The 60,664-nt window shown below is 50.4% G+C and overlaps 2 protein-coding genes and 1 long non-coding RNA gene across 3 annotated transcripts; 2 read left to right on the top strand and 1 right to left on the bottom strand.

Annotated features, from left to right (window-relative positions):
- The first annotated feature begins 6,918 nt into the window (after window positions 1-6,918).
- SETD7 (SET domain containing 7, histone lysine methyltransferase) lies at window positions 6,919-49,298 on the top strand. Its single transcript, XM_028520014.2, has 8 exons — window positions 6,919-7,041; window positions 15,645-15,774; window positions 25,544-25,745; window positions 29,712-29,901; window positions 33,719-33,800; window positions 36,342-36,459; window positions 39,504-39,661; window positions 43,538-49,298. Exons 1-8 carry the CDS (start codon window positions 7,002-7,004, stop codon window positions 43,716-43,718), a joined length of 1,101 nt encoding a protein of 366 aa, XP_028375815.1. The 5' UTR covers window positions 6,919-7,001; the 3' UTR covers window positions 43,719-49,298.
- Window positions 29,988-31,419, top strand: LOC118501921. The gene is made up of 2 exons (XR_004904574.1): window positions 29,988-30,646; window positions 30,873-31,419. It is a non-coding gene; the product is annotated as an uncharacterized LOC118501921 (long non-coding RNA).
- Window positions 49,299-54,148: 4,850 nt separating the features above from the next.
- On the bottom strand, window positions 54,149-58,816 carry RAB33B (RAB33B, member RAS oncogene family). The gene is made up of 2 exons (XM_028520610.2): window positions 58,169-58,816; window positions 54,149-56,406 (listed from the first exon to the last, which is right to left on the bottom strand). The coding sequence occupies exons 1-2, from the start codon at window positions 58,415-58,417 to the stop codon at window positions 55,966-55,968; spliced, it is 690 nt and encodes a 229-aa protein (XP_028376411.1). The 5' UTR covers window positions 58,418-58,816; the 3' UTR covers window positions 54,149-55,965.
- Window positions 58,817-60,664: the final 1,848 nt, after the last annotated feature.

The raw sequence follows: 60,664 nt of genomic DNA, 5'->3' as shown, positions 1-60,664 counted from the left end.
AGTCATTATAAGAAAGCTTTTTTAAATAGACAACAAAAAAATTAAATCACTTGAGATCATACCACGCTGAGATAACTACTGTTAACATTTTAGTTTATATTTTTCCAAATGCAAATATATTATCTACTGTTCTCAAAAGCATATGGCTGCTTACCTCTAGATATGATGTAATTCCTAGATTACAGATTTTTTTTACATTGTTATTATTAATTTTAAGAATACTGTCCATAAACCCACCTTGAGTGACAGTATGAAAAAAAGTTAAATTACAATACCTAGAATCAAGGATATTATTGAATAGTTAACTGATATGAAATACTAATTAAGAATGGAGTTAACTGACAAATTACAAAATATTACATATCCTGTACAGCCAGTTTGCCTATGATTAAATGTCTTTACAAGATATCTGAAAAGCTATATATCACCTTGTTTATAGAGGCTAGTGTTGCTTATTAGGATTTCAAGTGCATTTTACTTCCTTCTTTTTGATATTCTATCATTCTAGTGTTTCTGCAATAAGTGGCTTTCTTCTAAAAGTAATAAAGTAAGTGGTAGTGTAAAATTCTCATTAAGACTGGATTTTTCTTAATTTAATGAAGTTCTCCAAAGCACGAGGACTTCCAACTTTCTGTCTGCTTCCATGCTCATGGCTCCAAAGTCATCTGTCAGATGCAAACCACTCCCAAGATGGCCATGCTCGGCAGCCTGCCCTGGTGGGCTTGTCTGGATCAGTCCCTCAGCAGCAGAGACCGCCTCCTGGCACCGAGCCGGCACACACCCAGCACGGTGCTAGGCACAGGAAGGCCAGCGGAAGAGCCACCCTCAGAATGTTTTTCTAGCAGAATGTGCTCACGCAATGACTAGGCCTCAGCGAGAGGAAACCAAGACAGCAACTGAATTTGTGTGTGAAGAATGGGGAGCTACCCCAAATTCCTATCAAAGTGACTTGACTGTCGTATCAGAAAGGTAGAAGGAGAATGGGATTATGACTTTAAAAGTGTAAATCTACCTAGTTGGCTATATAGGATGCCGCGTGGAGAAACCAGTTTGAAGAGACTAGAACATTAAAAAAAAAAAAAGAGGAAGAAAGGAAAGAAAGAAGTCTAAAATCTCAGAAGCAGACAGGCCATCTGAAGAGGGGTGGGCGGGGTGAGTGGGCAGCCTTATTCTTCTAGGATAGTGTATCAGGAGTGTCTCCTGGGCCTACACAACTAATATCGTTGATTCTAACTCTGGGCTAACTAAGCAAGCATCTGGGTGGAATGTGTCTTCTCGAGTACGTTTATCTACAAAAGGAGATGGTGCTCGCCATGACAACGTGAGTATTCTTGTCTGTCGGTCATTATACAGGTGTGTACATCAGTCTCTGAGGTCTGGTTAATGTGAGTCCACCTGTGGAAGGTCAAGATCTAGGCCTCGATGAATTTAGTGACATTCGTGGCAAATAAATCAGCTGGACACAGCCTTCCGTTCACTCTGCACAGAAATGTCAAAAGAACTCCCAGTGCGCCCACCCTCTGCAGTGTCAGCACTTGCACATGGCCAACCTCAGGAGCCAGTAATCTTAATCAGCACCCAGTAATTTTTAAAAAGCAAAAAAAAAATAAATGAACACTTAAGATTTTGTGTTCAAAATCAAACACATTTGATTTTGATGGTAGTTGTAGTTTTCAAATTCCTGCCTCCTGTTGATTTTTCTGAAGTAATCTCTGAAGCAGTTGTCTCTTTAAAAATCATTTCCGCCCTGGCTGGTGTAGCTCAGTGGTTTGAGCTCGGGCTGTGAACCAAAGTGTCGCAGGTTCGATTCCCAGCCAGGGTACATGCCTGGGTTGCAGGCCATAACCCCCAGCAACCGCACATTTATGTTTCTCTCTCTCTCTCTATCTCTCTCCCTTCCCTCTCTAAAAATAAATAAATAAAATCTTTTTAAAAAATCATTTCCAATTGTTCTTTTTTTTTTTTTCAAATTACATCACTTAGCAGCGTCATCGGACCCCAGCCTGGCAAGGGTTTTCATATCCCACAATGCCAAGACCAACAACTCCAGGCACACTTCAGAAGAAGAATAAGGGCCCAGGGTGGACCCAGACAGGGAGACCCACGTCTTCCTTCCCTCCGTGCATGCCCCCGAAGATCTAAATTTAGTGTGCTGGGTACACTGCAATGGCATTGACATGTTGCAAGAACAAGAATCAAGCAAAAGAGAAAAGAAGAAGCTTAATGTGGCGTGAGGTATGTTAATGCCATGGTAACTAACTCCCATGTCTTCCCTGTTCTCTCCTCCACTTCCTCGGGTCAGGACGCTCTCCCCTCTGTCTCCTGCACTTCCTGTGTCATCAGATCAGGGCGCCCTGATTTGTTGATTCCTGAGCCCTCCTCACCGCTGCCGTGGGCATGCCTGTTGGCAGCAGAATTATTTTCCCCACTTCTTCCTCTGCTCCCGGGCTCTCACTTGGTGCCTGTGGCGTTCCAGGTTGCTCTTCATGGAGCTCCACAGGCAGCAAAGGCCTCCCTTTCATCCACGTCTCACCCACGGCTCCTCGCTGCTCCTCGCCCGGCCCCTTCCTCCGGTTCCCGCAGTTGTCACCAACACAGGCACTTGATCTGTGACTCAGTGCTTCAGAATCCAGGCTCCTCGGTTCTCTTGAAAGGCCCAGGTCTCTCTCTTCCTAGAGCGAGAGGAAGGTCCCTTCCTGGCCCCCAGATCTTAGCGCCCTGACGTTGAGATGGTGCTGGCATTTGAACCCATCGTCTCCCCTTCCCTTTTCCTCTGCGTGTCCCTGGGGCTCTGCCTGCCCCACTGAGCTCTGCCCCAGGCATGGTGCACAGGAAGGTTTGCACCCAGAACGTCTGTAGCCCAGCCTCCTCACTTCCAGACGGGAAGACCGAGGCCCAGAGAGCTTCGCTGACCAGGTGCAGAGCTCACTCTTGGAGAAACCAAAACAAATAGGGTATAAATCCATCAGACTGGCAAATTTGGTGGGGGGAAATCTTGTTAAGGTGTAAGCAGGGCCACAATAAGCTTTGATGATTATGTAAGCGTCCCATCCCTCATTCTGTTCTTGTCTTCCCGCCATCAGTGTAAACAAACAAAGCAGAAGGGAGACACCAGCCACAGACCCGGGGACCCCTGCGGAGGCCCCTGCTTCCCAGGGGTGTGGAGACCTAGAAGACGGCCTGGGCCCCTCCAACTGGTACCAGTACCAGCAGGCCAGGGTGAGGGGTCCGGTTCCACGTCCATGAGGCTTTTCACTACTATGCCAGTGTGCATAGCAGTGAATTCACAGCATTGTTTCCCCTAAAGGTAGGAAGGTGTGTAAAACACACAATGCCTGTACAAATATACATATTGCAAAAAAGCTACATCAGTCTTCTCAGTAAGCCCCAGCCTTCTGTGGGGAATGACACAGGTTGTCAAAATGAATGAAAGAACTCAGTATTTCGACTGCTCGCAGCCATGGAAGAGGGACTTACCTTTCCCTGTGCTTGAAGCGAGGAATATATCCTTGATGCAAAGGACGCAAACCACAGCCGCTGAGAAAAGCCGCTCTTGGGTGTGAACGCGGGAGCCAGTCCCAGCCGGGGCCTCGCTAACTGGCCGTGCTGTGCGGTCGCCGCCCTCCCAGGGAGGCTGCTGCCGGTGCATCGATCTGCTGGGTGAGTGAGGAGCTGAGCCAGGAGGCCGCTGCAGCCGCCCACTGTGATTAAGAGCTTTATTGATTTCCCGGTCCCACGACCAAGGTAGTGGGGACAGAGTACGACAGAGGAGCGTGGCGGGGGGCCAAGTGGAAAGGGGTTACCCAATGAGCTCTCAATGAAGGAAACTGTGGGAAAGAACGCGGCGGAGGCAGCTTTGGGGCCAGCAGCAGCGGGAAAGTGGAGCTACGTCGGAGCGCGCTGCAACACCCAGGCGGCGCGACGCAGCCCGGTGTACAGGAAACAGAATGTTCCTCTCCGCAGCATCACCACGGGCGTGCTGCACCGTCACCCTGTACCAGGCGCTGTGCGGGGCCCTGGGGCTTTAGCTGAGAATCGGGCTGTCTGGAGATAGGGATTGAAAACATACCCAACATAGTCTGTAAAAACGCAAATGCATCTTAAAAGGGGGAAGAAGGGGTCATACAAACATGCGCCTGAATTTTGGGCCCGGTGCCAGCGGGAGTGAGTGGTGGCCCAAGTTGGGCCGGCCTGTGGCTTGGCTGCTGCCTGCCTGCCTCGGGTGCAAACCCGATGAAGGTCCTCAGGGGGCTGGCAGTCCCCTCAGTCCTCATCCTGCAGGAAGACCCTGGTCACTCCCACCTACAACCCACGCAGGCCCAGGAGGCCTGCGTCAGTGGTGCCGGCTGTGGGCAGGGTTCCTGGTGTTGGCAGCCTGGCAGGTGGACAGGGAGCACCCGCCGGCATGGCTGAGCAGCACAGGCTGGGAACCCCCACGGCAGGAAGGGGGTGGCTGGACATCCTCCTCTGAACCCAAAGGCAGGAGCAGGGCACATGTGACATGATGGCTGCCCCCATCCCCCACATCCCTACCCCACCATGCGCTTGCGTCTCTGTGGTTCACCTGTGTGTACTGAGGGCCGCTGCCTCAGCCTCCTTTTAGTAAAGGAAGACATTATTTTTGCTTCCTTTTAGCTTTCAAAAAATTTCTCCCCCCGCCCTGCCCGAAAATAAACTGGGAACTGAGGAAGAAGGCGAGTATCTGGTGTGTTTTTGTATATCCGTGTAACATAGAAGGTAGGGGATGACATGTTTAAAGGGGAAAAAGTCATATAACTTAAAACCAGTGCGTGACCAAGCTCAGTATATGATGGCTTTTTAAAAAAAAAAATCTGATGCCCTGGCTGGCATGGCTCCGTGGATGGAGCGCTGGCTGCGAACCGGGATGTCGCGGGTTCGATTCCCAGTCAGGGCACATACTTGGGTTACAGGCCATGGCCCCCAGCAACTGCACATTGATGTTTCTCCCTCTCTTTCTCCCTCCCTTCCCTCTCAAATAAATAAATAAATAAATAAAATCTTTAAAAAATACTAAAAAAAAAAATCTGAAATAAAATCCTCTTTCTGTGGCTCGTAGTTGAAAACGACGTGACCCGAGTGGCTCTTCCGTCTTCCACTGCAGGAGCACACTCTCTGCGTGGCTCTGGCACCCCAGCGTCCGCACGGGGGGCACTTTACGGGGGTTCAGCTTAAGCCAGAAGCGTCCAGGGAGGTGTAGACTGAGCGAAGGACCTCTAAGTGGGGTAGGCTGAGCCTGAAGGGACCTTATCTCAGTGCAGCCAGAGCCTCCTCTCTCCTGGGGGAGGAGTCCGCGCTGCCAGGGGAGGTGAGAAGCCCCAGAACCCGAGTCTCTTAGCTGCTGGCGTGGGGTCCTTCCCCGTCTTTCTGGAACAGCCCAAGGGGGGTGAAATTCCTGGCAGTACATGGAACAAATGTCCCTAACATTGTTCCTTTTTTCGCACAAGAAAGACTGAATTTAAGAAGAAACTCATAACACGCTATAAAAATACCTGGCATTTAAGCACACAGCCAAAAAGCAAGGCGTGGCGGGTCCCCCTGTGCTGGGAGCACCAACCACACTCGGAAGTCTCCAAAGCCTGGTGCGTGCGTCGTGGTGCAGAAAACAAAATGGAACAACTTTCCTCCCTCTCCCCCGCCCCTCCCGGGTGCAGTAGCTGTTCTTCTGGGCAGACGCCCAGAGCGGCACCCGGTAATTCCACGGTACATTGTGTGTGTTTGCATCTATTTAACCGGCTATTTACAGCCGCCCTGTGTGCCACCTGTAAAGAGACGACACCGCCATGGAGCCAAGTGGTTGGGCCGGGAACCGGGTGCCCGGTGATTGTCTCCTTTGAAGAGCTCGAATCTGTGGAGTGGTTGGCACTTGGAGAGACAGGGTGACAGCTGGGGACACCGCCCGTCCAGGGTGCGCCAGGCCGAGGGTCCGTCCTCGCCAGCTCCCTTTCCACGAGCACACCGCGAGGAGGAACCAGCGTGCTTTCCGCGCGGCCGGTTTCCTGCCTGACACAGAACCCGCAGCCGTCCGGACTTGCCGAGTGTTTGAATCACAGAGACGCCTGGCGATCCTGAGCGGGGAGGGGAGGCGGCGCGCGGGCGTGGGAGCCACGGTCCCGCGGCATCGGGGCCCAGTGTCCCCGCCTGGAGCCTGGGAAACCTGCTGCCTGGTGGGATGCGGCGACACGGGGACACCTGCGCTCCCGTGCGTGCCGCACCCGTGCAGCTCCGGGTGGCAAACGGGGTGAAGTGGCGACGTGGGCGAGAGGAAGTCGTGGCGCCAGAGCGTCAGAATCGCTCTTTGGAGGTTGTCTGAGTTGGGGGGGGGGCGGGGCTGGCCGGCGCCGCAAGGCGAATTTCCAAGTGCCCCCCGCACAGCTGGAGGTCTGGGGCACGGAGACCCCCGAAGGCGGGTACCGGGCGGTCCCAAATGCCCCCCTAGACCCCCTCGACGCCCAGGACCGCGTGGCGAGCTCGGAGCGCACCAGAGACGCGGAGAAGCCGAGGAGAAACCCTGATGGGCCGGGGGGGCTGGTCGGCTGGGACGCAGAGGCGGCGCGGACCGGGAGCGCCTTTCGTTTTAAGGAGCCTTACTTCTGGGAAGGGACAGGGAACTGTCAATCAGCGAGGGAGGGAGCGCACCGGCGCCGGGTGATGTCAGCGGATCAGCTGCTCGCTAACAAAGAGGGGTTATTACAGGAGAAAGTTGCGGCGGCGGCGGCCGCGGCGGCACCCCGGGGCCTCGGAGGCGAGGGGCAAGTGGGCGAAGGGAGGAGGGACGGCTGCGGCGGCAGCAGCAACGGAAGGCCAAGGCATTGAAAGGGCTGTAGGGGGAGGCAGTGCGAGCCAGCCCCGACTGCTCCTCCTCTTCCTCCTCCTCCTCCAAACTCGCAGGGTTCAGCCCCAGCGCTCGCCCAGCCGCCGGAGCGCCCGGAGGGACGGGAGGCAGCCGCGCGGCCCGGAGCTGGGCAGGGTCCCCAGCCGCCATGGATAGCGACGAGGAGATGGTGGAGGAGGCGGTGGAAGGTACTAGCGTTTCTCTGGGGCCGGGGGAGGCGGCCCCGAGGGCTCGGAACGCGGAAGGAGTGGCAGGCTGCGACCCGCGCGGCGCCGGGCCCCACGGCCGCCACTGTCCCCTACGTGGGCGCCCCGCCGCCGGGCTCAGGCGCGGGTCGGACAGCCACGGCCACGCCGCCGGGAGCGCGCACTGCGCGGCGGGGCGCAGGCCGGGAACCGGGTTCCTCCGGGCGGGGGCTCCAGGGAGGGCACGGCTGCTCCATCCCTCCGGCCAAAGCCTGCATCCCATCCTCGGAGTTGTGAGCCTTGCTCCGCACCCCGGCCTTCCCCCTCTCGGGGATGGAAGGTGGGGGTGCGCCAGAGGACAGCCCCCCGAGACCCGCGGTCTCGGCGGAGCCGTGCCCCCGCCCGGTCAGGCAGCCCCGAGCCCCTCTGCAGCCGCCAGCCCTCTCCTTCCGCTCGCCGCTGGGACCCGCGGTGACCGCGACCGCGACCGCGTCCGGGTGGGTCCCCCGGCGCAGCGCACGGGGCCGATCCTGGCACGTGGCAGGCGCGTCCTGGGCGGCCGCTCTTCCTAAAAGATGAAATCATTGCAAGGCAAGGGGCAACGCTCCCGACCTGGGGCTGGAACGCGCGGCCACCGGGAGGCGGGTGGCCCTCCCCTGGCTGTCCCCGAGCGAACTCAGTCGCACCGCCCCCTCCCCCTTCCTGCTTCCGAGCCGAGGCCGCGGCCGCCGCCACGCTGTGCAGGCGCGCCGCAAGCCCGGACCGAAATTGCTGGGTGACACTTAACTTTCTGAATTCCGTGCAGTTGGCTGTGGGTGATATCACCGCCTGGGTGTCGTATTTCCCCGCCCCTTCTCTTCTAGCGCCCCTCCCCCCGACTTTTCTCGCGACTTTGTTTTGCTGAGTTTCTCCACCTCTTTTTTTTTTTTTTTGTAAGCTAGTTCTAAAAACCGAGGTGGGGACGTTATACAACCTCGTTGTTTGTACCATGAGATGTTATGATTTTGTAACAATGAATACTGGAAAATACACTTTGGCATATTTATTTATTCGATTCTACCCAGCCTGCACGTCGTGATGTTTTGCACTGTTGTGTGGTATTATTCCAGAATATTTATTTTTATTTTTTTATAAGTTTAATTCATACTATTGTGATATATTTATTTGTAAAAGCTTAAAACCCAGAATAGTTTAAACTAAGCATCTAAGCACATAGTTTTCAGCTTTGGGTCGCATCTGGTTTCTGTCTCATTGGTAGAAACAAGTCCTCATAAATGGTCAAGAAAAACCAAGTGGCAACACCGTGCAAATGCATAAAGACACATAGTTACTGCTGCATTGGGAGAAGAAGCCCACTTTTATGTTTCATAAAACATAATGGACTCCTTGTGCAGTGCTCCTGAGGTCTTAGGATGAGCTTAGGTAGAAGACGATTTCTAAATTCCCTGAAAGGTATCCATGACAATGCAATGATTAAAACATGTTTCTTGACCAGCTCCAAAGAGTGTTTGTTGTTGTTTTAATTTCACAACGTTGTGACCTCACAGAACTATTTATCTCTCTGATAAGTGAAATCCATATGTCGGGGCTCACTGGGGTGCAGAGACATTGAGGCCTTCCGTGGGGAGCCTTCTTACAATTTAAGTTACTGACTTCTGGGGCCTTCCTGTTATGAAAGATAAATGAAAAGAGAGTGCGCTTCTCAAATGGTCAGGGCTTGCTCTCATTCCTCAAAGTTCACTTTTACTTGTGCTTGTAAAACTTGAATGCCAACCCTTGACCACGGACGAGAAGTGCTCTGGAGGTGAAATGCTTTCTCCTTTGAAACTGTCCAGAAATACAAGTCCGTGGTCCCTAGGCTCTGTGCAGAATGCGCTCGAGCAATTTGAGAAATGTATCCATGTTGTGTTTGAGCTTGTTCAGCTCCCGGAAGCAGAGAAAGTTCTTTAAACAAGGAGGGTTCTGAACAGATCAGCCGTCACCCCAGGGAAAGGGGGTGGGGTGGGGGAAACAGGGGAAACGCGTCAATTGCATGGTGATGTATCCATCCCCATAAAGTGATCACACTTTCGGGGGTGATCATTTTGTAGTGCATACAGATGGATCATAATGTTGTACACCTGAAACTCTGAAACTTTTATATGTACATTCTTAGGCTGGGACAATTTAGGCTTCAGCCTTGAATGTTTGGGGCAATCCAGGACACATGATCACTCCGTTGTACCGAATAGTAAACAATGACAGTGACACAGAATCTTCAAAAGTCATTTGAGGCATCTGAGGCTCCAAGCTGCACAGCGTCTAGAGCAGGAGAGTGTACATGCAGGAAATTGCACCAGTGGGCTTTTCTCCAGCCATTCTTGGCCTTTCAGTGCCACTGTAACAACGGCCTTTACTTAGCATCAGGCACAGGCGGGGAGACCGGTGTAACGCTAGTCCGAACATCTGGGTGGTCAAGTACCAACTAACCTAGTTCTCTCCACAAACAAAGCCCCCGCCCTCAGTGGTTTCCTGGTCGCAGCTGTTATTATTGCTGTACTCGTGTAGTTCGTGCCCTGTGCAGGTTCTGTGCCGAACGGCTCACACACACATGCTCCATTCAGTCTCACAGGGTGGGTATTGATATTATCTGGATTTTACAGAGGAGGAGACTGAAGCACAGACAGGTTAATCCAAGGCCACTCACTGTGGGAGACAGGCTTGGCCCTCCAGATCCTCACTCCCAGCTCCCTCTTGCTCTCTCTCTCTCTCCATTTTCCTTATTTTTGACTTTTATGGAGTCATCATGGGTAGGGAACACTTAGGAACCAGACTGGAAGCAACAGGTAAATATCATGTCAGTATCGCTCTATATCAGTGGCAACGCTGATTCTTTTGGAGTTCAGTGACATTCAGAAAAAAAATGTATCTGGGGAAAAAGAATTTAAGGTGCAGCCTCTGCAACAGACTCCCTTTTGCTTCCTCCTAAGAAATTTACTCTGGGGAACAAATTGGTCCGTTCAGGACTTGAAAGGCTTTTTTGCCACACTGTGCATTCTGGTTCTCTGTCACGGTGGAACTGTGGCTCTGGTGAAGTTCTGAGCTCCGAGTGGATGAATCCCTGAGGACAGCTGGGTGGTGGCGGCATGTCTGTGTACCAGACCGACTGGGCTCCTCTGGGACAGGAGCCGGCCCTGTGCCTCAGAGGCCCAAGGCCTCCACCTGAGCTTCTGCAATGAATTTTTTAAAACTCTTTGAGGCTCCTTGGTTCAGTGGGAACTGAGGTTGAGCTTTGGAAACAGAAATACTTATTACTATATCTATGTGTTTGTCTTCCCACAGATAAAAGAATAAATACAATGTGGCTCCTAACATAATCTCAAATAAATACAGCATATCTAAGCAGATGCATGAGGGCGGTTGAGAGGAAGTACACATTACTTCTGGTTGGGGAAGGAGGCGGAGAAAGAGCTCCCCGTTGGGTGGGGGGCCTTGTGAATAAAGACAGAGAGGAGGGACTTACACAGGCATGGCTCGGAGACCGGTCATCTGGTCCCGCTGTGACCGAGGGCCCAGGAGAACAGTGGAGGGTCAGACAAGAAAAAGTGGCAGCGTCACAGGCCACAGGCATGGACAGGGCTGGAGGCTGTGGGAAGCCGTGGGGACTCTTTAGAGCTGGCAGTGCCAGGGCTGGAGCTCCGCCCTGGGCAGGTGAGAAGGCAGTGGTGAGCAGGTGAGGCCGTTGCCTAGGAGGCTCTTTGCAATAGTCCAACATGCACTTATGAGGGCAGGGAAAAACGGAAAGACCTGGAAACATACCAGAGACAAAAAGGGGAAAAACAGAATCCCCAGAACTAAGGAGCCAGAATAAAAACAAGTATCTCAGGGTGGGGCTGCCCCAAGCCCTTCAAAATATCAAGAATGTTTTTACCTGCCCCCCAATATCTGCTTGTCTCTCATAAGCCTGCTCCTGCTCTGCACGTAAGAAAAATGGGTGCTCAGTGTACCGGCCTTCTCCTTGTGGCCACACCTCAAAATTATGACCCTCACAACTAATCACTGAGCTCTGGTAAAGAATTACTCTGAAGCCCTGGCTGGCATGGCTCAGTGGATTGAGTACCAGCCTGCAAACCAAAGGGTCGCCAATTCGATTCCCAGTCAGGGCACACGCCTGGCTTGTGGGCCAGGTCCCTAAGTAGGGGAGCGTTCAAGAGGCAACCACACATTGATGTTTCTCTCCCTTTCTCCCTCCCTTCCCCTCTCTAAAAATAAATAAAATCTTTAAATAAAAAGAAAGAATTACTAAAAAAATGAAATTATGCTTTTATCACTGACCAGTGTGGCTTGGTGGGTTGGGCATCGTACCACAAAGTGAAGGGTTGCCAGTTCCGTTCCCAGTTGGGGCACGTGCCCAGTTTGTGGGTTTGGTCCCTGGTTGGAGCACTTACGGGAGGCAGCTGACTGGTGTTTTTCTCTCACGTTGATGTTTCCCTCCCTCTCCTTCTCCCTCCCTTCCCCTCTCTAAAAATAAATAAATAAAATCTTTTTTAAAAATCAAATTATGTTTTTAACAGCCAGTGTAAATGCATCGTCATGAAGGCATGTCCTTTGCACTGAACAGAATAAGTTTGCCTTTTATTATTATTATTATTATTATTATTTTCCCCTGAAGCAATTCTAGTCTACAAAATCAACCATGCATGTAAGAGTCTTTTGTTCTAAGGGAAACACACACACACACACACACACACACACACCCCACACTCAGCTCTGCTGGGAGTGAGCCCGAGGCAGGAAGCAGGCCGGTGTCTGACCCCGAGGGGCGTGCCTTGCCCAGATGCACCGCCACCGCGCAAAATCCAGGCAGGCCTGCCTTTCCACGGATTAAAGAAAAGGCTCGGAGGTAACTCAAAGGGAAAAATTTCACTTTCTATCCATCCAGAAGAGAGTCATCTTCAAAACAAACTGGAAGAGTTGACTGAGCCCATTCCATTCCCCGCCCCCCTTTCTCTAACTTTTATAAATATTTAAAATCGTGCTGCACGCAGATAAACCGCACGGGAGCTGGGACAGCGTTATCGATGCGGAGCAGTCCTTCCAGAGAAGCTTCCTTGTTGTTGGGCCCTGTGTTCAGCCTCTGTTTAGTGGGGACTGGCCTGGAAGGCTGGGGGCTGACTTGGCGCCTGTTGCAAATTGACCTCGCTCAGAGCAAGGGGGTCAAGTGTTTCTCTTTGAGTTAGGGAACGCTTGGACGCGACAGGAACTCGCATCCGGGATTTGCTGTTGCAAGTCCTGGCGGCTGTACGGGAACTATTTTCCCTGCAAAGGCTCTTCCCATTCTGTACCTGGGACCTGGGCACCCCCACCTGGTTGGAGGTGCCTGTGTCCACCAGCAGCAGGGAAGGAAGGGGCTGCAGCTAGTTGCCCCTCGGGTAGAGAGGAAGGGAGCTGACAGACTTAGGAAAGGGGCTTGCAGCCCTCCGTAGCACATTCACAGCAGTCAACGTGCTTCTTGAGCAAGTCACACAGCGCCGGCGTCCTAGCCTCTACAACAGGCACTTGGGAGATCGTCGTGAGGTTTAGTGTAGATCACAGGAAAGCACACCCCCTCACGCCAGATGCACCGTCAGATACACAAACTTTTTCTTCTGGGTATCGGTTTCCCTCTGCCCCGAATTGACGATTACCGACAAGACAAATACCGCGCGATCTGCTGGCCAGAGGGCGTCTGAACGAGAGTTGGGCCGGAGGCTCCTCGAGCACCCACGTTGAAGGGAGAGGCGAAGGCACCGCAGCTGTCTCCTCTCCTCCCCACGTTTCCTCCCGGGAGAGTCTCTTCTTCGTTGTTACTGGCTGGGGTGGGCTGCTGCTCTATATGTTAAGTATAAAACAGCCGCCCAGCCCGCAGGCCATTGAGCACTCAGGGTGGACGTCTTGCAGGACGACAACCCCTAATATCCAGCTCCTGTCCGTTGGTTGACCCTGTGAGTCAGTCACCTCTCCTCCTTTGGGGAGGTCGTGACAGAGGACAACAAGGGGTCCTGCAGTGCCTGGACAGAGGTGGGTCCCCAGCGTTCTCTCAACAAGCAACCTGACACCTTTAAACTGGCTGGGAAGCGGCGGGTGTCCAGATACCTCCTTCTAAACCCATGGTGTCACCAGGAACAGCCATCGTCCTGCAGCAACTCCCTGTTCCTCTCTCTCCCTAGAGACTAAGGAGGGGATGGGACCCCCTCTGCTGACCTGCCGAAGGAGGCATTGAAACAAGTAGCCCAGGTGGAGTAAGGCCGAGGCATTTGCCTTCCTCTCCACCCGGGTCACAGCTGACCCGCTAGTGCTTTCGGCGTGTTATACGGCACTTTCCACTTTCTCCAATATCCCAATTCCACTGCTGAGCACACACCTGCAGGGTTTTATTTAGAAATAGGACAGGACTGTGGTGACTGAGGGAAGGTGGAAATGAGTTTACGTTGGGTTTCTTTTTCCTTTAGTGTTCGTGGTTCTCGTCATATTTCTCTCGATCTAAAGTAGAATGACAGATTTTCTCAAACCTGAACTTTTTAAAGTCTGAAGTATGCCCTGGCTGGCATAGCTCAGTGGATTGAGCGCAGGCTGCAAACCAAAGTGTCACAGGTTTGATTCCCAATCAAGGCACATGCCTGGGTTGCAGGCCACAGTCCCCAGCGACTACACATTAATATTTCTCTCTCTCTCTCTCTCTCTCTCTCTCTTTCTCCCTCCCTTCCCCCTCTAGAAATAAATAAATAAAACCTTTATAAAAAATAAAAAATAAAGTCTGAAGTATGTGAACTCTTTTCTATAGGGAAAGCCTTTCCTAAAAATTAGTAAGTACTTCAATACAAGGCTGAAATGATTATTCTGATAGGTACACCTAAATCAAAAGCGACATGCTAAATTCATAGGAAGGTTAATAGCTAAATTGAAGTTGATCCCAACAACATTTCATAAAAGAAAGTGTTTAGCTATACATTGAGTGGTTTTTTTTAATGAAAATTTAAAGGTAGATTTAATTTATTTCCAAGAGAGGTATGTCATCAGTGGATATTTAGAAGAAAACTGTCCAAACTATTTCATATGACTCAGTGTCATTGAATTATGTGACGTACAGTTGGGTTTTGAGCGAGAAGAAAGCAATTATGGCTTATTTCCCTTCTGACCATCAATTTCCTGGCCCGTGATAGGAAAAAAACCTGTGTTGGGAGGGGAGGAGCTCTGGCAGTTGTGATGAATTCAGGCAGCCGTGTTTCACTGCAACACGGCCTAGGTAACTCGTTCTGTGCAGAGTCAGATGTAAAGATAAAACAGGGTGTGTGTCCATCATTACTTTGTGCTTATGTGATCACACAATAAAAGTAAAGAGGTTTTTGTTCTTCATGGGAGTGTTTATTTGCCATCTCTTCCAAGGGATGATATCCTCCTGGCGCTTTAGAAGAAATTGTTTTTTGGAGACCGAAGTGTCCGTGTGGTGACATAGTTTGTGTCTGCTCTGTGTCTGCGAGCCATCTGGAAGCCACATTTAAGTGTCTCCTGTCCTTGCACTGCCCACAGTTTTTAATGTTTTTGAACGTTTTCATCCATGACCCAGGTCATTCACCCTAGAAAAAGCCACTAGATTAACTACTGCCTTCCCTTGCACCCTCCTCTGCAAAACCAGCTCCCCGGAGTGACTGGGGAGGCCTCTATGAGGGGCCCCTGGGTTCCGTGATATATGAAGACAATAACAAAAATCCTAAACGTCGACTGAAGTACGCTGGCCTGTGACCCAGCAGAACCAGCGTTTAAAGATCATAACTGCCCCCGATGTTCAAAGTCACTGCTGTAATGGCCACGTGGCTGCTCCTAGCTCCACTTAAAGCACAAGCCCTTCAAACACAGCAGTAGAGGGTATATGGCAAGGTTATCAGTAAACATTCAAAGCTGGGAGATTAAGTAAAGCAGTAAGTTCAAGGTTAAACTTGAGCTCAAACCTGGACTCGGAGTTCACATTAGCACGGTGAGGGACACGAATATTCACAGACGAGGCCACGTGCCTTGTTAGGTGTAACTAACAGCAGCGGGGTTTCAGAAGTGCCCCGGCTGGCAGCCCTCCACGCCGCGCTGTGGAATGGCCAGAAACTCGTCCTGGACTCTAGTTCTCCAAGTAGGTGACTCATGGCAAAGACAGTGCACCTGGCGACAGGCTGTAAAAGGGTGTTGTCTCAACTACATTTCTGGTACGCACCAGTTTGGGGGCCTTGATCCCTAATATGAAAAGCACCGGGTGGGGGAGGACTTGGAAAACTGAAACAGGCCTGCAGACGCCGTTGTTGACAGGAACCCTCCGTCGCCGCCGCTGAAACGCAGGCTTATTTTGCGTTCCTCTGGGAACCGTGTCTCAGTCCCTCTGTGGGTGGGGGGCGGGCCTGTCTGCACACACTGTGTGCGGAGCAGTCAGGTGGCGCTGCTGAGCGGGCAAGAGGAGAGGCCTGTGGGCTCCCTGTCCGCTTGAGCCGGAAAGGGGACCTTCGGCTGGCTGCTCGGGGGGCCTTGCTGGCAGCTGTCCACCCCGATGCCCGGTCCGGAGCATGGACGATGCTAAGGTTTGCCTTGTGACTCCCTTCCTCCAGGGCAGCTGGACGACGACGGGCTGCCGCACGGGCTCTGCACGGTCACCTACTCCTCCACCGACAGGTTCGAGGGGAGCTTCGTTCACGGAGAGAAGAACGGACGCGGGAAGTTCTTCTTCTTCGACGGCAGGTAGTGCTCGCTGTTCTGTTTGCTTTTGTTGGGGGGAGGGGGCCGAATTACTTTGTGTGGAGGAATGATACAAATGATAGGATTCAAGTGGACGTTCTGGTAGAACTTCCAGAAAAGGGGAAAGTGACCCCCACCTGCATGCATGCCCTGTTTTGGGGACTCGTGGAGCCACCGCTGGGGATGGAGAAGCGGCTGGCAGGCTTAGCTCTGTCCTCGCGGCCTCTGGGGATGCGCTCATCAAAGCCGTGCAGTGCGTTGCCGGCCCGTGGGCCCTCCTCTTGCACATGCTGGTCGGGCGGTCACCCCTTCCTTTGATGGATTTCATCTGCTGGTTCCGGTCCCCAACTCGGGGAAACCACGCAGTGGGGCGGCTCGTGCCAGGGGCCGGTTCAGGCGGTTCCGAGTGTGCCGCACGAGCCAGGCCTTAGCCGCTCCCTCGGTCCTCAGGCTCTGCCTTCCCGCCGTCCTCAAGCGGGAGTCAGCCGCCTCGCTGGCTCTGCAGCTTCATCAGGCGCCCAGCAGGTTCCCTGTCCTCCGGTGGCTGGTCGGGAAAACAGTTGGCGGAGTTCTGCAGGCCAGGGCGCCCGGCCCAGGCGGTAAGGCCTGGACAGGGAGACGCAGGAGGGGTGCAGCGCCCGCCTGCAGCGGTGCGAATGCCTGTCTGGGGATGGCCGGTCTTCGTGTGCGATGCCTGGATGCTGACGCCGGCTCGAGGGTTTTCCGAGTTCCACCTCTCGTTAAAACATTTTACTCAGCCGCGCTCTTTCCACGCGCTTTCGCCTCCTGTAAGAGGACGCTGTGGGCAGAAGCTGCCTGCCCTTCCTGTGTGGCTGGAGTTCCTGCCCGACGCTCCTCCGTCAAGGAGACAGGGTTGCCCGGGCCCAGCTTTGCAGCAATGGCTTGTGAACCGTGGCAGCTCCAGAAACGCTGAGTGGCCACGTGGCTCCCCCAGGCATTTAGAGGTGCGGGGGCCACAAAAGTGCCAGAGCTCTTCAGACCCCCTGGCGGGGTAACGCAGAACCGGGTGTAGCTCACCACCTGGAGGGCTGCATAGGACACAGAGCGGCACTTCCCAAGCTCCCAACCCCGGCAGCACCCGGGAGCTTTCCAGGCCTGGGAGTCCCTCTGGGAAAGGAAATGCCTGAGCTGACAGTTGAAGGATGGCCACAGGGACGGGCTCGTGACCCAGGATCCCTTTTCCGTGGACAGATTAGAGCGGGTTGTTTGTAAAGACAGGAACAGTTCCTCCGGCTGGCGCGTATCTGCCCTAAGGAGGGGCAAGGGAAACAGCCAAAACCCATCACAGAGCTTTTGTAAAATTTCACTTTAATTATTCATTCCGACTTTCTTGCCCATTGCTCCCGACCCTACACCCCACCAATTTGTTTTTAAAGCAGAGCTTTGCTCACAAACTGTACATTTAAAACGGTCAGATATTTTGCTTCTTTTCTTGTGCCCCGCTTCGAATGCCGGGTGGGTCCCTGAGTGCTGCGGATGGCTCTTCCAGCCTGAGGTCTGGGCCCCCTTCTCCCGCGCTCCCTCCGCCTGTCTGCAGGGAAGGGTCTCCTGTATCCTGTCTCCTCCTGTCCTACTGTCACAGGACTTCTTCACTGCTCTCTTCTGGAGAGCCTCCCCCTTCCCTCACGCTGCAGTTACTCTCGGGTTCACTTGGCCAATGTAACTCGTATAAATGTCTTGTTTCCCCCACAGGGCGGAAGCTTCCTTGAGGGCAGAATCTTGTCTGTTTCCTCTTTGGGCTTCCTAGCACTTTCCCATAATTTGATGCTTAAAAAAAAATTCTTGCTGAATGAGAGTGGGAGCTGAGAGAGAGAATTTACCCAGAACACACACACACACACACACACACACACACACACGCTCGTTCACGCTCGCTGGCACTTTACAGCTGGTTGTAGGGCGATGGGAGCAAGTGATTGGTTGCCTCCAGCAAACCAGCCCAGCAGGTTGGGTTGGTTATTAGCGTCAGTTTGGCTGGAATTTAGTGCAGGTCACTTGACCGTGCCACAGACCTGACCCACAGAGCCCTGATGGCCGAGCCAAGCCGCCAAACCAGTGTGCCAGGAATGAGCTAGCTACGTGCCAGCTCCAAAATGCTGACCCCTCAGCCCTGGGCACTGAGTGGGGCCCGAATCTCCCCAGAACCTTCCTTCCTCTGTCAAGGTAGTCACTTCTGGCTCCAAGCAGCTGCACCCAGTCACCCCCGTGTGTTGCACGCACACAGTGATTTGCTTGTGTGTCGTGACATGATAGAGCTGAGGCACTGCGCCAATAACTATCCGTGGGATAGAAAAAATTCACTGGCTTTTTTTTTTGAGGCACCAGTTCATTAGTTTTCATACCTACTGCTGACCCCCTGGGAGACACTCAGCTCAAACAGTAGACTCAAAGAATGATGGTATTAGGAGACCTGGCCTTTGTTGGCTTTCTTCAAACGGATGGGGACGGGTGTATTGAGGGGAGTGAGTCAGTGTCATTGCTTGTGTGACACATGATGAAGCGGTGTGGTGACAGGCTCTCATCACTGACCTTCTTAAACCCAGCGACAATCCTGTGATGAGACACCTGCTGAGGGATTCGCTGCATGTGTCGGTGAGACCGTCTTAGGACTGGATGTGGTCATGGAGAAGGCAGCTGCAGCATGAGGCAGCACCGTTCTTTACATTGTCTGTTAATCCTTCTCCCCATTGCCATGCCTGACTCTTGGGGTCGGGAGTCGGTGTGTTAGGTTGGTAGGAACCCTGCACTTCTACTGCCGTTCAGGGGGCTTTGGTCTGGAAGCATCGCCTCATGGAGGCTGAAGTCAAGGTTTGGAAATAGCAGGTGAGGAAACAAAGTTTCTGTGAGAGTTTTTAGGAGTCGTTCCAGCGGGTAGTGCTGGCTGATGCTCCCAGCCAAGGCTTTGACTGCGACTGCAGGAGCCCGCATCTGCAAAATCACGAGGTACAGACACGGAAGATGTAGATGCACACATTCTGATCTTACATGAAACCCGACTGAAGGGTGTGACTTTTTAAAAGCCAGTTTATTAAGCTGTAATTCACATGCAGAAAGCTGTGCATATTTAATATATGTCGCTTAATGAGTTTGGAGTTAAATATGTGTCCACCAAACCATCACCATCATCTATGCCATGTACTGGGTGTGTGATTTATGAGAAGGTTTCATACAAATATGAATTTATATCAAGAATATTCTGCCCTGGCTGGTGTGGCTCAGTGGATTCAGCATCAGCCTGAGAACCAAAAGGTCGTTGGTTTGATTCCCAGTCAGGGCACACGCCTGGGTTGCAGGCCGGGTCTCTGGCTGGGGGTGTGCAAGAAGCAGCCTATGGATGTTTCTCTCTTGCATGTCAATATTTCTCTCTATCCTTCCCTTCCCGTCTCTCTAAACGTAAATACAATTTTTTAAAAAAAGAGAAAAAATTCCACAATCAGTTTTTCCCTTAACACAGATTATGATCAACCTAAACAAGAATTTTAAATATTCAGATCAGCAGGAAAATGTCCCTGTTAAATTTTTTAGCCAAAGTCCCAGATGAAAGCAGATTTTATTTTTGAATTGCACATGTGGCAAGTGCTTGGTAGAATAAAAAACCCCGAGAACTAGAGAAACACACGGTGAGCCCACTTCCCTGTTCTTACTCCCCCCCTCGCGTGGCAGTTCAGCGCTGCTGGCGGAGAACTGAAGCGTCTGAATTATGCATAGTCGAGGTGAATTAAGGAAGTGGCCATTTCTAAACCTCTGAGTTCAGTTTAAACAGTGAAAGTGTCCACTGTTTACCCTTCTACTTCTGTCTCAGCTTCAGAACGTTTGCTAGTGCTGAGATCAAGGTCAACCGTTGGTCTTTCCTTCGCTGCAGGACCAACGCAGACCGGGAGAGATGAGTTACTGCAGCAGGTGAGCTAAGTCAGAAACCCGAGTCAGACCGCTCACCCTTGGCCTGACCGTTTACCCCACAAATGAGGGGTGAAGGTGAGAACTGACCTGCATCTGAAAGTTGTTTTTCCAGCAGCTGTGGTTTTCCATTTTCCCCCTCTTTTTATAAAGATTTTATTTGTTTATTTATTTATTTATTTATTTTTAGAGAGGGAAGGTAGGGAGACAGAGAGAGAGAGAGAAACATCAATGTGCAGTTGCTGGGAGCGGTGGCCTGCAACCCAGGCATGTGCCCTGGCTGGGAATCGAACCTGCAACACTTTGGTTTGCAGCCCACACTCAATCCGCTGAGCTACGCCAGCCAGGCATTTTCCCCCTCTTTTTAAAGGCAAGAAGAAAGTGTGTAAAGGTTAGGTCCTTGGTCCCAGATAAAGACGTCTGTGCGGCCAGGGGAAGGAAGCTGGGCTCGGTCGGCGTGGCCAGAGTGGACCAGCGGGTGTGACAAACATGTTTACGGTGCACAATACTTTGATACACACACCTCTAATTTTCATACTAATCCTCAATTCTAGAGGTTTATGATCACGGTTTTTTTTTTTGCTCATAACTGTTCTCATTTCAGCCAAGATTATGGATGTAAAGACAATTTAGCAGAACTTCCCAAAACCCTAGAATGGTGACAAGGAAGGGGTGTTTCCATGCAGACAGACTTTGGGGTGTGTGTTTAGCCTGATTATGAGAGAGAGATGAGTTAATTTTTTCGATTTTATTTTTTTTAAGATTTTATTTATTTATTCTTAGAGAGGGAAGGGAGGGAAATAGAGAGAGAGAGAGAGAAACATCAATGTGCGGTTGCTGGGGGCCATGGCCTGCAACCCAGGCATGTGCCCTGACCGGGAATCGAACCTGCAACACTTCGGTTCGCAGCCCTCACTCAATCCACTGAGCTACGCCAGCCAGGGCCGATTTTATTTTTTTCATGTTATCGTTGCTTCTCCTTACGTGCCAGTTAGTTCCCGAGTGTTGTTTATCGCTCTGCGAGCTGACCTTCCGGAGCCCCGGTCGTTTTCTGAAGCTGATTTGCTACATTAATGGTCCCGATGAGAGGGCCCTTTGTGGTTCATCCCCGGCTGAGTTACCTAAGTGAGGCTGCCCCTCTGATGTGCCACGGGAAAAGCTGCCACGTTCCAGGTGACGGGTCTGCGAGGGATTTCTCGTGTTCGCGTTTTAGAAAGCGCTTGGTCACGTTTCAGAAACACTGCAGTTGAAATGAACTTCCGAAGTCATGTATTCCAACCTCCCACACAAGGGAGGGGGAAAAAAAAGGTCTTCTTTTTTCTGACAGTCATCCAGCTTTTGTTGGAACTCAACGCAACAAATGTATTCATCTGTCTTCTGATAAACAGTTCTGAGTAAGGCAAACATTTGGGGGGCACACAAGGAGAAAGGGAGTGGAAAGGACGGATAACTTTGAACACCTATCACTTGTTCACTGGCTTTGTAACCATCTGGGGAGTTGGTTTTTATGATCCTGTTTTACACGTGAAGAAAGCAAGGCACAGAGCAGTGAACTAACTTGCCCAGGGTCCCCACTGGTGAAGGCTGGAGCGGAGACTCAAACCGAGGGGAGTTCAAGGGCAGAACCACCCTTCTCCTCATGGCCTCCACTACCTCCTGCAACCGGAGGTGAGGAAACACCTCTGACCCCCAGGGCCTCTCTTCTGGGCCTTCCCTCTACCTGAGGCTGAGGCCCCTCCTTAGCCATCCCCAGGGGGTGTTCAGAGGAGCCCTCAGGGGAATGCTGTGGCTTACCCGGAGGAGTGGGGGCGGCGTGGTGGGGGCCCGGCTGTGTGATGAGGGTTCTCCCAAGGACCCACGCGGAGGAGCCTGGTCCTAGGCAGGTGGCCTCTCCCCCATTTGTAAAGTGGAGACATGCCTACTTCTGCTGGGAGCTGCTGTGAAGATTGAAGCCCTTGGGGACCAGAGGGCACCCAGTAAGCGCTCCTGGGAAATCGTGGGGGGTTTTGTTTCTGTTGCTGTGTATCCGCCTTTGCCCCAGCTTTATGGAGATAGAGTTGACATGGCATACACGAGTTTAAGGTATACAGTGTGACGATGCCACAATAGGGTTGGGTTACATCTCCATCCCTTTACATAATTAACGTTTTTTCGGGTGTGGCGATAACATTTAAGATCTCCTTGGTTAACAAGCTTCAGGTGTTGGATAAGAGTCTTGTGAATTCTAGTCGCCGTGCTGTAGGCTAGACCCCAGAACGTACTCATCGTACAGGTGGGAGTTCGAGTACTCTGACCAACAGCACCCCATGCCCCCACCCTCAGCCCCGGGCAGCCACCGTCCACTCTCAGCTTCCCTGGGCTGGGCTTTCCACACGTGAGTGAGGGCAAACAGAGGTTTGTCCCTCTTCGTCTGGCTCGTTTCCCTTAGCCTGAGGCCCTCAAGGTCAAGGATGGATTTTTACCTTTTATATTACCATTGTTACTATCACTGTGCGCTGACAACAATGCGAGCAGAGTTTTGTTAACGTTTGTTTCCCCGAGAACAACACTGAATGCCACTAATTATTTCTCAAGTATTTTACTGTCGTCTTGAGCCTGAAGAGAAGGGCTGAATGTAATTTCAACTCCCTCACAGTTCAGGAGTAGTTACATGTACCCAGCCCTAAAATTATTTCAGCCCATTGAAGGCAACCGCGAGGCCGATGTGGCCCCCGGTGACCATGAGCTGGACGCCCCTGCTCTAAAAGGCAAACAGCTTTGCAGTCAGACGCGCCGTGTGTTCCGTGCAAGCTGGCGGGGCTGCCTTCCGCGGCTGAGCACACCCTGGAGGGGGCTGGAGCTTCTGGTCCAAAGGGTCCCAGCAGGTAGTTTGGGTTTGTCGTTGATGTTCTGCTTTACTTACTTTTCCGTATTTTAAGAGGCAATATATATTGTCACATAAAATGATTCCTGAAACAACGTGCTTTTTTTTCCCACAGGAATCACAGTTTAATTTGGTTATAGATGGGAATGTTAAGAGGACATAAGGATGCATTTTCAATGTCCCCCATGGTTCTCACACTGCTGCCCTGCCTGGCGGAGGAAGGGAGCGCCGTGGGGGTGGGAAACAGAGTTTCTGCCTCGGGCAGTGGGAAGCCCCAAAGCAGCTAGACCCCAAGACGGAGGAGAGGCCAACGCTGTTTGGTGTTCGAAGACCATGTTTGTGTGTTCAGAATTACAGAGAATTGTAAAAGGAAAGCAAACTTGTGGATCTGGGTAAAAGAGAACGTGACCCATACTTTTTTTTTTTTCCTGATTGTACCCTCAGGGATTTTAAAAGCGTGGCCACCTGTGTTTTAAGGGAAGTAGCGAGGGAAACGCAGTGTGGAAGCCAGGAGGTGCAGGCGTGCGCCGGGGGCCGGTAAACGAGCTACTGTGAGAGCAGAGGGCTCCAGGGCAGGAGTCAGCGAATCTTTTCTGTGCAGGGCGAGCCGATCTATATTTCAGGCTTCTCGGGCCACGTACAGTCTGTGCCTTCGGCGCTGCTGTTGTCACAGGAAGGCAGCCAGGGAGGATCCGGGAAGGAATGTGCGTGGCTGTGTCCCAGTAACACTCTATTTACACAAACAGGCAGCAGGCCGCGGCTTGCCAACCTCCTCCGGAGGAGTGAAGCGTTGGAAAGAAAGGTTAGCTCCTTTAACACCAGACTGAGAAGCTTTTCTTTTATTCCCGGCGTGACAGAGGGTTTCAGAGCTGCATTTCATTTTTCCTGCTCTGGAGGACCCAGTGTGGAAACACGCACCACCCCCCCCTTTTTGTCTTTAGATACCACCCAAGCCACCGTAAATGTATTCGCCCAGGGAGCGAAGCTGCTTCCTCAGGCAGGTGCTGAAAATAATACAGTAAAGTTTTGCTCTCCGAGGCCTCAGGAATTTGCGTTTGGGTGTCTTATAGCAGTTGGACTATGAGGAAATAGCAGTTTATTCTTGGTCTGATGAGACCAGTAAGGATGGGCTTCAGGAAGCTGCTGGATGTGGGCAGGGGGACCACCTCTAAGTCCATATTATTGTCTGATGGATTCACAGGACCCCCTGCCTTGTAGGTCGATCAGAGACCTGGGAAATATTGACAGACCAATTCCACCCAACACACGATTCAGTTCTGAACGCTGCTGAGAATCCAGTCCATCTGGTTGCCAGGGTTAGCCAATAAAAATCCAGGCGCCCAGGGAAAATGTCATTTCAGATCAACAACAAAAAAATATTTTAGTGTCACGATGTCCCATCCAATATTTGGGGCCTACGTATCCTAAAAATTTATTTGTTGTTCTTCTGAAATTCAGATGTAACTGTATTTTCTCCAGCAATCCTAAAAATGTAGAGGGTGAAATCGTTTTTTGCAATATTTATTGCATCATTATGTCTGTTGATTAGTTATCCTTCACCAGGGTTTTTTTTTTTAAATTGTGGGAGTCTAATGGCAGTCAAATCTCATTAATTCCAGCCTCGCTGATTTAGAATTTTGATGATTTATGCAAGGGTTCTGCTAAAGTGCACTTTAAAATAAGCCTATTTGTCATTCATAGTACAAACAAAACGGAAAGAGAACTATTTATCTCCTTGGGAGACGACAAATGGTGTAATTACAATGTAATCAGAGGCCAGCGTTATTTGGACTGTGCTTTTCAGTTAATAATTACAGATCATTCTGTCACTTGTTCCAGCGAGACCAGGCTTTACCAGGCACAGTCAGGTGCAGCCACCTCAGCCCCCAAGGCCGCCCGAGTCCCACCTGTCGCCGGTACACACGGCGTCCGGCACTCTGGGACCTCACAGCTCGCCCTTCCCTCAGAAGGCACCCTGTCAGTGTTTGTCCGTTGTTTTCATGCATGACTGCTATCTGTGCGTGTTAAAATAATCCAACTGTCTTTGTGGCTAAACATGTCACATTTTAAACTCGAAAAATAATGTCTGTTGGTCTCCCCCCCCCCTTATTCCAAATTTCAGTCCGCAAAGGGAGTTTGGGGTGAGGTTAGTTTCATGGCACACTGGCCTTTGTGAGGCTAACACTGAAGACGCATCATTGCAATTCTGCTTTAGGAGGACAGACAGACGGAGAGGCGCTGGTGGAATCGCCGCGAGCCCCGCTCTGAGCGTCCTCCTGTTCTAGGACGGGGGTCTCCGACCTGATCAGGTGCCGGCGCTGCTGGCGAGGGTTCGCCTGCGGTTTTCCTCACTTGCCCCCATTTTCCGTGATCCTGCACGTGCGCGCGCGCACACACACACACACACACACACACTTAAATAAACTTCTCTGTAGCTTCCAAAGTGAGGGAAGGGGATTCTTCTGATTGGACACCCATTTATGGCCGTCACTGACAAAGAATGCATTAATGATTTCAAACAAACCTGTAGACATCTACACATGCTCAGCCACACTGGTATTATTGGAGACGGCTCCATGCAAGCCATCTGAAAGACCACAAGTCCGCCAGTGGCTTCGGGACCACTCCCCTCGGGGTGGGGGCGGGGGACGTCAGGCCTGGGGGGCTTCTGTGCGGAGAGGGTGGCAGCGGGATCTCTACTGCCCCTAGTGGTCGGCCCCAGTCTCGGAAACATACGCAGGTGAGGCTTGTTCTCACTCCGCACCTGCGGCTTCTTTCGTTTCTACTTCCTCCCGCGGAGCAAACGGGTCCCTGGAAACCGGGAGATTAGCAACGAACTCTCCCTCTCTGTGTCCCTTCACAGTGTTTTTTTCCTAGCAGAATCCAGGAGGATGTACTGACCACAGCTTGGTGGTTCTCGGGTGCAATCCTTTCTTTTTGGAGACCTGAGCCGTGGGCTGACGATTCCTTTTGTTCTCCCTTCTCTCCCAGCACCCTGGAGGGCTACTACGTGGACGACGCCCTGCAGGGCCAGGGCGTCTACACCTACGAGGACGGGGGCGTCCTGCAGGGCACCTACGTGGACGGAGAGCTCAACGGGCCTGCGCAGGAGTACGACACGGACGGGAGACTGATCTTCAAGGGGCAATACAAGGATAACATTCGGCATGGAGTGTGCTGGATCTACTACCCAGTAAGCCTCGTGACTGCTCGTTTTGCTGGAAGGCAGCACGTTTTAAGGCAATGCTCTGACTCTCCCCAGTACAGAGTCAGCTGTACTCTCTGGGTAAGGCCATGTGAAGCTGTGAAACTCGAGAGTCACAGCAGCTGAGGCCAAGAGTGTAGGAGCCACGACCTCTCACTGCTGACTGAGGTTGTTGGCCCCTCCACCCGCTGTGAATGCCATCTCAGCGTCACCCTGGAAAATCATGACTAATCGTGATTCAAGCCAGTTGGGACAAACTAGTTACGTTGCACCACTCATGAAGACAAAAAATATATTATTTTCTAAAACACTACTTTTGCTATAGTATGCAAAGAGACAGTGCAATATTTCATTGTTGCATTTAATTTTATTCTGTTTCTCATACATAAGAACTAATCCAGCAATTCCCCATCTTTTTGGATGGACTGCCGTGTAGTTACTTGATTTTATAAACCTACTCCCTACATTCTTGGGTGCTTTATGGCTTGTATTGCTTCAATTAAGGTGATTAAAATTAATGTGCCTTTGAGTATTCGATAACATGCTATGATATTCTGGAGTTTACTAGAGTAAAAAGATGTGGCAAAATCCCATGGTTGGGAATTAATGCTCTAATTTTTGTTTGCATTTCAAATATCCCCATCTGTTGTTAGTGAACTTCCAGAAAATGTTTCTAAAAATAGACCTTAGAAAATGTTTTATCTAATATTTTATTATGTCCAGAGCTTCAGTGAAAGTATGGTTTTTCTCACTTTGAACCCTATCTTCTTATGATTAAAAAGTATTAATAAAAACAAGCATCTATTACATGTGTAATAAGAAAAGTAGTCCCAGCCAAATCTATTTACATATTGTTGTTCCCTTTTTTTAAGATTTTATTTATTTATTTTTCAGAGAGAGGGGAAGGGAGGGAGAAAGAGAGGGAGAGAAACATCAGTGTGTGAGAGATACATTGATCAGTTGACTGGTCATCCCCAACCAGGGACCTGGCCTGCAACCCAGGCATGTGCCCTGACTGGGAATCGAACCAACGACCCTTTGGTTCGCAGGCCGGCACTCCATCCACTGAGCCACACCATCCAGGGCTACACATTACTGTTCTTAAAAGATGAGTTATACTCTAGGAACAGGCCATAAGAAAAGAATATCGTAAAACATTTTAAAAATAATTACTGAAGCATTTACATGTGTTCTTGGTAGGATCTACAGTAGATCAGAAGTCCTTTCATACTGCCTAGAAGCAGCAGAAAAAAGGAAATAGTTCAGCGAGACTAACACTTTCCAGCTGCCTGAACAGGCAGAGTGCGCGTCTTGCTGCTGATGTGACAATGACCCTTGAATTCGGGGCAAGGGGAACTCCCTGCGTGAGGGTGGTATAGGAAAGATGCAAAACGTGGATGAGCAGATTCTCCCACTACCTGTCACTTTGCTTGTCACTGTGATCAGGTGCAGTGCCTAGAGGAGATCCAAGATGCAGTGCGAGAACGGGTCCGCCCAACTCAATGCAGTCGCAGTTTGAAACCTAAATGTGCAGCTGCATTTTAGCTTTTAGCCTTATTATCTTATTAAATGCCGAGAGAAGACTCTGCCTCAGGAAGGGAGCACTGGGGAACGACAAGCTTTCGAAGTAGCCTGGTTGATAACACTTGCTTTATCTCTGGTGTCTGTGGGCAGGGGAGGGGGCTGAGCCCACCCCTCTGCTCTGGCCTCTGAATGAACTAAGAAACAGGCGGAAGTGTCAGGGGTTGCAGTGTGGTGTGGGTTTCTGCCTTCCCCTCTGCACCAGACACATGGATCAGCTGCAGACAGAGCAGCTGGGAAAGCAGGGCCTGCTTGGGCACTTCCCCAAGGTGAGGATAGGAGCAGAGAGGCAACAGGTGTGCTTGCAGGCTGCCAGTTCCAGCTCTGGGGCGGGGGCAGGGGCGGGGGTAGGAGTGGGACAGAAATGCAAGCAGGACACACCGGGGCTGCAGCTTGATCCCATTAACCCCTCACCCAACAGCCACATGGGTGTCAGTGGGTGAGCAGAGGAGCGGAAGCGGCAGCTTCCTCCCCAGCGCCCCCTGACCCAGCAGCCCAGGAAGTTCTGTGGCATGGGGTTAGAGCAAGAACAAGGGGAGGAGAAAATAACGATTCTTCCTGCAGTGTTTATGAGCTCACTCCAAGGACAGTTTCTTTCTTTCAAACTTTTACCTTGGAACAGGTAAAAAAAATTACAAAGTTTTTAATTAAAAATTCATAACCCCTTTTGGGAAGAAAAGAAGAATCTCTGCTTTATCATTCCAGACAGACGAATAAATGCACTTGCCCACCCCCCTAAACCAGAAGCTTAAAGCATTTAAGGGAAAAAATGTGAGACCCTGGAAAGACAGGATAAGCAGTAATGACAGCTTGTATTCCTTCCAGCCTGTGAGGAGCAGAACGCTCCAACACCCTTCAGCCCAGTTAATCACTGAAAGCCTGAAGGCCGATTTTGCAAAGAGTGTCATCCCTGAGATGCTGGGCCATTAAGAATTAGCTCCGGACAAGGAGAAGCAGTAATATATCCCTAATGTACTTTCTATCGGTGGAAAACATTTCCAAGTATCTTTCTTTCCATGGAAGTGCCGTGATTCATTTTTAAATTCATAACCTCCTTTTCTTTTCTCCAAAGAGCAATTAGGCTTCAGGGAACTGCACACACCATGTACCTGGTGTTGCGTGTGCCTGCGGGCTCTCAGTGAGAGCAGCCGGGGGGGTCACTTGGGGGTCACCCTGCATCGCCGGCTGGGGGCGGCTGCTCCTAGAACCTCTGGGTCGGGGGTATAACCAAGCTTTCAGAAGATGTCCCGGCATTCCTGTTGTTATAGCGAACCCACGTTTCAAAGTTACACCATAAGGCCCTTATGCCTGGCAAAAAAAGAGGTTAAAAGGAAGGAAAGGAAAGGAAAGGAAAGGAAAGGAAAGGAAAGGAAAGGAAAGGAAAGGAAAGGAAAGGAAAGGAGGGAAGGGAGGAAGAGAGGAAGGCCATCTCTTGCACCTTAAGATTAGATTGTTTTTGATTATTCATTAGATTATTTTTTGGTATCCCAGCTCAATTCACAAAGGATGTATGGGTCCCCTACTGTGTCCCTGACACTCACCAAGACGTAGAACTCTATGGCAGCCTCAGCCCTAGGGCAGTGAATGACCCCGGGAAGGGAGGAAATGGCCCTGAGCAAGGAGGCCCAGCTGGCTGCTGGCGGGAAAGCAGGCCAGAGGGAGCAGTAAACAGAGAAAAGTGGGGGAAAGGACATGATGGGGAAGCAGGTGCAATCTCATTGATCTTTTTTCACTTTTTCTTCCAACACCAAAGTGACGGTCTGGGATTCTCAGAGAGGCCGTATCCAGAAGTCCTTTAGTTTACATCTTAGGAACTGCAGCCAACTCTCTATCCTCACGGGCCCTAAATTAACCGAGTGCACTTGAACTAAAGATGTTCTTAACTGACCAGACGTCCAAACGTCAGCGTGGAGGGGGGAGGTGTGGACAGCAGGAAAGACTGTCTGGCCAGAGACCCTCATCGCCCTCGCTAATGGCCCAGAGGCACATTGGGTTTCATGCCCTTCACTGTCTGCAACTAACATGACAAATAGGACCTGTGTCTGCTGCTTAGAGAACAAACCAAGGTCAGGTATCAGTGGCTCATCCAGGGTAACAACAATTGCGACTCAGCCTCCTGGACTCGGCCTCAGGCGCTGTGTGCGCACGCACGCACGCATGCAACCGCGGGCAGTCCGTTCCAGCACGGCTGGACGCAGCAGAGCCGGGCGCCACGTTTTCCTCCCTCGTCTGAAGAGCTCTGAGTTCCTAACCTGTCCCGGTCCACATTAGTGTTATTAAGAACGGGAGAGCATGCACGAGAAATTTCTTGAAACGCGTGCGTATCGATAAATCCTATCTATAGTGTTTCTGGGTTTTGGTTTCTCCCGTCAGGACGGAGGCAGCCTTGTGGGAGAAGTCAACGAGGACGGGGAGATGACCGGCGAGAAGATCGCCTACGTGTACCCGGACCAGAGGACCGCCCTCTACGGCAAGTTCATCGACGGAGAGATGATAGAAGGGAAACTGGCCACGCTGACGTCCACGGAGGAGGGCCGGCCTCACTTCGAGCTGCTGCCTGGAAGTAAGCTGGGGGGGGGGGGGGGGGGCTTCCGGTGAGCCCCTCTCATTCCGAAGCGGGTTGTTCAGGCTTACTTGTCCAAGTGCACTTCTTTGTCCCGACCACTATAGTGCTGTGTTTCCCATCCAAGTTAAGTTATAGAAGAAAAAAAAAGCAGAAAAGAGAGTACACGTAGGCATAAATAGGCCTAAATAATCTTCAGCTATTTATAATCTGTAGAGACTCTCTGAAGGGACGCTGTCCGAAAATAGAAACTCGAGCATTTTGCACTTAGGTCCAACTTGGGTTGTTTTAAATGTGTCATTTTTTTTTTTTTTGGTCTTTGTTTTGAGTTAAAAATGAAGGCCGTCTACGTGCAATGCAGGGTTCTGGATGGGACCTTGGAACAGAAAGGGACGTCGGTGGAAAAACCACTCAAATCTGAATAAAGGCTGAAGTTGAGTTAGTAGCAATGCAGCTCTGCTGGTTTTTCCGTTCTGACAAGTGCACCCTGAGACATAAAACGCTAACATTAGGAGAAACAGCGAGGGGCACTGGGAACTCCCTGTACTATCTCTGTGGCTTCTCTGTAAACTTAAGATTATTCCAAAGTCAAAACATGTTTAAGTGGAACAGCTGTCTTTGAACTTCAGACTCTAATATCTGTGCTCTTCACACTTGGTTTGAAAGGAGACAGCGTCGTAGTGTTTAGCAAGGAGGGGACTTGGGCCAGAGGATCCCAACTGTTGATACCAATTTTAAAACCTCAGTAGTGGCCCTGGCTGGTGTGGCTCAGTGGATTGACTGCCGGCCTGTGAACCAAAGGGTGGCTGGTTCGATTCCCAGTCAGGGCACATGCCTGGCTTGCGGGCCAGGTCGCCAGTAGGGGGCACATGAGAGGCAACCACACATTGATATTTCTCTCCCTCTCTTTCCTCCTCCCTCCCCCCCTCTAAAAATAAATAAATAAAATACTTAAAAATATAAAACCTCAGAAGTGGCAGCATTTTTAGTGGCAAGATCCTCAGACTTAAGCGTCACCTTATTTGTGAAGAGGGTAGAGGGAGTCAAATATAGGGTGATGGAAGGAGACCAGACGTTGGGTGGTGAACAGGTCCACAACTTAACAATACAGACGTTCTATTATAAAGTTATGTGCCTGAAACTTATATAATGGTATTAACTAATATTATCCCAATAAATTTAACTTAAAATTTTATAAAGGAGCAAATAATGACCGTGGGGGGAAAAAAATCACCTAATTGGAGTCTCAGCTCCAACATTTACTGTGTTGTATTCTTGGGCAGGTTATTTTCATTTATCTTTTCAGAACCTGTTTCTTTATTATATAACACAGATTTGGGCACCTGCCATACAACGCCATAACGAAAGTTGTTAGTACATTCTTCTTGGTCTTAGTAAGAAACAGATTTGGGGAACTGAAAGTGATAGTTCTCGGGGGAATGATGGTTTTTCTTGGAACTCTTGGTTGCAAATAACAAACACCCTCTTCAAACTAACTTAAGGAGAGAAAGAAAAAAAGGCCAGGCAGGGTGTGTCGGCAAGTCCTGGCAGGCCTCAGCTCTTTAAACGACTGTTGAACAAGTTGGGTCTCAGGAGGGTCAGGAGCTGTGGCTCCTTTGGGCTTGACTCGGAAGAAGCCAGGCATAGATCTCTCCTGTTCTGCCGCTTCTGTTCCTCCCCCACGGCCTCCTTCAGCGACCTTTATTGAACTCCTGATTAGCTGACAGATCACAGGGTACAGGGGCCTGTGGCTGTCTGGCCCAGGGGTTGGGGGAGGAAGCGGAAAGCGCAATGCAGATATCTCACCTGAAACACTCCGGACCTGCCTCCCCCATGACCTCTCCTCTTTGACCTCTCCCCTTTGACCTCTCCCCTGACCTCCCCACGCACCCTTTCTCTTGATGCCTCTATAACCACACTTTTTGCTTCTGGGTCTCCACTTGCTTCCTGCAGACTTCCTCCTTGCGCCTCTGGCAGGAGTTTCTCCTCCCCATCACTTCCCCTCTACACACAGGAATTCCTGTTCCCGGCTAGTTCCTGTTCCAGCATTAAGACTTGGCACGCCCCTTAGAATTAATGTTTGTCACGTGAATGAATGCCTTCTAGTCGGAGGTTTTCACATAAGTTAGAGGAAAGGAGGGGCAGGATAGGTGCCTTCTGCTTGCCTGGAGCATCAGGCTGCAAGCGTTGGAAAAGTTACCATCAACTCCTTGAAAGCAGGAAGCGATGTTACCCCCGCTGGTGTCGGCACAGCCCCTCCCACAGTGCTGTACCTGGGCTTGGCACTTAGAACATTCGGACGACAGTGTCAGTCTAAGGCAAGGAGATGCAAGTTCATAGAAGGATTCCTGCACAATAGAAGAGCGCTTAAAAAGCAAGGTCCCCCCCCCCCCTTTTTTTGAACTAGCTTCCTTTAATGGCATGTGTGCTGGTCCATTTACCAGCGGGCTCACAGATGTGTGCTCTCAGATACCTGCCTCAGCCTCTCCCAGGCTCCTGCGCCTCTGGGTTTGGCCCCAGAGAGGCACTGGCCCAGGACACAAGAGGGCAGGGAGCACAGGGAGACGCCCTCTCTGTCCAGCAGTTTCTCCAAGCAGGGGCCTGCCTCCTGACTCCAGGGAGATCCCCGCAGTTCCAGCTTCCTAGGGCTGCCCTAGCTCTCAAGCTCCAGGAACCCCAGCTCTGGAGCCCCAAGAATGGCAACTCTAAAGTTTCTGGGACCCCAACTCTTAGAGCCCCAGGAACACCACCTGTAGAGTTTCAGGGACCCAGCCCTGCCTTTGACCCTCTGACTTAGGGTTGTTGGTTCCTGCTCTCGGCAATTTCTGGGCCCTGCCCTGTCTGGCTTCTCAGCTCATCCATCCTCTGTGTTGCTGATACCCTGAATTCAATTCTCTCTCCTTGTAATACTCAAGGGGTCTGTTTCCTAGTTGGACACTGACTCACTGGGTTGTTTTCTATCTTTTCGTTTGAGACATTAATTTGGGTTTTGATCGTATTAAAAAAACAAAACAAAACAGAGGATCTGGTAACCATTGGGAACCACTCAGGAATTGCTTAATGGAATTATTTGTGGTGCCTTATTGCCTAAAATAATTGACTTTGCAGGAGGAAGCCCTCTAGCTCCAAAACTTGTTTCTTTACTCATTAGCCTTTGGAGCATCGTGTGTCTTCACGGGACTCCGGGAGGGTCCTCCGAGGCTCGTGCTTTGCAGAGAACCAGGGTGAATTCTAGGACGGTTGTTCACTCTAAGGCTGTAGTTTCTGGAATACATTACTAATTGGCTTCTGAGCCACTTTAAGAGAAATAGGATGACTCTGTAAATGCTTCATCAACAGTAGTTCTGTTCTCCTTAACTCTGGTGAAGCCCAACGTTTATTTTTAGTGAAGGAGACAATTGTGGGGGCAGGAGGCTAGAATCCACAGACTGTGTCTAGTATGAAGAAAACCGCAAGAAAATTTTAAAACCATTCTCCAATCCAATCTGACCAGACAGACTTCAAAATTTCATGACGAAGCACTTTCTTGATTAAAATATTTAATTGCACAAGCATTGCTTAAACCATTTGAATAAAGAAAATTCAAAAGAAAAAAAAATGGCATTTTAAGAGATCCCTGTAATGGCTGTTCCTTAACACGTGAACCTCAAAACTCAAGAGCAAATCTACAAACTGTCCATTCATACTGAAGAGTTTCATGCTAGTGGGTACCAGTTGAATACCCTTTTCTGTTGTTTAACTCCTTCCAGCCCCGTAGATAGGGAGAAACGTTTCCAGGGCTTTCCTTCCCCTACTGAGGTGTCCGTTTGCTTCTTAGGTGCCGTGTTCCACTTCGACAAGTCGACTTCGTCTTGCATTTCCACTGACGCCCTCCTTCCAGACCCGTATGAATCAGAGAGGTATTTTCCCCTCGGGGTTTGCATGGCACCACGCGGGGGAGGTTAAATGACCCCTAGTGGTGGCAGCCGGTGGTCCCCTGTGGCTCTCTGCTCAGGCTGAGCTCCAGACCAGAAAATAAAAAGGTTCATCTGTTCTGAGGAAGACTGCTTTCGTTCTCATACAAAACCTGTCCCTGTGAGAGAGTCACCCAACTCGTACAGCACAGAGCAGCCCGTGTGTCGGTCTTAGAGAGGTGGTCAGGCCAGGGAGCCCGCCATGCCCTGCCCAGGGGTCCGGTTCCTCGGGGCTCAGGGGTCACACTTTGTGCTGCAGCCACATGCTGGCCTCCCCGGGAGCATTCGAGCTCTTTAAAGCTCTAGCCCGCCAGGCACCAGAATGCCTTCTTTCCTACCCAGCCCAGCTGAGAGGGTCTGGAAGACAAGACAGTTTCTTCACGAAGGGACAACAGGAGGGAAACGAAGACACTCAAAGGAGCATAAAAACATTCCAGCCTATAAGTGACAAGTGTCTCATTCTATAAACTCACTCCCAGAGTGTGAGGTCCAGCTCCATTTCCTCTCTTACCTAAACTCACCGGTCGGTTCTTAGTACCGCTTCTGGTGCGGTTTGGGGTTCTCACTCCCTAGCAACTGGCCTGTCGGTGAGTAAGAGCGCCATCTGCAGGTGGTTTTCTCTTGGCTTCACTTTCTGTGAACCTGGCTTACAAAGCGTCGCTCCATTCAGTTTCCATTCTGTGCCCATCTCAGAAACAGGCCTTTTCCCTGGTTTAACTGACAGGGCTGACCCCAAATGTCACAAGGAATGAATGGCCTCTTTCTTGACATGAGGCTGTGGCCCATTTACCAAGGGAGGGCTTTGGTCCCTTGTTAGCCCCGAAACACAACAGTACGTTATGGTATGTACCAGTCTTCCTTGTCATTGTGACAATGCCACTGCCATTGTGACAGTGCTGCCTAATGATATCCAAACGATCGGCGGTTGACAAATGCAAACCTTTTCCTTTATGCTCCTGATTCTGGAGCTGGCCGAGGTCCAGGCACTCTCGACTGGACTCACGCAGCTCGGCTGGACTAGGCTAGGCTCCAGGTTTCAAGTTGAGTTCAGGTCTGTTCCCCTTTTCTTCATTCCAAGACTCAAGCTGAAGGACCAGCCTCCCCCTGGGCCACCTCCTTCTTGAGGAGACGAACGGGAACCCTGGAGGAGGCTGGCAGAAACTTGCCGTGCTCCTTGGTGCCTGAGACCCGGCCTGTGGTCACTTCTGCCCACATTCCTGTCGGCAGCAGACTGGACGGCCGGGCCCAAAGTCAGCCAGGAGGGGACGTGTCCTCTGCCTGCTCCAAAGAAGCACCACAGGGTCACATGGCAAAGCGGCAGGAGGTGTAATTCTGTGACAGGGAGGGTCGGAAGCAATCATTCAGCCTGCTAATCCACAAAATAAGCATCAGATCCATGCAACAAAAGTCCCACCAGCTGTGACACCACAGCGCCCAGAGATTGAAACAGTTGTCGGTGGGACATGCACGCTCCTGCTCCATCCAGTTCATGAGGTCTCTTTTCTTATAAAACAGTAATGGGCAAAGTTTTTTTGTAAAGGGCCATGCAGGAAATATTTTAGGCTTTGCGGGTCTCTATTGCAACTAGTGAGCTCTGCCTTTGTAATGTGGAAGCAGTCACAGACAGTGCTAAACAAATAGGCGTGGCTGTGTTCCAATAAAACTTTATTTACAAAAAGGGGCTGCAGCCACGTTGGGCCCTCGGGCCGTAGGTAGCTGACCCCGTTATAAGCCCCTTTGTTGGGAGGTGCTTATTGACTGTTTGTCACTATTTCAGGTAACACATTCATCCTGTGGCTTATCAAAAGTCTTTCCCTATTTGGTGCAGATGAACTTGAGTATAGCTTTAGTTAACTTTGGAAAATGTTTTATTTGTCCAGGAAGACAGTGAGAATTGGTATTATTTAAGAACATTAAAAATGTTTTAAAACTTTTCAATTTAAAACAATTTAAGTTGGCCCTGGCTGGCGTAGCTCAGTGGATTGAGCGCGGGCTGGGAACCAGTGTCCCAGGTTCGATTCCCAGCCGGGGTACATTCCTGGGTTGCAGGCCATAACCCCTAGCAACTGCACATTGATGTTTCTCTCTATCTTCCTCCCTTCCCTCTCTAAAAATAAATAAATAAAATCTTTAAAACAAAACAAAACAAAACAAAAACAATTTAAGTTGAATTGATATATGAATATATGAACTAGGTTGCTTTATGAATATATCATAATCACCCTCTTATTAGAGAGCAAATGTTAAACACCACTCTTAAAAGAGACTTAAGTGCCAGTTCTTCACTTTCCAATGCCAAATATTGGGATTTCACCTTCCTTCCTTCCTTCCTTCCTTCCTTCCTCCCTTCCTTTCTTCCTTCTTCATTGGATTATTGTGAACTGACAATTTGGAGTCAGTAGCCCCATGAGATTTTGGTGGTTGATGTAAGGAGCACATCAAAGACACAGCAAACTTAATTGCGATTTGCCTCTTTTTGCTCCGTAGGGTTTATGTTGCCGAATCTCTCATTTCAAGTGCCGGGGAAGGACTGTTTTCAAAGGTCGCCGTGGGACCTAACACTGTTATGTCTTTTTATAATGGAGTCCGGATTACACACCAAGAGGTGAGTGGGGTCGAAGAGGAAAATCAACCCAATTGGTTAAAGGCTTTGTTTCAAACACCCTTATTCTTCTCCTTAGCCCCTTTCCGTCAGTGTTCACTGGAAGTATAAAGGAACAGACAGACAGACTTTTTTGGTGAACTGGATTGGATGTTGTCTTATAGCAGTCTTCAGACTGCTGTAGCGAACAGTACGGTAGCCGGGGTGGCTTATGAGCAACATACCGTCATTTCTCAGAGTTTGGAGGCTCCAAAGTCCAAGATCAAGGTGTGGGCATGTTCCGTGTCTGCAGAGAGCCCGCTTCCTGCTTCACAGACGGCCTTTTCTTCTTCATAACCTCACATGGCCGGAGGGAGGATGGAGCTCCCTGGGGTCCCTTCCATACGGGCACTAATCCCGTTCATGAGGGCTGCCCCCTCGTGACCTAGTCACCTCCTAACCCACACTGGGGATTGGGTTTCCATGTATGAATGGGGGGGGGACACAAACTTTCTGACACAGCAGATGTTTTCCTCCTTATTTTGAGCCGTAAAATATTTTTTTTAAATTGTCCTTCTCATTTTGAGCCTTAAAATGATTTTTTCAGTCTCACAACTATGGTACAGAAAGTGGGATGGTGCCATCGATGGGACAGTAATTGCTGTGGACGGGACTGTGCCCAGTGTCTGAGACTCAGATGCAGTTGGACTCTCAGTGTCTAATCTCTGATCCTGGGCAGGGCGCTTCATAAGAGACCCCGCTTCTGTTTGTGCAAAAGTCATATGGTCGCCTACATCTAGCCAGGAAGGGTCCCCCCCCCCCCACCCCACCAAATTAAAAATAAAAAGTTAGAGTTGAATCACCTCTTGCCTTTAACACACAGTCTTTGACGTGGTTCCCAGATTTGATGTTCTCTGTTCTTACTTCTTCGCTGCACGGTTAACGTCCTCAGTTGTCAGCCTGAGGGCAAAGAGCTCGAGGGTCTTGGCGCAGCTTGGACTCTCCATGCTGGTCTGACTTGGAGTAAACGCTCGGGACTTCAGCTCACATCCCACACGCACGCCTTCCCTTTTTCTCTTATCGTTATGGAGTCATTAGGGGGGATGCCCTGCAATAATCAAGTCATCGCTCATTCTGAGCAGTCACGCACCCTGAGCTGCGTGCACCCTGAGCTGCACACACCCTGAGCTGTGGCCTGGCACTCAGTGTCCGGTGTGTCCCCTGGGACGGCCGGAGCTCTGTACGGGCAACCCTGAAAGTCCCAGAAATGCCGCGTACGACACGTGGCTCAGGGTAGTGACCGGTAATGTATTTACGCAAACATTTTACAGATAAGGAAACTGAAGTCCAGAAAGGTCAAGCGATTGGCCCCAGGTCACCAATTCAGTAACTCACAGAGTCCACACAGAGTTTCACAGAGCAGAATCTCGCTCTGGGAGGACTCCCAGCAGGCCGTACTGCCTAAATGAATGAGGTGCCCTCCTTGTCCGCATGAAACTTAGCTTCTGTTGGGGGGATAAGAAGAATACACAACCAATGGCACCATAACATACAGGGAACCAAGTGCCATCTCTTAGTGTCACGTGGCAGGTCTGGAATGTTAAGCTCCGGAAAGATTCTTTCCCCTTTCCTCCCTGCTGTATCCCTACCGAGAACGGTGCCTGGCATACGGTAGGCACTCGGTAAATATCTCTTGAATGAATATCGGAGACAAATAACAGCTTAATTGTAATTAAGGTAGGAGAGATGGTATACCTCTGAGAGCCAAGAGTTTTGTATAGAAAGGTGATCCTGTTTGGTCCGAAGTCTGCCCGGCCAGCACCCACAGGTCCTGGGGCAGGAGGGGAGAAGGGAAGGTGCTGGCGGCCCTGCCGCCCGTGAGTCCTGTTGTAGATGAGAAAGCGCTGCTAATCCGTGACTCGGGGCTGGCCACGGCGACTGCCCACCTGTGACAGGTGTGGGACTTCCCTGGAGTGCAGTTGTGCCTTCCTTGTATCTCTGGTTCCATTTGATGTTCTCTCTTTTGTTTGTTTTGTTTGCCTCCTCTTCCTCGCTGTAGGGGTTCAAGGGTTGGGGGGCTGATCAAAGAGAAAGATTTCGGCGTGAGAGGCAGCAGCACCCAGCAGGCTTTGGGTAGGGTGTGGACAAGGCCGAGAGAGAGAAGATACCCTCCCTCCTCCCAGCATGCTCTGTTTGCGACACGGAAGCTGCCATCCCAGATGGGAAGGGGGCAGGGAACTCCCGGGAAAGCCGGGGATCAGAGTGGGCGCCCACGTCTGTGTGACGTGGGACACAGTGAGGAGGGTCTGGGCTGGAGAGCCCCAGAGGACAGCAGCCATCTGGGGACCCTGTGGCCCTGGGTGTATCTTATCCGCTGCGAGCAGGCGAAGGGCGAGGTGCCCCCTTGAGAGTGGGCTGTAAGTGGCTGAAACTCTGCTTTGCTTGGGCTACTTAAAAAACAAACGGATGTGTAAAAATTGGAGTTTAACGCCAGTGGCTGTTGAGGTAACAGGTTTCGGCACACAGTGAAGACATAAACCACCTCCAGACATCTGGGTACATTTTTTGTGTGTCTTTGTAAGGGACTTTTTAAAAAATATTTTTTATTGATTATGCTATTACAGTTTTCCCAATTTTTCCTTTGTCCCCATTCTGCCCTGCCCCCCCAACCCTCCAGCATTCCCTCCGCTTAGTTCCTGCCCATGGGTTGTACATATGAGTTCTCTGAGTCCTCTGTTTCCTATTCCATTTTTTCTCTCTCCCCGTCTATTTTATGCCTACCAGTTATGCTTCTTCTTCCCTGTACCTCCCCCCCCATTTCTCCCTTCCTCTTCCCCACTGTAAGGGACGTTTAATCCTTTTTTTCATATGAGATGAAAAAAAAAATCAAGAACTGATGAGCTGAGCTCGCTGGCGACAGGCGCCTGTGCCTTTGCGCGTCAGCAGCAGAGGAGGCCTCAGGCTCTTTCCATGTTGGTGGCGCTGAGACCACGCGTTCACGTCTCTGGTGCCCTCTAGGCTTGGAGGGAAGAGGCCCTTTCTGATGCTCGCTGTCTTGTCTCTCGCAGGTTGACAGCAGGGACTGGGCCCTGAATGGGAACACCCTCTCCCTCGACGAGGAGACGGTCATAGATGTGCCCGAGCCCTACCACCGCGTGTCCAAGTACTGTGCCTCCTTGGGACACAAGGCGAACCACTCCTTCACTCCGAACTGTCTCTACGACGTGTGAGTGCGACACCGGGCTGCTGGGCGGGTCTGCACCCCGGGGTCCTGAGTCAGGAGAGGCATGGAAGCAGTGACCCTGTTCTCCTGCCCCAGAGGTGGCTGCTCCCCCCACAAATATCCGAGTGTCCCCTGCCCAGGGAGGGCCTCACGACCATGACTGGGAACTCAGATTCTAAACGACCCCACTCTGTGGCCTCGGCAAGCTAAGAGGTGGACAGTACTTTGAAGAGCGGGCATGCTACCGAAATACTGTGTGTAGTGGTTGCTGTCTTATTGCGGGTTTTTGGCCTATCCATTGTCTCGTTCTGGAAAACTAAGGATAGTGCTGTGGGAAACAATAGTGCGAATTGAAATTACTCTGCACACGGGAGAGCAGGGAAGGCTTTTACGCCATGAAAGGAAGGAGGGAAAAACCCGAAGCCTAGGGCCTGTGGTCCCAGTGTCCTGGAAGACCCACAGAACCAAAGAACCCCTATTACTTGACAGGAAAGAGGAAGCAAGTGTTGACGAATGCCGCAACATGGATGAGCCTTGAAAACATTATGCCAGTCGCAAAAGTCCATTCCTATGAATTGTCCAGTGCAGCTAAATTCACAGAGACAGTGCAGGCCAGGGGTTGCCTAGAGCTGGGGGGCTGGGGAGAAGGGGGTGCCGATGGCAACTGGATTTGGGTCTGAGGGTGATGAAAGGTTTTAGAATCTGGCAGTGGGGAGGGCTGCACCAGTGAAAACTACTGCATGGCACACTGAATGGGTGAGCGTTATGACCACGTGAATTATATCTCAACACAGCTATTATTTTTTAAAATCAAATGCTCCTACCTTCCTCTCGGAGTTTGAGTCTCCTCTTCCAACTGCGCGTGGCACCTCTTCTTGGAAACCTCTGTCAATGGGGAGCTTACTATTATCTGCAAAGGCGGCTGTCTGGACAAACAAGCAGATATTCTGGAATTAGCGTTCGGGCTCTCTGAATGTCCTTTGGTTCTGAGCCCACGTGGGTTTCCCCGGGACATCCAGCCCTTGGCCCCCTTGTCTCCCTTTCCTTCTGGTACAGTATGTCCGTGTCTCCACAGAGTAGCCCTACAGACATTTCAGTAGTTTTCATGTGCCCCTTCAATACTCTCTTTCCAAAATCAAGCCTCTCTGACTTAAACTCCTTAAAAGGTACAGTTGGGACTGTGTGTACTCTCGCCACAGCTCTGCTCGGCTCCGCCGCCGGAGAATGCCAGCTCTCCCCGGGAGCCCGAGCCTCCGCGTGCGCCCTCCCCTGCTCAGCTGTAGCTCATGGTAGCTCGCGGTCCCTCCACCCCCAAACTTGTTAACATAAGTGCCATCCCATCGTGCACAGTTAATCCGTCGGAAAATTGCCAGGATTTGACTGTCCCTTACCGCATCCCTGAGGAGGCCTAAAAATGGTTCTGGCAGCGGCTCGCTCCCCTTGGCAGTCGGCAGCGAGCGCTGAAGCTCCAACTGCTGCTTAAAGGGCAGGTCGAAATGGCAAAGGACGCGTGTCATGAAACGGAACTGACACTCTTACTCACTCCGAGGCTTTCGTGGCCGAGGCGGACTGGGCGGAAGCATCGTGCCGAGCTGCACACAGCTTAACAGCAGCCCTTTCAAGCAGCGGAGACAACGATCATAAAAGCTACTTCAATGGCCGTGTCTTCAATCAGCTCCATGATTTCACTGCGAGGACGTGGTTTCTCTCACCAAAGAGAAGCAGGAACAGGAGACAAGAGAAGGAGCTGTTTGTGCAAAATCCAGGTCCTTGTACTCTCCAGGGTTGTTTTTTTTCAAGCCCAATGCAACCAGTTAGTTATTTGGGGCCGTGGGGAGACTCTGAAGAACAATCGAATATAGAAGTCAGAAACCGATTCACGGCGTTGGTGTGTTATTAAAATCATTGAGACGCATGCTCCCCATCAACACAACGATGCCTCTGTGAGCCGTTTTCACTGCGGCCGGGTTCAAAGTGCAGACGGACAGTCACGCACCGCCTTTCCAGCTGTGAGCACAGCAACCCGGGGAGAAGGGCCGCCGACAGGACATTCCCTGGGCACTTACTGTGGGGCCGCAGGGCGCCGCAGCCTCTCCTCTCGGGCAGGACGGGACAGCGTTCAGTCCTCCCAGCACCTCCGCCGCCTCTTTCCCGCGGCTCCGGGTAAGGTCCCGGACCAGAGACAGGAAAGGCGTACATGTTCTTGACCCTTGTGTTTTAGTGCCGCCTTGAAGAACCAGCCCCTGAAGTCAAGTTCTTTCTTTTCAGTCTGTCCATTTTTCCACTCTCTGAAAATAACGATAAGGAGCAAGAAAATGAAGAGAAGTCGCAGGCTTCTCACGGGATTTTTTCAGTGCACCAGAAGGTTAACCAGCTCCGCTAACTAGAGCTCGTTTCAGGAGTATTTGTTCTAATGACATACTTTTATTCGAGAGAAAGAGCTGTGATTCCAATAAGGAATTCCTGAATCCCTGGTCCTGGGATCTGCTCTGTGATGGGGCGCAACCTGAGAATTCCGTGCACGTGCACACTCTCACGCATGCACTCTCACACACGGGCACGCTCTCACCGTGGTAACTAGTATTGGTTGAGTCCTCACTTTGTGTCAGGCACTTGGTGAGGTGCTCATGGCCCTATTTTGCCGCGACAACCGCTCATGTCCGATGAGACTCACCAGCATCGATTCTGCAATAGGACAGTGGGATTCAGAGACACGAGCGGAGCTTTCCAAAGGGAGGAAGTTGTCACGTGTGCAACTGGGACCCGCAGCAAAGCTGTCTGACCCCAACTCAGGGTGCTGTGGCCACCCTGACAGGACCCCTGGTTCAGGTGGCCACAGCAGCCCCCTCGAATGAGGCTGCCATTGTTCCTTTTAACTACACATAAAAGACCCACTACTTTCCCACCACCGATAGAGAGGGAGCCAGCCGAGGACTCCCTTTCATGCACCCTGTGCCAGCCAGTCCAACGTTAGGTCTGGGACCTTCTCCTCCGACGTCTCAGCGCCTTTGGTTCAGAGTGTGACCTTAGATGCATGACCCGATGCATATAAAACAACAAGCTGATTTCTTTTTGGCCACGCCTCCCATAGGCCCATTTTGGGTTTCAGCAGCTGCTGGGGGAGTCCATGACTCACGTGTTTCCTGTCCTCCTGAAGAGGGCCGGGCAGCTGGCCGGCTTGGGAGCCTTGGGCAGAGGGGCCCCTGAGAGGCCTGGGGACCAGAGGGGAGGCCGCCTCCTTCACAGGAGGCTCCACGGGGAGATGTTACAGCAGGCAGGCCGGCGGGAGGCCCGGACTTCCCTCTGGGACAGAAATCTCCATCGGCATTTTTGCTAGAAAAGGAATTGCCCTCTGTCTGCACAGGGCGGGATACAGAGTTCTTCTGCTTTGGAAAATCCGCAGGGCTCTGTCTCACAACCCCAGAGTGCCCTGCTGCAGTCCCCCCTCCCCCCACCTGCGCGCCACCCAGGCCCAGCCGGGTGGTCCGGTGAGCTGACAGGCGGGCAGGCTGCGCCGGAATAGATTTCTTGTTAGGGACGGACTTTTGGTTTTGACCATGATTGTTGGTTTATAAATAAAGCGTGCCAAATGTGCTGGAAAAGGAAGACAGAGTCATGCTTTTGAAACTTTAATGTGGCTGGGAATCTTCTGGGGGTGGCATCAAAATGGATTGTGACAATCCAGTGGGTCTGGGTGGGGCGGAGGGTCCCCTGTTAGCACCTCCGGGGTGAAGCTGATGTGGGGACCACGCCCCGAGGACGTACCCATGGTGTCAGGGGAGGGCACGGGGGCAGGGAGTAACTTCCCCGTCAGCTCCCCACATCCCCGCCTTTGCCTCTAACCCGCCCAGGAATGACTGTGTACATCTTGATGCCTAGGTTTGTCCACCCCCGTTTCGGGTCCATCAAGTGCATCCGCACACTCCGAGCTGTGGAGGCCGACGAGGAGCTCACCGTGGCCTATGGCTATGACCACAGCCCCCCGGGGAAGAGCGGGCCGGAAGCCCCCGAGTGGTACCAGGTGGAGCTGAAGGCCTTCCAGGCCGCCCAGCAGAAGTGAGGGGCCCAGCTCTGGGCTTCGGAGACCTGGAACAGAAACTCGGATCTATGCACTACGTTTATCCAACGACGGGACAACCAGGGACTGCTCGTGCTGCGACATCACCTCCTCTCACTCCGCGTCCGAGACCCTCTCGCACTCTAACTAGGTTTGATTCTATCGCTCATACCAGACTTAAAATTAGCTAGCCTTGCAGCAGCGCCCTGCAGAGAGGGACGGCCGAGCACTTGACACAGCATGATGTTCTTGGGTGGTTCAAGTCCAAGTCTGGACCCCGCTCAGAGATGCCAAATGATCAGACTGTCAAAGGGAAAGGGGGTTTTTCAGTCATTTCTAGTCCGTGGTTTTTCCATGATGTTTTTTCCTATGGCCAATGCAAAGTGTATTGTCAGCACACCTGCAGGCGGGCCTTAGGGAGGATAGAGAATTACTACATTTCTATTCTCTAAATGTAGTATAATTTGCCTTTTAACCTTTGATCTGTATCTTGCAATAGAATGGCTTTGTTTCTTTTCCCTAGCGAACAGAAGCCCACTTTTTGACTCATTTCACCCCTCAGTCCTGTTCTCTCTCTTAGACACTTTTTACAAGAGAAAACTTCCCAATGGAGTTTGTGTCAGCGCCAGTCTGTAGGTCTCTCTGGCTCTTTCTGTATCACTGTTTTATTATCACGTCCTAATACCAAGGCCTGGCTCCTAGAGCCAGGGCATTATTATAGCATTATTATTCTCGCATGCAAACCAAGATATCTTTGCGTTACGATGTGAGAAGAAAGAGTTTCCTTTGTTTGCATTAAGTTATGGAAGAGTTGTAATATATATTTTAAGAAAGAAAAGAGGGAAATTAGTATTTCTAAGCAGTAACTGTGGCAACTTTGCAATATCTTCAGTAGTGCTAGGAACCCTTTTCTTTGTGCACACACATCAAATGTACATAACACACAGCAGCCTGGCTTGTGGCGCAGTGCATCGAAATCGAAGGTCAAAGAGCAAACTGGAATTCTCACACAGAATTCACAAGTTGTGTTTTTTTTTAATCACTACTATTATGAGAGACATCCTGATCACTAGGTAAAGTCAAACCCGAACGCTAAGACTCTTCCTCCGTGTAATTCCCAAGTACTTACCCGCTTCAGAGCATTGTGACTTAACAATAACACCTGTATAGTTTAAAAGCAACGATATCAATAGCATTTCAGCCTTTTTCCAAGCCATGTGTAATCACAGCTGCAGAAATAAGGAGGAAAATCCCTGTTTTTAGTTTAGCTAATTAGGGATGTAACATACCTGGGATTGCTCTGAATGAATTCCGAGAGTTTGGGGGTTTTGAAAGCGCCCTCACCACATGCCACACCTGTGTCTGCCCCAGATGCCGTGGGGAGGCAGCTGGGAGGTCTAGCAAGCAGCGGCCACGCTGACCTGCAGGTGTCAGCGGTGGCACCTGTCACCTGAGCCAGTTTGGTCCTGAAAGCTAAATCCTTCCAAGCTGTGGCCCGTGAAGAACTCTGGCTGAGCAGAGAAGGCTTTCTGGGAGGGGGATGAGTTAAGAAAAGGGCAGGTGGACGTTTGATAGTTCTTAGCAGTTTCCCATTGCTCTTAGGAGTACTTGGCATGGGGCTGCTCACAGCCTGCAGTCCGGGCAGCCCCTGCGCACAGGTTTCAGCCCTCCAGAAGGTGGCAGAAGCCGCTCTTCCCCTTTTTTGCAAGGCCCAGCTTGCGGGAGGTCCCCTCCCCAGCAGGGCCAGAGCAGCGAGGTGGCCTGGTTCCAGGGAGAAGAGCTGAAGGTTCACGTATGAGAGGTTGTCGGGGCCGCCGGAAAGATCTCCCACAAAGGACCAGGGAGTTTTTAGATGAAAAGCCACCAGGATAGGATCGCTTCTATTCTGCAGAAAGAGACCGTTCGGGAAACTGTGACTGATGGGCAGTCTTGGGGCGTGTATTCTGATTGGTGCTTTGAGTCAATGGGTCCCCAGGTGAGAGACTGTTGGCGAGAGAAAGATGATTTTGATGAAGCCCCGTGGGCTGAGCAGCGGAGTCAGGTCTGGGAGGGAGGCCAGGGCCTGGACAGCTAGGTCACACCGCTGGTGCAGCCACGCTCTGAAGGTTTCATTTCTGAGGCCCGTCTTGCTCTGGCTGAGACTGTAGTGGGTATCATTTCTGTCCTAATGGGTTATTCTAATTATCCTGTTCAGATGGAATCTATCTTTCTTTCTTCTTTTTCCTTTCTTTTTCTTTTTTTGATAAAAGGGATCGAAGAGTTGTAAGTAGTAATTAACCAACTAATCCATTGCATGTTGGATAACTCTCCGAGTTTAAAGTCCAGCAGTGTGTTGGCCTTCAGACAAATCAGAGGACACACACACCTGAGCGGGGCCTCTCTCTCTCTCCCCCTCCACCTCCCTCCCCTCCGCCAGGTGTCTTCGGGCTCTTCCTCCTCCTGTGCTCTGCTCCCCCTCTCCTGTCTGTAACAAGGTGTGACCTGGGTGTCTGGGTAGCAACACCCAGCTGGGCTCGTCCTCCCTGTTCCTCCCTCTCCCCCGTGTCCTGAGGTCCTCCCTTGCTGGTCCCTCCAGCTCTGAGAGCCCCCGCCCTCCCCCACCCCCACCCCGGGGCCCTCTCTCCGTCTGCCTTTCTGGCTGTGTAGCCCTCTTTCCACTTCCTCTGTGTCACGTCTGGCTCGGTGGCTCCTGCTCTCCCCTGCCACACACACACACACTCACTCACTCACACTCACTCACAAATGTAAGGCTTTGTCAGGGGGTAGAATCAGAGGGGGACTTGAGATTCACCAACCGGAGAGGTAGGGGAAGAAGTTGAGGGGGTGGACATCCCCTAAGGAGTAGCTGGTGAGTGAATACGGGATTGCTCCTGTTTGAGCCAAAGTCGAAGGGAAGGCCTCAGGATGTGCTTCTCTGCCAACTCTCTGCATCACTGTGGATCACAGCAAAAACGTGGAGGATATTCCATGTGGTGGGGAATAAAGAAACCACTTTTGCCCTCCCCAAAACCGGTGGGCGCCTGGGGGTGCACAGGACGGATGCCACAGGTCTCGAGGACACTCACTCAGAGCGGTCTCAGCCCAACTCCTGCATGACCAGGCCTATATCCTTAGCAGCTTTTCTGTGATGAAATAGTCTCTTGTGTTAGGAATAGGAACTGATCCGTAAGAGTTATGTCCCCAAATGGACCTTGGGACGGACTAACAAAAACGATTGCAGGAGCTGAATTTCCGATGCAAAGGAAAGATGACATTAAACAGCAACAGGCGAGGAACACTTGAGTTTTACAGGACCTATTCTTATTTTAACCCGCTTCCTCCCCGGTCTACCTGAGCAACTAAGAAGGAAATTCATTTTTCAAGACCTCTTGGAACCTGCCTGGGCCCTGGTTAAGCTTACTGTGCCCCAGGAGGTCCCTCACACTTGAAAAAGTACTTCCTTATCACCAAGAATCTGAAAAGGCCAAGGTGGAGGCCAAGGGTAACCGCTGACCACATTCAATTGTAACTCAGAATCGCAGTAACTGTGAACAGTGAACTCCAAGGTCGTCTTCTCCGTGACACAGTATGTGGCACTTCAGTGACTTGCCTTTCATATAAAAAATTTTTTAGTCACTCCACTGCAAAATGCATTTAAGATCCTCCAGGAAGGAATAGTTTCCTGTTTTGCTTTGTTTTGAAAACAGTTGCCTCAAGTTTCTGTCTTAAAAGAGTAGTTAGTGATCTAGAATCCAGACATCTCTTGTTTTAGGAAAACAAGCAAAACTACATTGCAAGGCTGATCGTCGTGATGCGTACTCGCCGCAGATCAAAGGTTCGCAAAGTCTATTAAACCCACATCTGCTTGAGGTCCCCAGACAGACTGGTGTTTTTCCTTTGACCCTTCCCTTCAGGAACTGGAGCCTCGGCGTCACTTTTTTATTTAAAAAAAAAATTCTAAATTGTACTGGTTTTCTTTTCACCAAATGTGTGCATACATATTCAAAGCAATGAAACAATTTCAAGCCATACAACCACAGAGGTGGGAACCCTTTTCACAAATTTTAATGTGTTTGTATGTAAATAGATGTTTGTATGAAATATTTTCATGGTAGAATGACTATATTTAAATGAAGTTGAATTATTCCAGTGCTGTTTAAACAAAAATGACACAATTTTTGGTGAGCATTACCTGAGTCTATTGAGATAATAATGCAGATCAATTTTGATTTTTACAAATCGAAAGCCTACAGATAACTCTGACCCCAGGCAACTTCCCCGTGTGTGGTTGCGCGTGGGGCCGAGAGGGCTCGTAGGTTTCCCCAGTGCCTCAGCCGCTTCCTGGTGTAAGTTAGGTGCTCGTGGAGGTGTGTCCACCTTTTAGCGACATCACTCGGGGCCTTGGGGGCCTGCGAGTGGGTTCAAGGCATTAGAGACACTGGTGCATTTATCCAGAGCACAATTTCTTTGCAGGGCAGCAGAATCAGAAGCCAGGCGCGGCCACGTGAACCTCAGAACCGGGTTTTCTGGCCGCCATCAACCGCCACCCTTACTGCCTAGTCCCACGTGTCGGGGAGGCTGCCCTCAGTGGAGTTGGGGCTCCGACCCCGGGGTGGCACTTCACGGTTTTGCCAGCAGCCCCCGCTTCCTGACCTCCACCTCGCAGAGAGGGAGGAGGGGGGCGCAGCTGGCAAGGGGCCCGGTTCCCAGCACAGCGCGTTTCCTGTCTCAGCTCTGGGAGGCTATGCACGAAGGCACCGAACTTCCGACCAGAGAGAGACGCCCTCGGGTAACGTCGGCCCCTGCTTCCTCCGCCTGTGACTTCAGTCCCCAGACCAACCACATCCCTAGGACATACCTCCCAAGTCTCCCGGCTCTTAGGTTACTAAAATATTCCTTTATGATGATTTTCAGCCTGAATGGGGGTTTTCTTTTTTCAGCTTTGGTCCTGGATATAATGAGATGATCACTTTTATGACAAATTTCACTGTGTATACTAGCAATATGTACACACCTGCCAATGTATCTTAACGTATTGACTTGGTTACATTTTGGGTTACTCTAATTCATCTTGATTCATGTATTGGGAAACACAGGGACTACGTAATGCCTGCTTATCACAGTAGAAATTCAGTTCATGGTTCTGACCTCCCTACTTCAACAGCTTCTCCCTCCTGGGTTTTCTACATTCTCTTTTTATTGTGAAATGCATTACTGGGTTGTGAGGTATGTTGATGGATCGGAAGCCAGGGGTACGCTTTCAGCATTTATTGCAACCAAAAGTTAACCCCAGCACAGTTAATGAGCATCTTTGACTGGTCTTCTGTGGAATTTGAACTAAATCTATGAGCCTTATTCAATATCTATAATTCTATGATTTTTTTTAAATTATGGGAAATTAATGAAAGATGTTTACATGAATAACGTTTGCCCTTACTGTGTTATGAATGAGTTTTTTGTAGTGTGTCTGGGTGCATGTGCAAGAGAGTAGGAAAAATGTTTCTGAAACAAAACTTGACAAATATTTGTAATGAAAAGTAAATTTAAAGATTGCTATAATTGCGCTATAGAAACAATGCAAGTATTAAACAAAATATACAATCATCTGTCATTGTCTTCCTTGGGGCATCAAGGGCAGAAAGGGGTAACGTTTTCTTTTGTTTTTGTTTTTGTTTTTTTTTTAAATAAGATTTTTTTTAGATTTTATTTATTTTTAGAGAGGAAAGGGAAGGAGATAGAGACATCAATGTGTGGTTGCTGGGGGTTATGGCCTACAACCCAGGTATGTGGCCTGATTGGGAATCGAACCTGCGACACTTTGGTTCCCAGCCTGTGCTCAATCCACTGAGCTATGCCAGCCAGGATGAGGTAACGTTTTCTTATGAGCTGCCCACCTGTGTGTCTAAATTGCTAAGCAAACTTTACATTTTAAGTTGCCTAAAAATACTATTAATCGTGTCCCGTTTTCAGAGCATTGTAGTAAGACCTGAGGAGGCGTGTGGAAAGATGAGGAGTTTGCTGTGTAATGGGCACGGCTCCATAGACACCCGTGAACCCAGAAGAATTAGTGAGACCAAAGTCTCTCTGACGGACGTCACAGACGGCAAGGACCCTGAGCAGAAGTGAGATGACAGGGAAACTGCCCGGCAGATGGGACCACCCAGTGAAACCCGCTCTCTGGGCACCGCGTGCAGGTCAGGGCAGAGATACCTAACGTCACCAGGGAAAGAAAAAAAAAATGGCTCTCCAACCAGCAGGACTTGATTTGATAAGATATCTTTTTTTAAAGATTTTATTTATTTATTTTTAGAGAGGGAAGGGAGGGAGAGAGAGAGAGAGAAAGAAACATCAATGTGCGGTTGCTGGGGGTTATGGCCTGCAACCCAGGCATGTACCCTGACTGGGAATCGAACCTGCGACACTTTGGCTCAATCCACTGAGCTACGCCAGCCAGGGCTTGATAAAATATCTTAAAAAAACAATCCGGCTGTTTGGAATTGTCTTCAAAACGCAGTGCAGGCGGAGGGGGCGTGGTTGGGGACTAGACAGAACCCCGTTGGCCGTGGGTGGGTAAAGCTGGGGGGCAGTGGTGTGGGGGTTCGTTCCCTTACCCTGCGTGTTTCTGCGTGTCCAAGTGCTCACCGTACAAGGTTAAAGAAGAAGAGAAAGCTATTGAGTACAAACATATTTCACCACAAGTGACACAGAGGTAAACAGTACCTGTGCTAATTCGGTCCGAGTAATCGCCTTCCTTGAATTTCCTGGCTCAATGGCAAGTGAACCAGGACCGCGAGAAAGCGGTTAGGGAGCCTTAAGGGTTCTGCGAGTGCCAGTGGGAGCACCCTTGTCTGCGTCCCCGGAGGGGGAGGGGGTGTCCTGACGGTGCCAGCACAGCCCTGCCATCCGCAGCCTCGTTCTGCGGTACCTGAGGCTCAGAGGGGAATCTGGAGTCTAGTCTGGTGACAAAGAGCGATAACAAGGTTACCACCGGAGACAATATTACTAGTAAACCCACCCAAGCAGGCACTGGTGAACCCGTGTGGTCACCATCCACTGAAAGTGGTGAATGGTGGGGGTGCTGCTGGCTGCCTCTCCCCCGTGTGGACTGCAGACTCCGGGCACCTGATTCCATGTGTCTGTCATGCATCATGCATCTGTCGTCATGCACCTGAGTCATGCGTCTGTCCGTCAGCCAGTGCCAACCCGTGCACCAAACATCAGCAACGCCGAATTTCTACATCAACATCATCTCCGCGTGCATTCACGCAAACACACAATTCTACTGCCCTCCCCACACGCCAGCAAATTGCCTTCTGCACCCCCTGGCGTGCACCCTCTCACTGTTCTGTTTGGTGAAACAACACAGTATTTCCTAGTATAGCAGAAGACATTATTATTATTTTATTTTTTCTTCTCATTTTTAGAAGGCTTTTTTTCCATTCTGAAGGCTGGTCCTCAGCCGGGACGATTGCTCAGGTACACGGGACACTGAACACAGAGCCGGGAGAATGCTTCACGGGTAGACACGCCAGGACACACGTGCCTGCTGGGAGCAGCAGCCTTCCAGAGGGCCCAGAACAATGAAAGGGGCCACCCCTCGGGCGCCTGCACCCTCCCGACTGGGGACGGGGGTTCCCCCAAGGCTTTAATTAAATGGTTCTCAATTTTGTTTTCATATTTTGAAGTCAACATTTTTTCTTCCTTCAGGTCCCCCAAATTTTCACACGTCTTCAGAAAGCACCTCGGTCCTAGACATACGGCAGAGCTGCCTACCGGATAGAGAGCTGGCTGTCGGGCAGGATGGGGGTGGGGAGGAGTAGGAGAGGGTGGCTGAGCCAGCGGCCTCTGAAATGGAAATGGACTTCAAGCCCCAAACCTCTGCCTCCCTGAGGCAGCTGCCATTGCCCCAGTTCCAAAACCCAGGCTGAAGGGAGCGGTTCTGAGGCTCAGAGGGGAAGAAAGGGTGAGCCGTAAAAGCTGCTTCTAGGAGACAGGTTTCCTGCCTGTGCAGCCCAGAGCCGGGGGTCACCGCTGAGGATTCAGGCGGTTAGGACAGTAGCAATGAGAAGGTATCTGAGCAAGCCTCTGCACTGGTCAGAAACGCCAGACTGGGGCACACCATTTGGAAGTTCGGTAGCTTTTTGTTTTGTTTTGTTTCTGCTGTGGGGGATACCTGAAATCATGAATATCTAATTTGAATTCAATTCATAAAACCAGGAAGGATTTTGGCTGTAGGCAATTCAGGGATGATGGCTCCCATAAGACAAACATACAAGAGAAAGTGCAGAAGTCTGTATTAGAAATGACTTTGTCAATTGAAGAAGAAAGGAGTCCTATTCATGCTTCTGAGAGGATTTTGTTAAAGTCAACCCAGTAATAATTGCCTGAAGACAGAAAAGGAGACGGGTATTATTATTGACCCATTCTGCAGATGGGGAAACTGAGGCTGGGAGAGGGGTAACGTGGATTGTAGGGGTCTTGCCAAGATTTAGTTGGCAGAACAGGATGGGCTTTGTTTGCCGTCATGATTCAAGAAAAAGAAAAGATGACTTCAGTGTTCTAAGCTCATCACCTTTTTAAAGAATTGCTGCTTTGTTTTTTTTTTTAAGCTTTGCCAAGGAGTTACAAGCAGTGACTTCATTCTCACTTTCATGTAACAAAACTCCCAGAAGACGCATGTTCTCGGCAGCAGCTTCTGGATGCACTATCGCTGTTGCACCGGGCTGGGCCCGCACTGCTCATTTCCACGAAGCGTGACTCAGCCACCACACCGGGAGAGCTTTGCCTCTCCAAACCTCTTGGAGCCAAATCGTCAAAGAATCGAGAGGAATCACTCACGGATGGACATGAGCGAATGTCCAATGGCGGACACTTTGGGGAAAAGGGAGATTGTGGAGGAGACAAACGACATCCAGGACTAGATGCTGCCTGTGAGGGTGTGAGGACCATATGCAACTGAGGCTCCTGGAGGAAGAGTGGATGGAAGTTGCTCCCCCTCCTCCCACAGGAGTGTGCTACGGAGGAGTGGAATGGACCTGGGAGGATTTAATATGCTTCATTATTCTGAAAATCTCGATTTCACACCTCATGTTTCTAAACCCAGTGTAATTTTTTATAAGATCTTATTTATTTACTTTTGGAGAGAGGGGAAGGGAGGGAGGGAGAGAGGGAGAGAAACATCAATGTGTGGGTTGGCTCTCATGCACCCCCTACTGGGGACCAGGCCTGCAGCCCAGGCATGTGCCCTGACTGGGAATCAAACCAGAGATCCTCTGCTTCATAGTTTGGCGCTCAATCCACTGAGCCACCCAGCCAGGGCTAAAACCAGTGTATTTTGATACTTGCATTTAATGACTGTCAAAGTTAAAGGGGAAAAAACACCTCACCAAGATCCTTGGGTCCAAACAGAACATTGTCAACTGGGCTTATTAAACTTGAAAGCCAAGTTTTCAGCCCCACCCACCACATTTTTACTGGAAGGCTGTACACAAAGCTACGCATACATTTTCACAAATGGATCCAAACTCCAGCATAAGTCTTCGTTTGGGAAATGTTTAGACAGAATGGGAAATTTAACTTCTGAAATGCTCCAAGAGAAGCATTCTTAGAGGTGACCCAGATTTCAGAAACAAAGCCCATCAGATGGAAATACGTCCAAACACCCACCAGGAAAAGGGAGTTTTTCCAAAACTGACTCTTACAGTAGCATATTCCTTAGTCTGAAATATATACTCCAGACACCTGTCCTTACAGAAGTGGGGAACAGAGTGTCGTTTTGTGGAAGAAAAATGTGTAGGCAGCGCACCCTCCCACGGGAAGGTCTCTCTCCGCCCTGGGGTAACCAGGAGCCGGCCGCGCGGCACCGATGGCAACACGACTCCTTTTTTGGCAAAGCTGGTTTATTGAACTGCACGAGGGCAATGCTACAGCGACGTTATCCCGCAACGAGACTGGGTCCGGGCTGCTCGAGGAAACAGCAGCACGCTGTCGGTAAAGCACTGTCAGTAAAGCACTGTCGTTAACGGCGAACCACATTAGATGCTGGGCCGGCTTCCTCTGGCGTTCTCGAACGCAGACTTCTCCAAAACGTACCTGGCGTTTTCAGTCGAAGGCCACAGTTAAAATAATAAATCTGCACAGGAGTCACCAAAGGTGTGACTTGTGCTTTAAAAATCAATCGTTGTTTGGTAGCCACCATTCTGGAAGTGATTTCTCAATAGTCAGTGAAGTCTTTTATAAATATTTTAGAAAATATCTAAAAGTTTTATCCCCATTCAACTAAGAAGTATATTTTTAAAAAATAATACATAGAAAAAATTAAAATAAAATCATTACAAAGGATACAAATGTTTTTAAATTAATAAATATTAAAGTGAAAAAAATAAGTCCTTTCACAGAACCGTAAAGAATAGTTACTGCTAAGCTCTTACAAAAAGAAACAAATCCCTTTTTTAAAAAACCACTAATAACAGCACTGAAAAACGTACATGTGCTTGGAAAGTCTGTAAACTTTCTCTCCCCACTCTACAAAATGTTTTCAAAAGCAACAAACAGATTCCCTTCTTTAAAAAACTATTACGCCCAACACAATTATTACAGTTGTCACTGTTTCACTATAAAAATAGATACAAATCAACATGAATTAGATAAAGTCAAATCATTTTTAATTCTATCATAAGAAAAATGGATTAATCTCTGAACACAAATAAAGCCAATCTGTTTTTCCTTAAGCTCTAATATTAAAAACTGAACAATGATCTTCTATAATTATTACTTTTAGTTAGTTCATTTAATAGAATTATCTCGCTTTCACAATTAAATTATCCAGTTAGGACCACCATGATGATAAAACAAAAATCCTAAACTAAATGAGCTACATATTGAATCGGTTTCCCACACCCTGAAAGTATTCTAAGTACAATCAGCTTTTGGCTTCATCGCCTCCACAACGCCCGAGGACAGCAGCCTGTCGGAACCACCCAATGTGCGCACTTGGGCTGAAGCTCATGGCTTACATTCCATTCACGTAGCAGCTTCATATGCAAGCTTCCTACTCTCTATGTGCAAAGTCTTCGATTCAAAGTAAAAATATCTAGGGGTTAAAAAAAAACGGTTCCAAATATTCTTTCTGCCAGTGAAGGGCAGGCAAGATCTTTAAAATATCTAACTTGTTTTTCCACACTGAGGAGGAAGAGCATGTTGTGGCCATAAAACTTAAAGATTTTTAAGAACTGATGTACTGTAACACATACTGTTACAGAAATATATGTGCACCCATAGCAGTTAAGGGTATACCTCAGAGCTACAATCCAAACGGAAGATGATCTGTTAGCTCAGCCTTTAGTCGTGAAGTTGATGTGGGGGGGGGGGGGGAGCGGGGGGAGAGACTCGGTGCCAGACACACATCTCCAAATGACTCCACGCTGTGTCTCCTGTGACAGCCGGGAACCGTGCCTCCCCGCTTCCCCCAGGCCACAGCTCCTCACCGGCTTCCCGTTTGTTTCCTACTGTTTGAAGATCCCATCATAAAATATAAAGCACCTTATGATGTCACTTCACGTGCACTCAACAAATTTCACCTATTTTTGCATATTTTAATAGAATTTAGTAAGAAAACAATTCAAATCACTCTCTTCAAAATAACAATCATTTCTGCAGCACTCATTGATATTGATTAGAAATAGCGCGTGAAATCTCAAGAACTACTGGGAACGTCCTTCGTTCAAGACCGAGACTCAGAAAACACGCGATGCCTTCTCCTCCGGCTGGAACGAAAGCCTTGGCTCCAAAATGTACCCATAACAACGCAGTTAAACCCATTAATGATACAAAGAAGGAAGGACAGGGAGAGGCCACTACAAGTTTTCACCCTATTGAGAAGCCTCCCTTTGGAAGGACACACCACTCGGTGTGTGCACTCAACCCTCGGCACCTTCCCCATCACCGAACACAGGGCTGAACAGCGGGGGCGCTCGAAGCCCCGGCAGGCCCCCCCCCCCTCGGAAGCCGCCTTCCCCGGCTCTCCCGGAAAGATGCTCCGGCCGTCCTCCCTTTGCTTCACATCCAACCTCGCCAGACAGCCGAATTTCCTCTCCTGTGGTCCCAGCAGCACCCCAGATTACGACGTCAAGACAGAGCGAGCACGGAGACCGTGCACAGTGAAGCGCCAGGATGACCCATTACATCTGAGACTCAATCTTGACGACGATCACTGTCATGCTTCGAACTCGTCTCTCCAGTCAGAATCCGACGGTGTGACGGGGACCATCCCTCAGCACCAGCACGTCACCTCAGGCTTCGGTTCGGGCTGCAGGGTGACTCCGTCACCCGGGGGCTGGGTGAGCATCAGTGGTTTGTGGCTCTTCAGCTTGTGAGCCAGGGTCATAAATATGGCTTCCACGTGGTCGTTGTCATTGGGGTTCTTAGCGGAGGTCTCGAACAAAGGCATGCTGTGCGTGTCGGCAAACTTCTGTGCCAAGTCCGTAGGCACCTGGATGGCGCTTCTGAGGTCACACTTATTTCCAACAAGAATCCGCGGTATGTCGCTGGCTAGCAGGTGCTGCTTGCATTCTTCGATCCACAGCGGCAAGCTGTGGAAACTGGCCATGTTGGTCATGTCGTACACGAAGACCACGGCGTGCACGTTCCTGTAGTAGTGCTGCACCATGCTCTTCCGGAACCGCTCCTGCCCCGCCGTGTCCCAGAGCTGGATCTGAAAGTGAAAAGAGCAGGGAGAACAAGAGGAATGATGAAGTGGAGACAGCAGACCTGAAAAGACGACGACCCTCCCGAACATCACGGACCGTGGACCTGGAGGTCCATACATGTCTCCATTCATCTAACCCTCACAGCGGCCTGACACGGTGGCAGCACCCCCATGTCTGGGGGGGTGGGGGGGAACAGACTCTGAAAGATGAAGGAACTTGCCTGAGGACCAGGGCAACCAGCCACCCCCGTTCACCTGACTCTGGGAGGGTTCGGGGAATTCGGGAGGGTTCGGGGAATTTGGGACTTTCGGTTTCAAAACGACACAAAGCTGGCTGCCCTATTCAGGACACACAGCCAATTCTCACCCTTTCACTGGCTGAGAGTTGGGGCTGGGCGCCAAAGCCCAAGCACTTTCTTCCAGAGCTCCAAAGCTCCTGCTTCTTCCAAAGGAAACTCCCTCTACAACTTCACAAACCCCCTTATTTAATCTGCCCATAGGTTCCTAGGTCTAACCTATTCTGATGGAAAATTATCAGCCCTTTCTTATTCTGTCTTTTCCTCTGTGATGGATACAAATTGTTCTTCTTTTTCTTTTGAATCCTCACCCCAGGACATGTGATTTTAAAGAGAGGAAGGAAGGAGGGCAGGGAGAATGGGGGGGTGGGGGGAAGACACATGGATGTGAGAAATATCAAACATCGCTTGCCTTCTGTACCCACCCTGACTGTAAACTGAACACACGACCTAGGTATGTGCTCCAAATGGGCATAGAACCCTCAACCTTTATGTGTAAGATGATGCTCCAACCAAGCCCACCCAGCCAGGGCACAAATCCATCTTAACTCCCTAACACAGTGCACCCAAGGAACTAAACCTTGAATGGGACAATGAAAAATCAGAGTGAAAACTCAACAACACACCTTCCACAGGTTTCAAGAAAACCGGGAGTGTGCATGTTGTAAGGGGGGCATTAGATTGAGGTCTTACAGGAGTCAGTGGTGCCTTAGAATGAAGGGTGTCTGCGGGTCACCCTGTCAGGAGCCTTGGTCCTTGTCACTAACCCTCACTCTCCTTCCAACTCCTCAGAACCCCCCCTCTTGGCCTTGGCTTTACTGCCTGCTCCCCTGTGTGTATGTCCCTGGCCTCAGGAGCCACCAATAAGAATTAAAAAAGAATTGGGAGGGGATGGAATGTTTTCCTGGCACCAAAACAGGAACTATCATGTACAGGATGTTTCTGCAGGAAAACAGGTTTTTCTAAACATCTCCCGGCCATACAGAAACTACTGTAGCAAAAGCAAGGTCTTTCCTCAAAGGCAACAGGGCTTCGCTGCCCCCCGTATCTCAGGCAGTGCTCAGGTGACTGTTCAATAAGCAGTATTTATTACAAGGATTTCCCATTCTTGAAAAATCCCTTTGGTCTTACTTCGATGACTCCCAGCACATGTGACACTGACAGTGAGTCCGTGGATGACCCCCTACACTGCTGCCACGCAAGGCGGGGCCCAGGGGCTAGCAGCATCTTACCGAGTCAGAATCTGCCTTTCAAAAACACAAGATCCCCAGGTGACTAGCACAGCAGGAGAAGGGCTGCCTTAGAACTTTGCTACATACACATCCTTCCAGTCCCCAACTGTAATCTCCGCATCAGCGCGAGAAAAGATGGAGCGTGCACCTTGCACGAGGCCAGCATTTAACCCACCATGGGGATGGGGCACATGCCATCCCGGGGTGTCCTTCCTCCCTGAGAGTCCCCCATCCGCTCACCTTGATACGCTCTCCATCAATCTCCACCGCTCGTTCTCGGAAATCCACCCCGATAGTAGCCTCGGTGCGGTCGGGGAAGCGGCCGGCGCAGAAGCGGTAGGTCAGGCAAGTTTTGCCCACATTGGAGTCGCCGATCACGATGATCTTGAAGATGCGGGAGCGAGCAGGCGGCAGAAACACTGAAGACCCCGACAGCGCTCCGCTGGACATGAAGCTCGTCTCCAGCGACGACTCCATTTCCGAAGCCATGCTCCCGACCCGCCCCAAACGGAGGCGAGGAGACGGAAAGGGGACGCAGACCAGCTGGGAAATGACACCACTGCAAACGAGCCAGTGCGTCCAGCCCGCTGGCCCGGCTGCGCAGGGACGCTGGAGCCACCACCCCCAGGCCTGCTGCACGCCTGCGCACCTTCTGCCCTTTCCCCGCCGCGCAGGTGAGGCGCCGCTCGCCCAGCCTCGCAATCCTCCGGCTGCAGCCCAGCTTCACGCGGGCCGGCGCCCTCTACCTGGGAGGGCCCCGGAGCTGTCGGGGCTCGACCGCTGCACGGAAGGCCAGCCTGCCGGTGCCGCCGAGAGCGGAGGGTCCAGGCCCGCCCCGCCACGTCCAAGGCCTCCGCCCTCCGGAGGAAGCGGCGCAGCCAGTCTGGGGCGGAGGAAGGAGGTACCGCCCGGCGGCGCGCTCTCGCGAGACGGCCCAAGAGCCGCCTCTGCCGGGGGCGTGCACTCGGGGAGGGGCTGAGAGGTGGTCGTAGTCTGGGGTGTGCTGGTGGGCGCTGTCGTCCACCCATTGTTGGGGCTTCCCCGCGGGCGCGCAGGTGGAGGCGGGTTACCAGGGCCAGCCGCTGCGGGCTGCCGAATCGGCTGCGCTCCCCGCCTCCTCCGGGCTCTCTGGACCCCCGGAGTTGGGACAGCCACCGGAGCTGGAGGGGCGGAACGCTGGGTCCTGCCGGAAGCAGGGCAGCCTTGGGCTCGTCTGGCGCCGTGGCTGTAGGGGAGTAGGTGGGAATTAGGGGTCGCCCACCCCGTCGCCAAGAAGGATTTGGTGTGGTGCCCACTAGGCCCTTGAGGGTATCCGTGGAACCCTGATACCCAGCGATCCTTTGACTAGTGCCCCCAGCCCAAGAAGTAGATCACTTGGGGCCACATGAGGGGCATTGAACCCTGGAGTCGTTACTAGACAGCCTCTCTGATGAGAATAAAATCCATTATGCTCTAGTTCTGTCTTACCCCTGGGTGAGGATGATGTAGCCATTAACTATTACTGAGTGCAAGCAGAAGTTGTCTTTGACAAACTACTGTACCTAATAAGACCACCCAGCCTTAAAGAATCTTCTCTGGATTGCCATGAAGTCTTTAGAGGAAACCTACCATACTTTAAGTCATACAAAAGATTCAAAATGCACAAACATGGCTGTTTGTGAAAAGTTGTTTTGCAATGACAAGACTTTTTTTTCTGTTTGAGCAAATAGGCCGTTTTGAAGGTCAAGGACTATGGAGAGGAGGACATGGCAGGTCTTAAATGGAGGGGAATACTAGAGCACTAGAAGTTGTAGGAAAGGAGATACCAAGTACTTGTTCCATTTGATAAAATGAAAATGTAGTCTGAGCTAATTAGTGGTAGGACCTGAGCATGCCCAGTCTCAACAGGAATTTGCAGAGCATTATATGCAGTAATTTCTGTTGCAGCAGAAAAACTTTATACAGTTACTAATACACCGACTTATGTTAGCCAGAAAAAAGAAAGTTTACTCACCTGGTTGAATGTGTATGCCAATTACAGTTATTCCGTTTCCTGTTACAGGAACTGGAACAGGGGCTGGAAAATTCTAATTGTGAAATTATTTTCCTGAAGATGAATCATCCCAGAAACTATTCAAGAGCCTTGGAATACACTGCTCTCATTTACCTATATCCCCTTCAAAGGAGAGAAGCTGAAGATTTAGGACAAAAAGCAGTTAAGACTTTAAAAATGAATAATCATGTAATTTCAGAGGAGGGCGAAAAAAGTGTCGACATCTTTGCACACCAAGACCTTGCTCTTTATTTTTATATCCTTTTTGTTGTTGTTTAGCTCTTGCTGAACTGCATCAAAAATTCTTTATCTTTTCTATGTATCCAAATTTCATTCATATTTTACACCCTAACTCAAAAGTCTCTATTCTGTGAAGCTTTGTTTTTTTTAATTAGTTTAGCTCAAAAGGCTCTGCTTTGTTCTGAGTCTGGTATGCTCTTCAGGGTACTGCTCAGGTGGCCTTTGAAAGCTGTCTTCATGCTCAAGTCTCACAGTGATGTGTTGCATCTTATCGACTGCATTGTCAACTCCTGAATGACCGTGCACCGAAAGCTCAGTTATTCAGCAAATGATGAATACATTAGGGAACTGAGGAATTTCTTGTGTAAGCATTGTTGATTTGAACCCTCTACCAATTATAAACAGTTAGGCACCACTTATGGAAATACCACTGTAGGCCCTGGACATGCTTATGAGTTTTGTAT

The sequence above is a fragment of the Phyllostomus discolor genome, chromosome 8 (genome assembly GCF_004126475.2).
Source record: "Phyllostomus discolor isolate MPI-MPIP mPhyDis1 chromosome 8, mPhyDis1.pri.v3, whole genome shotgun sequence".
NCBI classification, from domain to species: Eukaryota; Metazoa; Chordata; class Mammalia; order Chiroptera; family Phyllostomidae; genus Phyllostomus; species Phyllostomus discolor.
The sequence above is the reverse complement of the archived record's forward strand: the minus strand, read 5'-3'. Positions and strand labels throughout refer to the sequence as shown.

Bases quoted from the DNA above. Each gene is read 5' to 3' on its own strand.
- SETD7 (XM_028520014.2), top strand. From the start codon at position 7,002: ATGGATAGCGACGAGGAGATGGTGGAGGAGGCGGTGGAAG. The intron at 33,801-36,341 runs GTATTTTCCCCT...TTTGCTCCGTAG, and splicing joins GACCCGTATGAATCAGAGAG to GGTTTATGTTGCCGAATCTC. The intron at 36,460-39,503 runs GTGAGTGGGGTC...TGTCTCTCGCAG, and splicing joins TCCGGATTACACACCAAGAG to GTTGACAGCAGGGACTGGGC.
- RAB33B (XM_028520610.2), bottom strand. From the start codon at position 58,417: ATGGCTTCGGAAATGGAGTCGTCGCTGGAGACGAGCTTCATGTCCAGC. The intron at 56,407-58,168 runs GTGAGCGGATGG...TTTCACTTTCAG, and splicing joins TTGATGGAGAGCGTATCAAG to ATCCAGCTCTGGGACACGGC.